This window comes from Helianthus annuus, chromosome 1 (genome assembly GCF_002127325.2).
Source record: "Helianthus annuus cultivar XRQ/B chromosome 1, HanXRQr2.0-SUNRISE, whole genome shotgun sequence".
NCBI lineage: Eukaryota > Viridiplantae > Streptophyta > Magnoliopsida > Asterales > Asteraceae > Helianthus > Helianthus annuus.
In genome coordinates, this window is record NC_035433.2 from 94,957,023 (window position 1) to 95,029,111 (window position 72,089).

General features: G+C 36.3%; 2 protein-coding genes and 1 long non-coding RNA gene across 4 annotated transcripts; 2 read left to right on the forward strand and 1 right to left on the reverse strand.

Moving 5' to 3' along the window:
- Positions 1–6,240: 6,240 nt before the first annotated feature.
- On the reverse strand, positions 6,241–12,786 carry LOC110921086 (phospho-N-acetylmuramoyl-pentapeptide-transferase homolog). The gene is made up of 7 exons (XM_022165360.2): positions 12,553–12,786; positions 12,401–12,478; positions 10,687–11,361; positions 10,492–10,556; positions 9,343–9,536; positions 8,950–9,158; positions 6,241–6,648 (listed from the first exon to the last, which is right to left on the reverse strand). Exons 1-7 carry the CDS (start codon positions 12,673–12,675, stop codon positions 6,466–6,468), a joined length of 1,527 nt encoding a protein of 508 aa, XP_022021052.1. The 5' UTR covers positions 12,676–12,786; the 3' UTR covers positions 6,241–6,465.
- A 1,344-nt stretch (positions 12,787–14,130) lies between these two features.
- Positions 14,131–33,163, forward strand: LOC110921099. 2 transcript variants are annotated; one of them, XR_004863986.1, is made up of 19 exons: positions 14,131–14,567; positions 14,719–14,842; positions 14,916–14,981; positions 15,428–15,518; positions 15,641–15,739; positions 15,868–16,038; positions 26,216–26,309; positions 26,422–26,500; positions 27,254–27,362; positions 27,477–27,786; positions 28,289–28,339; positions 28,432–28,567; positions 28,672–28,752; positions 29,051–29,142; positions 29,237–30,370; positions 30,456–30,578; positions 31,009–31,084; positions 32,618–32,860; positions 32,948–33,163. It is a non-coding gene; the product is annotated as an uncharacterized LOC110921099 (long non-coding RNA). The 2 variants fall into 2 exon arrangements; XR_002582189.2 differs by lacking the exon at positions 15,641–15,739 and having other exon boundaries at positions 14,132–14,567; positions 14,737–14,842.
- A 15,908-nt stretch (positions 33,164–49,071) lies between these two features.
- LOC110921114 lies at positions 49,072–53,765 on the forward strand. The gene is made up of 8 exons (XM_022165387.2): positions 49,072–49,389; positions 49,477–49,854; positions 50,070–50,177; positions 50,273–50,425; positions 50,544–50,654; positions 51,985–52,032; positions 52,470–52,906; positions 52,981–53,765. The coding sequence occupies exons 1-8, from the start codon at positions 49,353–49,355 to the stop codon at positions 53,608–53,610; spliced, it is 1,902 nt and encodes a 633-aa protein (XP_022021079.1). The 5' UTR covers positions 49,072–49,352; the 3' UTR covers positions 53,611–53,765.
- The last annotated feature ends 18,324 nt before the right edge of the window (positions 53,766–72,089 follow it).

Below are 72,089 nucleotides of genomic sequence, written 5' to 3' on the forward strand. Positions count from 1 at the left end.
GTGCCCTGCTTCTATGTGGTCGCGTATGCAGGCGCAGGATGTGATACCATACCCCTTTAAGTTCACTACATCACATGAAGCGAGAAGCGTGTTTATAGTTGAGGTCAATGACGCTACTATGTTAGACCTCTTGTTGATTAAAGAAGAAGAACATGAAGATAACACGTTGCTAACATATAAGACTAAATCACCAAGATAGATCTATAAAACACATACATATATGATTCTTCTTATCAGGGGCGGCTATGAGGGTGTGCGGGGAGGACTATCGCACAGGGCCCGTGATTTCGAAGGGCACGTGTTTTTTTTAAACTGATACATATGTTAATAAATAGAAATCGAATCAAATAATATACATAAAATGATCTTTGGTGCAGTGGCGCGCGTGTTTTGGTTAGTTCTTTGGGCCTGGTTAGACGCGGGTTCGAGTCCCTTGGTTCACTTCTTTTTTTTATTGGGTTTCATTTAAAAGTTTCTAATAATTGCACAACTGGTCCCTGCACTTAAAAGTTCTAAAGAATTACCAAATCAGTCCCTTCAATTAGGAAATTAGTTTAATCTAAAATTTATAACTAGGTTAGTTATTTCTTTTGTAATTATTAACGGGACTAACAAGTTTCATTCATAAAATTAATATTTTAAACCTTTAAAAACTAGTTATAGTAGTTTCTAAATACGCGACATCTAATATAAATAAAAAAAGTTCGTTTAGGATCCGGTTTTCAAAACGGATAGGTATCGGAGATCCGTTTTGGGCGGATGCTACACATTGTTTATCGAATAATACGATTTTGTCATTTTCATAAATGCCTTGTTTATCGTTAAGATATAAGGGCATATTTTTTTGACCTCGAACAGGGTACATGAATTCTCAGAGACGCCACCCAAGACCTTATAATGGATAATCTAATTATAGGGAGTCGTAGTAAAAAAAAAAACTAAAAATTATGAAACTACAAGGAGCTATGTTGCTAGGGAATGTTTTTAGTTTGAATATTGAAAGTGCACATCCCATTACATTGGGTTAGACCCAACAGTATATGCTTGTGTATCCAACATCAATACAAAAGGGCTCAAACCTATAAAGTCGAACACATAATTGAAATTTGTTAGATTACTGTAATGAAAAATGTTGCTTAAACCGTTTATTGTAAAGTATAACTTTTTTCTTCAACAACTTTTAATACAAAAATGTTTCTTATAAATATAAACACATTATTGCAATGTAGTTATCTTCATTTGCATTTTAATGAAAATTATCACAAATTGACTAATATGATAAAAAGGTCTTTAATAGAAAAATACATTTATTTATATGGTTGATAAATATTTCTTTTATATATAATTTCGTATAACAAAAACTATTGTGTAACATTCTCATGTAAACTCTAATATTTTTTTGGTTTGGTTTGTTAAACACTTAATAATTGTTTCATACCAATCAGCAGGGAAAAAAAACACTTTGAATACACAGATTGAACAATCAAGAAATCGTATATCTAAATCAAATGGGAACGAGGGTTTCAAATAAGTTCTATCGGAGTTAGCTACCCTCTTAAAACATCAATAAGTTTTTTTTTTTTTCTTCATAAAGCATTACAAGGACCTTACAACTAATTTATAACCGATGGTTTTTACTTTTTAGCTACACGAAGAACAGTGTGTCTGAACTATGAAGTGGAAGGAGGTTCATCAACCCCCTATTTAAGACGCTTTAAAGAGGGTAGAGGTGTAGTACACCATGTAAAGAATTAGTGATATGATATCTTAGATCGGGTCCTAAAAATTTTAATTTCTGAGTATTTTTAATAAAAGGAAACTTTTTAGCATAATAGCTCCTTTTATCTAGATTAATTACTAACAATAATAATCTAAATAGTTTATTGACCATCGTTGACGAATTTACACAACTATATATTAATCTATAATTTTATATGCATTTTATATATTTTTCATAATTTGTAAAAATATTCTCTCAAATTGTAGAATACAAGATACATAAACTATTTTGCTTATTCTACGCACCCTCGTCCAGCTCATGCTGAATTACAAACAAGTTTTTATAGAACTAAATACACGAGATAGTTAAACAACCCAACTTTAATTATGAATTTTGTTGCTATGTTCTCTTTTTTTTTTCTTTACTTTGGTAAGTTTATTATTATTATTCTTTTTTGTATCGTTTTGGATCCTACAGTCATCGAGTGTGTATTAAATCATATGTTGTGTCACCTTCTAGACATAATTTACTCATTCATGAAAAGTCAAATGTTTTGAGGAAATTGTAGTAGGATTGACCTTTCAATTCATCTGGGAATCTTATAAAACCGACTATTAGGGGAATGGGGGTGGTTACAAGTGATGAAATTCCATCACTCACAAACATCCAATCATGTTCCGTCATGTCAGCAACCACTATACTATCACTCACAAGTATTTTTTAGTGGCGGTGGTCATCACTAGTGATGGAATTCCAACGTACAAGTATTAATACACAACGTACAAGTCATACACATACAATCAATTTTTTACAACGCGTGATATGTTCAACGCGTTCTTTTTTCACGAGTGATGGGAGTGGCGGCGGCGGTGTTCCAAACGAGTGATAGAATTCTATCACGCTCCCACCCCCACTCCCCTTAAACAAATCTTTCGGATAACTGCCCACTTCTCCTAACTACTCCGCCTACCGATTTTGGGCATATCCCCTTTAAATTCTTCAACGCCTGGCTAACTAAACCTGGCCTTGAAGAGGTAGTTCGGTCCACCATTGGATCTTTTTCCTGTGCAAGTCCTCCAGATATTTTTCTTGCGGAAAAACTTAGGCGCGTAAAAATGGCAATCAAGCAATGGAATAAAGCATCAAAAGCTGCGGAGGAGGCTGACTTAGAAAAGGCGCAAGCAATCATAGAAAGATATGGACAAAATTAATGAAGTAAGGAATCTAACAGATTTGGAGGTACAATCTTACCAAGAACATAAAAGCAAGGTTTCAGAGATAAAAGACAGCAAATTGCATGAAATCAAGCAAGAATCTCGAGTCAAATGGGCAATTGAAGGCGACGAAAATTCTGATTAGTGCTTCCAGTGCTGGGATAATTAAAAGTATTAAATTAAACGGGGGTCCAAACTTAACTCATCTTGTCTTTGCGGATGATGTTTTGATCTTGGGGGAATGTTCGAGGCAAAACATTTCTAACATCAGACGATTAATGAGATGCGTTTACCTCGTTTCAGGGCTAAAAATAAATTTACAAAAATCATCACTTTTTGGGGTTGGAATCTCTACAAGGGAAAATTTAGAATTGGCTGATCTTCTAAACTATAATCCCGGGGTAATTCCCTTTATTTACCTTGGCCTTAAAGTAGGTGCAAACATGAACTTGGTAAATAATTGTAATTGATACTTTTTCTTCAAGATTATCCTTATGGAAAGCTTCAACTTTATCAATTGGGGGAAGGACAACTTTCATTAAATCGGTTTCTAGACTCATTTCCTTTATACTACTTCTCCTTGTTTCAAGCACCTAATACGGTTTTAAACAAACTTGAGAAACTAAGAAGAGACTTTTTATGGGGTGGGTCGGATGTAATTAACAAAATGCATTGGGTTAGGTGGGAAAAAGTAACTGAACCAATTGCAAGTGGGGGTTTGGGTTTGGGATCTTTAAAAGATATGAACAGCGGATTATTGGCAAAAAGGGCATGGAGATACAAGACAAAGGCAGGAAGACTATGGAGAAAAGTTATATCAAGTATACATTTTGGTCCAAAACATGGTAACTTTTTACCCTCAAAAAAAGGTTTATCGTGTGTTTGGAACAATATTGTAAGGAAGGAGGAAGCACTCAAGAAGGATAACATCTATCTAAATCGGCTCATGAAAGGCTCAGGAGGGGTAATGGGAAAGATGTGCAATTTTGGACGGATACTTGGGCTTCAAATTTATCACTTCAGTATCTTTTTCCAGCTTTATTCTCCTTAGAGAAATACAAGGGATGCTTGGTTAACGATAGATTGAGAACATCAGGTCCGGTCGATAGAATTGAGTGGCAATGGCATCGAGCACCTTCATCAAATATAGAATTAACGGAGCTGAATGGGATTGTTGCTATTTTGGCTCAAATCTCTATCACGAATCAAGAAGATAAATGGACGTGGCAAGCCGAAGACTTAGGGAACTTCACAGTTAAATCAGTACGGAAAATTATTTCGGGTATTAATACGGGTCCCTCGGATACTATCTTTGAGTGGAATAGATGGATACCGCGAAAAGTTAACATCTTTGGTTGGAGAATGAACCTAGATCGATTACCAACCAGATGCGCTTTGGAGAAAAGACACATATCTTTACCTTCCACTCTATGCCCTCTTTGCGGCGTAGCTAACGAAATTGTTAGAGCATTTGTTCACATCATGCTTTGTGTGCTCTATAGTTTGGCAGATGGTATCATCTTGGTTATCAATTCCACCCATTTATGCGTTCACGGTCAGGGACATACTTGATTTGCACAAAGGGACGCCCGGATCAGACGCGAAGAAAAGGATCATTCACGCTATTATGGTAATAGCATGTTGGGGTATTTGGAAACTTCAAAATGAGGTTGTCTTCTCGAGGAAAAGAATCGATATAGCAAGGCTTATGGCGGATATCAAAGCATCGAGTTACCTTTGGGTGAAAAATAGAGCAAAATTATTTTCTGTAGAATGAGTTAATTGGCTTGCGTTTGATTTCGTATAAGCTTATAAGTATTTGTATGTTTTGTTGTGTTTCTGTTTAATAAAATCAGCAGTTCAAAAAAAAGAGTAAACTGTCAAAATGATCCCTAAGGTTTGGTCACTTTTGACATTTTATTTCAAAACGCAAACCTTTTGAATCTGGGTCCATATGGTTTCAATTTTGTTGCCATTTTTATCCAAAAGCAAAATCTGGTCAAGTTTTTCAATTAACATCCAGTTTTTTTTTTGTCTTTTTCCTCCCTTTTAATGAAGGTCAAAATGGTAAGATTTTTTTAATTTGTTATAATCAACATTAAAAGACCATTTTTCCATTCATTAAAAGGGAGAAAAAAAAGAAATAAAGTTGGATATTAACTGAAAAATATGACCATATTTTAATTTTGGATGAAAATGGCAACAACATTGAAACCACAGGGACCCAGATTCAAAAGGTTTGAGTTTTGGACTAATGCGGCAAAAGTGACCAAACCTCAGGGACCATTTTGGTAGTTTACCCAAAAAAAAAAACAAAAGGCCAACATCCTTTATACACGAGTGCACAAGATTCATGTCATTCTCACAACGGTTTTTTCCGGATTTATTGGATTTCCTACCGAATTGATGTATACGCATTATTGCCTAGTGAAAATAGATATGATCGGATGGTTCCGTTGGTGCCATGATAATACTCTAGTGGTCCGTCAATGATCGAAATTTACCTTTAAAAAAAAAAACTAAATGGCGTGGGCTCGCGCACCCTTCCATGTTAGCCATGTAAAGCCCTATAGCGCCCCCAACACCGCCCTGGGGGCGCCAAAGAGGGCGTCATGCTTGATCTCGTTAACTTCTTGGAGAGTGCAAAAGGGAGAAAGTAATGGGGACACATGCAAAGCACCAATTAGATTTGTTTTTTTTTTTTTTTTTTTTTTGTTTTCTTTTTGGTATTGTTAAAGGGGACTTTATTCCACAAGTTAACGCTAAAGCCGTCTACTTGTCACTGTTGTGGCGTGAGGCTTTTATCCCACACCATATAGCCTAAGCGGGGCATATTTCTCTTCTTTCTCTATAGAACACACCTAAATTTTTTAATAATCTCTTTTGGTCTTACTTTTTGATTTAAAAGCTCTAAGCCTGTAATTATTAATCAACTCTCTTAAGTATTTTCAAATAAAGTAAGCATTAGATACGAAGGGGAACACACACGGCTTCACATTAGCCTACCCCCACAAGCATGCATCCCTTTCCCACCCACACCCCTCCCCCTCTCAGATAAGTTCCACAGACCACAAAGTATCTCTTCATCTGCACCCTCTCTCTCTCTCTTCCATGGGCCCAAAATCCATCACCATCAATTGTAGACCGTCTTAGCCTAAACATTAGAGCCGCCAATGCGATGCCCACTCCCCGTTCCATCTCCAGATTTGAAGTCTCGGCTGATTGCTATTAGAAAGCAATCTACTCTTAGTAAACATTGCCGATCAACTGATTACCCAAGCATTGTACAACAAACACAGTCAAATATATCTAAGCCTCCCCAAAAATATACAGCTCTCATATTTCTTCATAATAACAAAATACCCAATAGTCATAGATAGCCACTAGAACCCCTCAAGATCATATTACCACCAGTTAGAAGTCAAAAACAGAGATTCGAGCTACCTTGACATTGAAAAACTCTATAACCTTATGCACCAATCTGGGCATACTGTATAACGATAGGAACGAGAGAAATGAAGTTATATGACACTATACTGATATAAGACCCACATATCCAGCATAAAGCATCAATATGCATGAAATAACATATGCACCTGCAACTATCACGGGTTCCTTTATCCCACATGATTCAAGATGGTAATGCAATGGAACCATCCTGAACAAACGTCGCCCAATTCCGTGCATGTGTTTTGTTGTCTTGAAGTATGATACCTAACAAACAAGATTCAGATTAGAAACAGCAGCCTATGATTCAAAACAGAGGTAAAATCTTTTTTTTTTTTTTGGGTAACCATGAGAGGCCGTTAGGGAAAACTTACGGTTCCCCACCAATACCCTACTAAACAGTGGGACAATGTAAAACACAGCTTACCACCACGCCACCCCTTAAAGGTTAAACATAGGTGTCATTTACCTATAAATGGGTTGATTTGGGTTATGTTTTATCTCTTACACATCAAATGGGTTGAGGAATAATATTTTACAACTGTTATGGGTCAAATTGGTCGAACAAGGAAACTGGGTTGAAAGTCATTGAGGGTATATTTAGGGCTGTAAACGAACCGAACGTTCAGCGAACGGTTCGTGAACCGTTCGGCGGGAAGTTCGTTTATGTTCGTTCGATTAGCTTAACGAACGAACACGGACAAAAAAATTCGTTCGGTTAGCTTAGCGAACGAACACGAACATAGGTCTCGTTCGTTCGACTGCGTTCGTGAACGTTCAGTAATATGTTCGATTATGTTCGTCCGTGTTCGTTTGATTATATTAAAAAAATAATAAATAATAAACCTTTTATCTAAACATATTGAAAACATGAAACCCTATTTTTTCTAAGTTCGCTAAAATTTGGTCATGCTAAGACATTTTTGGGGATAATTATGTCCAAGTTAGTTAAAGTTGATTCATCGTTTGGTGGTGTATTAGACTTCTTGTGTTTTGATTTATTATTTGATGGTTGTCTTTAACTACTTATATCCAATGTTTAAGGATAACAATATTTTTATTTTTTTTATTTTCAAGTTAAATGTTCGTTTGCTTTCTTTTTTTATTTGCTTGCGTTCGTTTGTGTTCGCTTGCGTTCGTTTGTGTTTGTGTTCGAGACTAGTGTTCACGAACTGTTCATGAACAACTGAATTTCCTTAACGAACGAACACGAACATAAACTTATGTTCGGTATGCGTTCGTGAACAGTTCACGAACATGTTAATTTCCTTAACGAACGAACACGAACATGGCCTTGTTCGTGTTCGTTCGGTTCGTTTACAGCCCTAGGTATATTCATTGAGCTTGCTTTACTAAAAAAAATTATCACAACAATATAGTTTTTTTTACAGCCATATTTAACAAATTATTGATATCATTTGAAAACAAAATTATATAAAAGTGCTGTGGGTTATGTGCCGTTGACTTGTTACCTGGTTTGGAACATATGGAGTTCAAGATGAAAGAAACGAACTTGCATAAAATGCTTTATCATGGTAACTAAAAAGACCGTGTTATCAAGTAATGTAACAAAGGTCCAACAGAGCAACAGGTTGGGCTAGTAAATAGACAACACAATTACAAATTCATGGAACTACAGCTGGACATGCTTTTGTGATAACGTTAGAACTTAGGAAAAGGGGTGGACTATGTCGGATTGGGTCACGGGTCAAAAGAGCTCGGGTTGAAACCAGCATGTTTTATAAAACAAATCAATAGATCAAACAAGTTGAGTCCAATTGACCCGTTACTTTTTTTTTAAAATTTGTTTTGAATTTATAAACAATAAGTAAATTAAAAAACAATGATAAAATCTAATATTTGTTGATAAAATAAAAAAAAATTACCAAAAGATAGAAATGTCAATATATTATCTGTGAATAAAATCTATGTGATGCATGATTTTAGCCAAGGATATGTAATAAAATACTAATCAAGGTGATTTAGTGTATATGATAAGGATACATTCTTGGGCGGATTCGAAACTATATTTTTTGAGATCTGAAACTAAAATGAACATGAGCTATTCTTGTTTGGGCGGATTGCTAAACTGGCAAATCCAATGAACCATCGCCTAATTCAATGACCTTTATGATTTTCCAATTTAACCCGTCCTGCCGCATAATTAATTTAAAACGCAAACAAATCAACAACAACAACAACCATACCCAGTATATCCCACAAATAGCAAAGCTATTTATAGGGTCTGGGGAGGGTGGGATGTAGCCAGACCTTGCCTCCATCTCTAAGGATAGAGAGGCTGCTTCCAGAGAGACCCCCGGCTCTAAAACCATCGGCTCTAAAACCATCAACATACCAACGCACCAAGTCACAAAAATATATAAATATATAAATAAGAAGTCAGAGAGTATACCAACACACAACATACCAACATACCAAGAAAGTGATCAGAGAGTGACACAATATAATGTATAACATGTATGATAGCATACAACATCATATGGGTATAAACACAAAACGCAAACAAATCCAAAAACCTAAATTATATATTATCAAAGAGAATGATACCTGCAACAAAACGGATAACGCTTCCAATACAATGACACCAGATGAAATAAGTAACGGAAAGAACATTCCAGTAGAAGCAGCCATTGCAGCGAGGGCCCCACCCAATGCCAAAGTTCCAGTATCACCCATAAACACAGAAGCCTTATACCGGTTATGGAAAAGAAAACCAACACAGGCTCCTGCCATTGATGCTCCAAACACAGCAAGATCTGGTTTTAATAGCAACAAAAAAACTAATTAACAAATCTGTAATATTTTTCATTGATGCTCCAAACACAGCAAGATCTGGTTTTAATAGCAAAAAAAAAAAAAAACTACTTAACAAATCTGCAATATTTTTCTTTTCAAAAATTGATTTGATAAGAGTGTGGTTACAGGTTAGTGGTTACCGACCTGAACATATTGGAAGAACTGCAATGGACATTCCGATGAATGCAAGTGCGGCAGTTCCGCCAGCTAATCCATCGAGACCGTCGGTTAACTCCATTCCGTTTGCCATCGAGACAAAACAAAATGAAGTTAATAATACGTAAGAACCTCCCATGCACACCAGCCCCAATGGTAGAGGTAGAGGCACCACCATTTTTCTGCAAAAAAGAGCAACAACACTACTAAGTTAACTTTGACCATGCTAACTTTGTTCTCACAAGAAGCTCTGCTGAAATGTAGCCTAGAAAATCGGTTGAGTCATAATTTACTTTAAATGAGAACTTTTTTTGAAAGTTTGAGCCTTTATACCGGCACAAGAAATTGTGTTACTAAAAACATAAATAAGACCAGAGTTGGTTATCTCTGTATGCATTTTCCCCATAAAAGCATGGGTGATTCTACTTTAGCCTATGCAGTTAATGCGGTAAAAAAAAAAAATCAAATGTCGGTCAAGGACCGCTATTTGAGATATAGGTTATCGCAGTGGAAGTTCGGTAATTTTAATATCATGCAGAATTTATATAAGTAGCAATTTAACACTAACAACTCAGTATACTCTCATACCATTAACAAAGTAACCTTTTGCAACTTGCAAAACACTGAAAATTGTAGCAATAGGAACTGATTAGGACTTAAAACACCAACACTTAACACTAACAATTAGCAATTAAGACTTAAAAACACTGATAGCAGCAATAAGTAGAAATATGAATGGTAGAACTAAGAAGAAAGTTACTGATATCGGGAATATTGGTGATATATTGGTCAAATATCAGTCAATATCGCCGATAATATTGGGACCAATATTTGACACTGTTGTTTTACATGGGGACCGATAAACGGTATATCACTTATATTAACGGCGCATTTTGTAGATTATGATTGGGATTTGGTTCATTGTATTTTCCAGAATAAAATGCGGGTTCGGCCTCCTTGGTTACAAAGAAAGTAAATATGGCAGTTTCTGTCTACCTACCAACAATTTGAGCATTAACCTACTTCTAGGGATATCGTGATAAGAGCTCCATAAAAACAAAAGAATTACAACATAGGTTTTCACTGCAAGAGTGACATCTTAAAGAAAGATACGTGAGTTACCACAAGAAAGTATACATGCTGTATGGTGATGCTATATTCCTCGCACATAACCAAAAATAGAACGATGTTCCAACAGCTACCTGCACAATAGAGATCAACTAAAACATCATTATAAGATAGGAAGGTCAGATGTGTTGGGTAAGAGGTCAAAACGGGTCGATCTTTTGTCCTTTTTTTACATAATTAACGTGAATTAATAAAAGCTTTTACCTCCAACAGAATTCTAACCCACTGAGATAACCCAATCCTTCTCCTTTTCACAAGACATAAGAAATCATCTACTAGCCCAATTGTGGCAAATGCTAAAGTGGCTATAGATGCCCCTGCAACTTCTATAGAAGAAAAGCCAACTAATACTTCAGCAACACCTACACCGATCGGTATAAGAAACAATCCACCCATTGTAGTCGTTCCTTTCTTATACGAGTGTCTAGCTGGCCATTTGCTGATAATCATCTGCATCCTCGAAATACGAAATAACGGAACACAAATATAACCAGCAAACGAGACTAAAACTGCCGAGGCTGTAAACGGGCATATCAAGTGAAATGGCGGTAACGGAAGTCTCACTATTCGCCATGCATGTGAATCCAGAAGTAGTAGAAAAACCGTCAGAAAAGTAACGAGCCCTATGTTGATGATCATTCCATATTTAATCCTGTTTCTCTTCTGAGATTTACCAATCATTCTGAGCTCGTAAGCAGTTGTTGTTAATGCGTCATCAGGTTTATGAAACCGGTCACTTGATGTTGGAATGTCAACATCAGTGATTGGATTCAGTATGATATCTCCGTCACTTTCTTCCCCTTCACTTGATGAAAACGCGTATCCGATAGACCCGTCACTGTCAACTCTATCATCTAGCGAAAAACTAGACACAGAATCCTACAAAATCAAATAACAATTAAAAACTAACCCATAACGAAAAGTTTCAAATGGTACCGAAAATAGCACCGTTACAACTAGAAAAGTTTAACCCATAATAGAAAGAGTGCCGATTATCATACATCTTCGGCCGATAAACAAAGATTCCTGATTGTACTACAATAATATGCCCTGATTGCTGTTTCAAAGTTAATTTAGGTACTCTATTCATTACCTCATTCCTACATTGAAGACTAGCAAAATTAATGAGCAACATTAAATTCATAGATCAAGCTTCAAATACATATAATAAGTGCTATGCAGTTATAGCGGTCCAAAATCAGACAACGGTCAAGGGCCGATATTTGAGATATAGGATATCGCGGTGGGCCATGGGTATTTTTATATCATACAAGATTTATATATACACACATATAAAAAATATAAAATGTAAAACATATATAATATGTTTGAAAAATATCTAATCGCAAGCTATGAAATCTTCCTCAGACCATGCGTAGTGGTAAGGGTGAATAATGCCCCCACCCTTGGGCGTTATCCGCCATGTGGCAGTACAGTCATCAAGGGGCATTATTGGGCGTTTTTCTAAAACGGGTGCAGTGGGGATGTGGGCATTATGTTAAAAAGGGTGTAGAGAATTAAATAAAAATAAAAAACCCAACAAAAAAAGCTATTGGCCAAGAAAAAGGAAGATTAAATGTGATTGGCCCTTCAAATTTGCACAAAGCGTTATTTAAAAAACGCCTAGGGGGCTTTTTTGAACAATAACGCCCAATAATGCCCATGGGGGTGGGGAGGGGGCGTGTTTGGTGGCAAATTTTGAAAAAATATCGCCCACACTACGCATGGTCTCAGAGTCCACAACCAAGGCATCCCAAATAACGGTCAATAACGCCCATAATAGCAGTTCCGCTGTTCTGACCGCTACTTGACACAGCTATTCTTTAGTTGCCAGAAAGGCCATAAATCAACTAAATTAGGGTTTTCAATGAGTTAAACTACAATTCATCATTTAAAAATAAACACAATAATAAAATACCCAATCCATGGTGCAAAGAACAACAAATCTGTCCTTTGTAGAACAATGTCCATATCTCTGAACTCTAGATCCCAATAGCTGCAACAGAAACAACAAAAAATTACAAAAAAAAAAAAAAAAAACACATAAACACAAAGAACAAGTAGACCTACCTTGAAGCACAAAAGCGAACGAGAATGATGATTTGATAAGAAGGTATTGATGGCTGGTCGATTGAATCGAATTGAAGGATGTAGAAGCCTTGACTGAGGAAGATTGAGAGAATACGAGCGCATGATTGGAGAAGAGGGATATTAAGAAAGCATAGTCTCTGTTGTTATTGCAGAGTTAATTAGGGAAGACGACAGACACGCTTTGGGGTTGTCGATCGGTTTAGTTTTGGGTAGCACGTTTGGGATTTTTAAATCCAAACCATCAATATTTTACAAAACATATGAAAAGGTAAAAAACTCGGTAGTATTTTTATAATTTTTTATTCGTATAGTAATTATCAAAGTTATTCTATAAATGATTTTGTAAAGTAATTTTGTAAAATGATCTTATAGAGTAATTTTGATCCGAGCATTTTGTAGAGGATCATAATTACTCTACAAATGATCTTGTAGGGTAATTTTATCTTGTAATGTAATTTAATATTGTAGGGTAATTTTGTAGAGTATCATAATTATTTTATAAATGATCTTGTAGGGTAATTTTGATCATGTAGGGTACTTACGAGTAATATAATTATTAAAATGTCACCGCGTTTTTTTTTTTTTACTTTTTCATGTTTTTCGTACGTTTTGTACGATAAGGTTATTTGTACAGGATCTTTACCTAGGGCTAGCAATAGATATACTTATAAGACACAATGAAACCTATTTACTGAAAAAAGTACACTACTTGGTTTTTTACTTTTTTTAAAAATAAATAGAATTAGGAGACTATGATCCATCATTTCTTCTCCTTCGTACATAAAACATACAACTGTGTTATAGACATGAGATATAAAGTAGTTAAACAAGTTGTATTCATGTTTAATACTTGTGTTATTCGTAACATCAGAAACCTGTTAAACCCGATAAGATACGATTTACCAACCCAATCTTTACCCTTAAAAGAATTGCTGAAGCTACCCCTTCAAAAGCCTAAATTGTTTTGTAAAGGACACTTAAGCAAGATAAAAGCACAAGTATATTTTTGTCACGACTTTTAACCTGCTCGATCCATTTGGTGCAAATTTTATAAAACATATCAGAGTGAAAGGTGCATATTATTATCTCACTTTGTACTAAATTATTAATTTTTCAAATATTGATTCATAATAATAATAATAATAATAATAATAATAATAATAATAATAATTTTTCCACATGATTTATTATGTAGTGGTTTGGTGAGGAGTTTTCTCTCTTTGACTAAAGGTGGTCATCCTGTCACTTAAGCTAAGCTTTCTAAAAATGACATAAGTGGAGTTATCACTTATCAAAAGTGCACCATTTTCAATCTAGGGTGGCGTGTATTAGTTGATTTGGGACATATAACTCTACGTAGCTTCTTTTGATTTAGTTATACATTTGTGGCACCACCGGCTATACTTTCAAAAAGTCTGGTAAAATGACAATTTAAGTTGAAACTTTTGGTAGAAAATGGTAATTTTCACGAGTAAATTGCCACATTTATATTCCTTTTTAAGTGAACATGTTTTAACAAATCTATACTATATAATAAAGGAAGAGTATCTAATGACTAATCCTAAATGTCAACTTTTCAAGCCTCCCCCCTTAATCTGATCCTAGGTGTCAACTTTTCAAACCTCCCCCATTCTAGGTGTAATTTTCCTAGATTTTTTATTTTTAATTAAATTTTATGCTAAAGAAGAAAGGTAAACATCTGATTAAATCACTACCAAGGAAAATGGGCGCCTAATTGACTTTCATAGAGAAGATTCAAATTTTGAATCCCTTCGATTTCCTCAAACATGCTAACAAAAACAAAGGAGATAACGTTTAGGGGTTCTTGCATCATTGCCTTTTTCCCATCGCAGATGCCTATCCTTATCGTGGCTTCTCTAATAATTGAAGCCCTAATCAAAGTTGTTGCTTCTCTAACAATTGAAGCCCTGATCAACGTTATTGCTTCTCCCCGTATGTCTTTCTTCCTCGATGATGCCCTAAATCTCTTCCAGGTTTGGATTATTTATGTACTTTCCATAGATTTGGATGCAATTTTTGATCCAGTTACAAAAAGTTAACCCATGTTGATTGATTTGCTTTTTTAGGGCTATGATTCAGGTTTTTTTTTTTTTTTAACTACACATTTATGTTATGATTTTGCAGGTTCGATGTCAATGGTAGGTGTTTTCGGTAGAGGTGGAATTTTGGCTCTGATCGGGATTACATGTGCCTGATTTGGTGGGGATATCAGATTCCGGTCAAGGCTAGGGTTCCGGCGAGTACTTAGGTAAGTTGTTTCAGTTTCATGATTCTATTTTGTTTAGATCGGTAACGTCAAGGACGTTTGGGTTATGTTTCAGTGCCTCACGACTACTCCGGCTACAACTTGGTTTTCTGGTGACTAGCGGTTTAATTCCGGTGAATAGGTGAGTCACGAGTAACTATACAATCATCTAAAATGGATGATTATGTTCGTTGATATCTTTAATCATTTGGTTTATTTTTTAACTTTTTTTGTCATTCACCTTTTGATAAGTTAAAGTTGTGTAATGGATTCTTTATCTACGGTAATATCTACCTAATCAAGAAAAATGGTTCGTCTTTTTTTAACATTATTTTGGATCCTTTAATAATTATTTGGTAAGCACCGGAACTAGATTATAGATGTGGGTTTATCATTATGTATTTGTGTTGATTATAGTTTCTAAATTGTAATGCATACCATGTGTTCTATGAAATTCCCATGAGAAAATTGTAACTAAATCAAATTGGGACTGACTTCCGTACAATTTTGACATGTACAAAGTGCATGTGAAGTAATAAAGTTGATGTAATTTGTAGCTAAGGTATACATCTATGTTTTTGAATTTAGGACAACATAAACCTGAAAGAAAACACATATGGATACCGAAGGAAATGGAGAAAATGCCTCTTTGGTTCTGATAAAGCAAGGGGCTGAAGCTGTGAGTTATATTTGTTTTTCTACTTTATGCTTTATTGTGTTTGGGAGTATGGAATTCAGGGGTTGAAATTAAAATTTAAAGCTCAAAATTTGTCATTCGGTTCAATATATTATATTAATTAGATAATTAACTAAGCCTCAATGAAGATTCAAGCTTCTGATCTGGAATGAAAATGCAAGAAGATTTCAAAATTCAACATTGAAATATGAAATTTGGTACACGTAAGCCATTTGTTTAATTAATCTAATTGTTTTTAGTTTAGTATTTTATGTCTTTTGTATGTTGATTATATTCATATACATGGGTCAGGAATAAAAATGTATTGAAATATTGTTTGTGAAAAATGTAGGGAATTTTTGGGATTGCTTTTCATATCACGGTTCAACCATGGTGTGTAGGAAGGATGTCACCTTCCTTATCATAAAGCTTGATGTTTGAGGGTGACTATATCAAATGGGAAAAGAAAAGAAATCTCATTCAATGGAAGTTGCTTCTGTATAAAAGTGGAGATCATATATAGGTATCCTTCTTTAATAACATATTTGTGAGTGCAGATATGTCTATCGTCTCCGTCAATCCAGTTCGTAGCAGAAATTAGAAGAAAACGTGATCTTATATTGTAATATTTAGGAGAAAGTCAAGGTGGCATTATTGTAATTACCTTGAACCTCTTTTAGATGCCTTGCCTATAAATAGGAGGCTTAGGGTTATCATTTAGAACTTTTGGCATTTGCTACTTTGGAGCTTGGAGCTTAGAGAGAGAAAGTAGCAAGGTGATTCACGGTGCACTTGTACGTCTTCATATATTCTATTGAATCACAGGTTATATACGTTATTGTGTTCGGTCCACGCACGTGTACGGATTCCGCACGTCACACGTGTCGTTCACAATCGTTTCAGAGTCATAAACGGTCCTACAACACACTCACAAGTGGTATCAGAGCAGGAGCTCGATTGCACGTAGGGGTGAGCAAGTTTAGGTCCAGACTGAAAATAACCAAGAACCTAACCAAAAATATACCCAATCCGACCCGAACCCAAGTACCTAGGTATTTAGATCGGTTCCAATTTTTCATATAAAATAGGGTCGGGTCGGTTCTCGGTTCTTTTCATGGTGAAACACGACTTGGACCTATAGACCGGAATCGACCCTATATTTAGGGTAGTGAATCGGTTTTGTATTTTATGTTTGATCGGTTCTCGGGTCGGGTCGGATAATGGTCGGGTCGGGTTTTTCCTTTTGCTCGCCCCTAATTGCACGGATCAAATTCACAAGAATCGACGAGATTTCATCAGTTTCAGAATCATTTTCACAACGGGTTACTAAAAGTAAATGATATAATATTTAAGAGTTTAAGTACTCATTTGGGATTGCTTAATAGTCTTGGAATAAAGACCAAGTAAAACTCGAAGGATCACGGAATCAAACGACACCTATTATAGGTAACTATGTTAATAATCGGATCCTAAACCGGAGGATAGGATAGAATGAAGTTCTATAAATCAAATGAGTATTGGAACTCATATGGCATGATTTAATAGACCTAACATTCTGATTAGAAAGTTATCCTAAGTGCTTTTGACCCGTTTCGACTCGTTAAGGTAGTTTAAGCCACTTTAACGTGTCGTTTGCGTAAATATAAGGTCGGATGGTTATTTATGTCATATGTTAAGTCTTACATGCCCAAACATGTTTAAAAATGTTATTAAATCAGTTTAGATGTCAAAAGTTTTATTACATATGTTAAAAATGAATTTATGCTCAAAAAGGGCTTTTTGTCATTTTTAATAGGCATATAAATGACTTAACAAATAACTAACCAAACAAGGTGATCATAAGGTATAACCTCAGTAGATTATTCCCTATACAACTATGGTCACAAAATATGTTTGGTCGGATCCTAATGATCGACCAAACGGGCCGGGTTCGAAAGTCTAAGCGGTTGTTAAGACCACTTGACTTACGACCCTATATAAGCACTAAACTAGTAGTGACGAGTTAAACATGTTAAAACATGTTTAACTAAGTTAGTAAACTGATTTGGTATCAAAATAAAGTGTTTTGATACCCAAAAAGTTCCGTCGTAAAATGCACATAACCGTGCATTTTGACCGAAACTTTGACTCGTCACTACGACTAGTCAACGTGGTAATCAGTAGGTATAATCGCTAGGGATTATAACCATCGCGATTACGATTACGTTGCAAAGTTCAAACGAACTTTGTCTTGACCAATTTATGGTCAAAGCCGAAGTCAAACATTGTTTGACTTTTCGCTTAAAATAGCTAAAATAAATAAACAAGACTAGGAAGAACACTTACAAGTGTTCTAGGAAGAAGATGACTCAAGTGGGAGGCATCCAACAAGTGGTAGCAACTCCTCTTAGAGCAGATGTGAAGAAAGAACAGAATTGAGCAAGTTGGAAGTGAAATGAGGCCATGTATTTATAGTGTTCTTGGATTAATAAGATCATGCCAAGTGTTTATGTGTTGCCCAAGGAAGAATCATGGCCCTACAAGTGTTTGGACCACATTCAAAGCCTTGGAGGATACTTAAAACACCCACAAGATCACAAAACAAGCAAAGGAAACCAAGGTGCAATAGCTGGGAAGCAAACAAGAAGGTTCTGCTGGTTATGGGCACTGCTTACGGACCGTATGGGTTCTGCAGGGGCCAAAGTTTGAAAATTGCCAGCTTTGGTCCCTGAACTTGTTTTGTCGCGTTTCGGCACTTCTAACACCCGTTAAGCCCATTTTGCAAGCTCCATGATGAAGTTAAAGTGTATTTAACTTGAATTATGCTCAAAAATGTCATGGATGTCGGTTCGTTTGGCTGTACGATTGCGTTTTTCGGTTAATTACGACGAAAATCGTAACGGACGCGAAAACGACCCAAACTGCGAAACGAATGGTATTTTTGCATTCCTATCACTAAAATACAATATTTTAGTGATTACAAAAGTTTTTGGATGTCCGGATATGGTCAGAACGCAAGATATGTACGTATATGCATACTTTCACGGTTTTGACGCTTTTAGTCCCTGTGATCAAATAAGCGTATTTTCGCATACCGAACCCCTCAAAACTTATTTCTAAGCTATGTTAAGGGTATGTAGGGTATGTTTAGCTTATGATCTTGTTCCGGAGTACACGTTTCTATGTGAATCGGCAGACTTTTGCAGTTTGTCACAAATAGTCCCTGTGATCGAATAAACTTGTTTTTGCCATACCAAACCCTTCAAAACTTATTTCTAAGTTATGTAAAGGTTATTTAAGGTATGTTAAGCTTATGTCACTATTCCGGAGTGTATGTCGCGTTAAACTGATTATGTTTACGCATCAGTTTGCGTATAACTTTCCAGAGAGCGTTTAAGAGTATGAAATCAATCAAAATCAAAATGTGAAAAATGTCAAACATAAATAAACAAATATTAGGATCAAAACAAGTTGTTTTATTAATAATTGAATTGTTCGGAGTTGTACAATGATTACACAAGCACAGATGTCACAGTTATGCCACACTTTTGTGTACATCATGCTTTTTAGGCTGTACATGTATGTATTTTCAATATTAAAACATATATAAAACTTATTTGTTTCTAAATATTGGCTATATGACCCTAGAAACATATAGAATATATAAAAAAATTATATAATCTCCTTGCGTCGAAAAGCTCACCGCTTTTGCGCTTTGCGCCTCGGTTTTAGACCTCTACGCTTTTGCGCGCTTCACGTTTTTTAAACCATGATCAGGAGCAGGTGAAGCGACCAAACCTACTTTGTTTAAAAGTGAATTTGTAGTGTTTATAATGAATGTTTAGCTAATCCATCATATGTCCACTCTTCGAGTATATAACACAGACTGCATTCACTAACTTCTTTTGTTCCTTGACTTAATGGCCTTTGATGTTTTTGCTATCATCTCAGTCATTCTAACCTGGGCCTAGCTGTTTTTATTCGGTCTAACTTGGCTACACATATTTTAAGTCAATGTAACCTGACCTGAACCATTTTAGTCGGACCGTTTTTATTCTGTGTAACTTGGCCCAACCTGTTTTAAGTCGGTCTAACTAGCCCAACCTGTTTTATGTTGGTCGAACCTGGACTGACCCATTTCAAGTCATTCTAACCCAACTTTCCATGAAAATTGTGATTCTTGTTATTTTAATCTTGCATGGTTTTATGTTATTTATCAGATAATCAAGTTATGATCATTCTAACTTTGTATGGGATATGCACAATTCTGGATGTTTTGTTACTCTTTTTGTAACACCCCAGCCCCGCTAGGGCTGACGTGTCACTCTTACAGATATCAAAACTAAAAACTAATCCATAACATTAAATAAAAGATCCTAATTACATTTATTACATTACTGAAATAAAGAATCTTGGCTAGCAACTTCCTAACGCTCTTCATAGAAATCCCAGACCATCCCATATTACCTGTAAAACAAATAGGAAAAAAAACACAAAAAGAAAATACGGAGGAGCAAAAAGTTGCTCAGTAACGTTGAAATCGACAGTACAAGTAAAGCCATATCAGCGGAAAGAAAAACATAATAGAACTATGACTGAACTAAAACGATTACTGACACGAGTACTGAAAGCAGATGCGGACAAAAGACTGATACACTAACCGATCTGAAACTTTAACGAAAACTGATACGGAAACAAAAGTCAGCCATACACATAACTAATATCAAACCCAACACAAAACCGTTGTAGAGACTGATACATAGCTGACCACGATGACTGAAATATTTTATCTTGTATAAACGAACTTATTGAAAACATCGTTTAAATAATCTAGTATCCGTATAACCAGAGAAGTTTCTAACTCATTATTTGTAGTTTGTAAATGAAACGTCTAAACAAATCTAAGAAATAATAATTATCAAATATCTTAAACAACATTTAATAATGCTATTATTTTTAAAATAAGATACTTGACAAAAGTATTTTCTTATATTGAGCGTTTAAATTTTATCAAAATAAAATAGTTTATCACATTTCATAGCAAATCAACATTAGACAAAAAGAACTAATTTTCTAACTTTGAAAAAGTTATAATTTAGAAATATAATAAATGTCATAAACTGGATTTCAAATGAAATACTTATAAAAGTTTCGTAAACTAATATGGAAAGCCGATACAGAATCAAAACCAAATACGTAAGCCTAAATATTTTAAAAACCACTAAAAATCATATAATCTTTAAAAGAAAAGGATTGTCGAACTATTATATTCAAATAAATGTTTGGATTCAAATCCATATATATTAATTAATCAAATTTCATAAGTTATTATTTAATTAAAATAACTATTTGTATTGCTTTGGAGATTTATATTTAATAACCAAAATAATCTAGATAACTTGAATTTAGAAGTAGAATAATTTAATCCTTACGAAATTTCTTAAACCAATGAGAAAAATGGACATGGAGAAAAGATAGATTCAACGAAAAATATCGACATACACCGAACCAAATACTGAATACAGATATTGTCGGACACAAACTAAACGTATAACACGGAATCTAAATCCAAACTGTGAGGCTAATACTGATCGAGACAAATCTAACACAAACCGGTATAGATACTGAGTTAAAACAGACATGGCTAATACATAACAGAATCGGATACTGAACACCATGAGACACATAATTAACCCAATACACGATCGGAAACAAAACCAGATGCGTACAAACATATCAGACCTATCAGAACAGATACTTAACATATTCATATACAGAAATATATACTAACTTACACGACAACTATATGTCAACAAAATAAATCGTGTAACACAGAAGCACCCAGAGCCAGAAACAGACTGGTACATAGCTAGCTAGTCCATGCACCTATGAGATGGTGAGTGTGGCGTGCACCCCTTATTACATCTCCAGACAAACAAACAAACAAATTCAAACTCAGAGCTAAGATCGATCTATACGCCTCTAGTGGCCAAGGTGCTACACAAGCACGAGCTAGAGACGCCGTGAACTTTTATTACGCACTGTCACGATAAGTGCCATGCCGTTGACGCCCAAACGACAAGTCAGACATGCTTGGGTGACAGAGTACAAATACTAAGGCCTTATAAATAATTTAAATGCACCTAAAATTTAATACTAACAGGAACATGCGACCATGAGTACAAATCTGAGGTATGGCATGTTACAACATACTAATAAACAAACAAAAAAATACAAACCGACTCATATAATGTATCACACATCAAACGAAAATAGGTATCGAATCATGAAAATAACACTTTAAAACCGAGACAGTAATCCGTACTACAAAGTAACGGATATGACATAGAGAAATACTATGATGAGGAGACTCTAGAATCCGTACCAACGAGTAACAAAAATAAAAGTATACTACGATGAAAGAAAAACAGAATCCGTACCTTAACTCAGCAATCAAAGCATATCAATAACCAACTCGTCCTTAATACGTAAGCGAACCTAAATCCCATGTTATATTTTCAAATAAGTTATGTAGTAAATTATTCATCTAGTCTATCATTTCGTTAACTTTTTCCGGCGATCAAAAATCCAAATCTAACCCCTTGATGTCACACATTTATTTTAGCACTTAACGTTAAAGAAAAAAAAACACCAATATAGGACTTACAAAATAGTCATGAATTACTTAGTTCATCGTTTTTGACATTCTAAATAATATACATACATATATATATTACAATAATTGTATAAGATAGACACTGAAATGACAAATATATATAAAAAAAATAATCAATCCATTAGTTTTGATGTAGAAAACTATAACTCATCGATTTGATAAAACTTTATTATAACCATCAATATTTAGATTTTGGTAATAACTAATGAATTTATATATTTACTTATTTACTAAAATAATTAAATGAACAAATATACATATAACATAAATCAAACTATACTATATATACAAACACAAAATGCATAACACAAAACACAATTTCAGACGCATCCCCATACACAAATCAACGTATACCCACATGCAACATCATGCGCGCACACACATACATGACAAACAAATAACACACACTAACGCACACAAGACGACACACACACGCACACCGTACACACTCATATATCACACGTACATAATATAAATACACCAACGAACTCTCTTCCTCTACTCGTATTCGCTTGCCAAAATCAAACCAAAAGAAATCCCAAACCCTTGATCGCCGGAACAACCTACCCTTAACCCAAATCGAAAGTCTTAACCGAAAAAAAAAAAAGAAATCAACGAACAAAGGTAGTTGGTTCGTCTACCTTGTATATCGGAACGACGAGAGCAAACCCGGTGGCGATCATGGTGTCGATGGACAAAGGTGGCAGCTAACAAATGGGCACAAATGGTGGTGTGGTCTGGTGGTCGGATCAGCAGCGACGAGCTTCCGGAGGTTGCGATGGTTGCAGAGGTGAACTTGAACAGAGAATTACACTAGAAACTGATTAAGAGGGCACAAGCAATTTTTTTTTTTAAAGAATTGAATATTAGCGATAGCGGTGATCGTATCCAAATTTATTAGGACAACTCGTTTGATAAGATAACAATTTTATTTGAAATGGAAGGGTATATAGACAAGAGAAACTTGTATGGCAAATTAAGGCAAATTCCTAATCTGTACGAGATGGAAGGTTTCCTTATGTCTAGCATCACTATTAGTATATATATTCTTTTCTCATATTTATTTCCAAGGCATTAACAAAGAAATTATTGTTAATCATAAAAAAAAAGAATTATTTACTTAATATTTTATTTATTAGAGTATGTATATTTAAATCTCATTACATGATAAGTTTAGAAAATAATCTAACTTATAATAAAAGACTCCAAATAATGTCACATGGCATTCTCTCCTTCAACCTTATAAATTTTATTTATATTTGTTTAAAAAATTTCTTTTAATATTAATATTAATTAATTAATTAATAACCAATATATAAATATCACTTATTTTTATCCTTATCGTTATCTAAAATTAATAAATAACTTCAATTTTCCAATTTAGACCCTTTGTTTTTTTACTTTTAACCCAAAGTTTTTCATCTTTTCTAATTTAATCCCAACTCTTTTTTATTTTCAATTTTGGTCCAACATACTTTTCATTTTTCCCAAGTTTTTCGTTTTGTTCTAAATTTTGTGAGTTAACGCACCGCAACGTGCGTGTGGGGTTCAACATTTTTTCATATATTTTTTCCCGTTTGACTAGCCCGTCGCGTCACATCTATTTTTCTGCGTTTGACAAGTTCGTCCAACAAACGGGTCCTGGATGGACTTAGTTATTTTTTTCTATGTTTTTACGTTTCGGTTTAATTTCTCAGCAACGAGCGTGCGTGATTCAAAGATTTTGCGTCTGCTTTTCGCTCGGCGATATTTTTTTCCGTTTTTATTTAATTTGTTTTTACGAGCTTTTCCGGTGTTGGTGGTCGCTAACAATGGTATAATATTGCTACTACTTAACACAGTTTTATGACAACCGCTGCAACGCAGGGGCTTAATACTAGTACATATATATACGTTGACCTTCCCTATATATATTATATACCTAATTCTCATAACGTAGTGTATTAGTTGTTGAAACATTGAATAGTTAATTATAATACAAGTAATAGCTAATTTTAATGTGTAGTTTTCGGACATGGGATAATATATATTGTTTGTAAAAATTGTGAGAAAATGATACATAGTAATATATGGTTGAGTATAAGAGTTACCATGTCATGGAAACATTTTAGATAGACTGATTACATTTAACCCATCACAAATCTAGTTTTTTTTTTCTTTAGATATTACACTTTTTTATTAATTATTTAGTATGTTGATTTTATGTAGGCCCACATTACAAAAGCTCAATGGGAGATTACAAGCTTGCTTGTGAGGTTTTATCTCAAAACTACACGTCTATATAACATTCTTCTTTTCTTTTGAGACCGAAATGCAATTAATAAGATTTTTTTTAATTTTAAACGACAGATGCAGACATGGGAATCTATACATATAATAAAAGAAATCTATTTGAAGACACGTGTCAATCAACGAGGCTATTAAAATTTGAGTTTTTTATAAATATTATTTAAGTGTGATAATATCTTTTGTTCTATATTTGAATAATTCATGGTTGTTTGTTGCCTAATGATTTAAAGATAATCTAATCCATTAAAATTTTTAAATCTTCCATTCAAATTTTATCTAACATTGGTATTGGGTTTTGAATTATTTATTCAATATTAGGATAAAGGATTCAACTGACAAGCGATTGGATCGACACTTTATTTGAAGAAATATTCTTTGGAAATGAATTGTGTCAATGTGGTCAACAAAATCAATTCTCAATTTTTTTTATTTATAATTTTAATATCCTTCCTTTTGTTTAATTTATTCTACCGTATATTATGTTGATTTACTTACTCTATTAATTTCTCAATGGCGAATGTTATACTAACTTTACTTCTAAATTACATCAAATAGATCCTAATCTATCCATGCTATTATGTTGATTCACTCTCTTTATTAATTTTTTCAGTGGCGAATGTTACTTTTTGTGTTTACAGATACGTATAGTGCATTCATAAGTTCCCGTATCTTTTAAAAAACTTAAACGTATTAAGTATAGGTACTTGGTGTCTTTATAGATAGATATATTTTTCATGTAACTAAGTTTTTTCATTAGCCATTTTGGAACAAAATGCTTCACTATAACGAAATCGTTTGTTTTTTTATGCTATAACTTTTTCTTATTATCACGAAAACCAAACTTTGTATTAATATGTTATCATTAGTTTTTTATGATACAACTTTTTTTTTCTTATTTGGTACATAAAATTAGGTTTATTCAACCCGTGTAATACATAGGGTTTTAAAAAAAATAACTTTTTTTTTACTATTTACTATATAAAATTACATTTATTTAACCCATGTATTACACAAGATTTTTAAAGATATAACTTTATTTTATTATTATTTGGTATATAAATTACATTCGTTAAATCCATAAAAATACACGAGTTTTTTAAAAATATATTATTTTTATTATTTAGTATATAAAATTACATTTAGTAAACTCGTGTAATACACGAGGTTTTAACCTAGTTATCTAATATCAAACACCTGCTTGAGTTTCTCAGATTATAAAGAAAAAACAAATACCAAAGTTATTGGCCAATAATAATCCCAACTCATTTAATCACCAATAATAATTCGAACTATTCACTTTTGTTTGTAAAATACTCACAGTTAAAAAAACACTAACTAGGTTAAAATTTTGCTGATGTGGCTTGCCACGTCACCTGCCACATCAGTTGCCACGTCATCAAAAAATGCCACATCAACTGCCACATCGTCTACCACGTCATCAAAAATGTCACGTAGACTGCCACATCAGCTGCTACGTCATCAAAAATGCCACATCAACTGCCATATCATATGACACATCAGCTAAAAGGGCCACATCAGATACCAAATCAGCAAATTTTTAACCTAGTTGGTGTTTTTTCAACTAGGAGTATTTTACAAACAAAAGTGAATAGTTCGGATTATTATTGGTGATTAAATGATTGGGATTATTATTGGCCAATAACAGTGAGTTGAGATTATTTAAATTCAATTTGCCAATACCAAATAGATAACAGACATAGACATGACTATATATTTATAGGTTACGTTTGTGCAGTTAACGAGTTGGAGGAATGGCTCAGAGAAGAGAAGCTGGTGAACAACTCGCATTTCCCCCTTCTTCCACCAAGAACCTTTTAGACCTTCTTGATGTAAGGCATTGTTTACCTAACCTCTTTAATATATAATAATGATTATCTGCTTCATTTGCTAACCAAGTAAATCGTTGATCAGAATTTTTCTTATTTTGATTCTTTTTTGCAGTGGTTCAGTTGTTATATTCGACAACATTTCAGCCAACAGATCGGTCTCATATGGTATCATCGGCGGTTTTGTGCTCCTGGTATTAATTTTATTTGTATAAAACTGTTAGATGATACTGTGTATTTGAAATCACAGTTAAAACGATCCATGATCTTGCTTGCTATGCTAACTAAGGAGCTTAACTTACCCAAATTTTGGCTTTTGAGGTCAAGTCTGGTGGGGTGGTGTCTATTATTTTCAGTTAAATATTAGTTTGTGTCAAATCTGACCCTAATTTGTATATACTTAGTATACCATCTGATATGCTCACGTATTTTTCTTGAAATTTATATGAACTCTGATGAAACTTCAAACCTGCAAATGAGCTCTGCTTAAGCCTCAAAAGTTAATGCCTTTGTTATATTGTGGACAGTTTGTTCTAATCATAGACCTTGCTAATATGAAATGTTTAAATAAAGGGAGACTAGGGATGCAATTGGGTTGGAAAATTTCATGTACATGTGGCAATCATGACCCATTCGTCAAGAAATAAGTTGATTTGGGTTGTTTTTGTTTACTAAATGTGTTGATTTGGGTCAAATTTTAAAATGGGTCAGAATGAGCCAATCTTACGAATCTTAACTTAGAATGGTTTCGAGTGGACTGCCCCACTCACCACCCCTGCCTTCCTGCCAATACGATCACAGTCACCGCTGTTGTCGCCATTAGCTGACAGCCCGGCACTAAAATAGAACATTACCTGACCTGAACCACCTGCACATCTTGATGTTTCTTTTTTCTAAAATGGCCCCTTGCATTTTTTTCTTCAGTAATTTAATTGCAGTTTCTTCAGTAATTTAATTGCAGTTTGTCCACCACAACTTATTGTTAGCCTGAAATATACTGTCGTTGCTTCGCCAGCGACCAGCGCTGCTGCGCGTTCCACCACTCGGTCTCACCAGGTATGCACAAAGTGGGCAAAATTGTTTCGGTTGCATGATTTTTAGGTTTTAACTTTTATTTTGTAATTGTTGTTAAATGTTTGTTTTGCAAATTTGTGAAAACTTTCTGATCAGATTAACACAACCATGAGATGGGATCGGTAAGGTGGTGTTTGGAGGTCAGGTTTCTGATTAAGAGGTTGAGAGCTTGAACAAAAGGGTTGAGATCTATCTATTCTATTTAAGATGAACTAAAGCTTTCTTGAATCGATCCAACCCTTCAACCTTGGTGTTACGGCTGCTACTCAGAAGGATCTTACATCTGGTATGCAATATCTTCTTCTTATCAACCTTAAGCTTAATGGCGGCGGTGGAAAGGGTGTTCGGGTCTGGTCGAGTCAAATTCAAGGGCTTTCATGACATTTGGAACCAAAAGCTTGATTAGGTATGATCTAATGCTTTCGAATTATCCAATTGAGCTCAAAATCTCGCGTCGGATTGTTACGATTCTGATGGGCGAGTATGTGTTTCTGAGTTCCTTTTGTGTAGATCTAACGCTTTTGTGTACATCGATGTGTGATAGTGAAATTTAATGGTGGATTTTGTTTGATCGTAGATTTTATTACAATTTGAGTTATCTGTATCAGTAATGACGACTGGTGGTTGGGTTGGATTAGTTAGTCGACATTGTTCGTTTTAATTTCAATCAGTTTTAGGGTTTGGTTTTCATGTGTGAACTGTTCTTCCCCAAATCTTTGCATAATCGAAACATTTTGTTTCTGAACACATAAGTTACAGTTTTTGACTCAGAGGTGTTGATAATTTTGCCCAGATTTAGTGTTTATGAACTTTGGTAAATAAGTTGTGTCGCGTTAAAAGTAGATGTATAGTTTGTTACAATTTCTGAATTTTTAAATACTAATACATAACATGACCAAAAAATGCAGGTGAATAGCAAAGGGGTTGCTTGCCCAGGGAGGGTTATAGTCAGCTCAATGGTAAATTAATGCTAAAACTATCTCTAATGACACAAACTTGATGTCTTTAATAATGTTTATTATTGATGCAATTTGTGTTTATTCCCTTTTAGGGTGTTAGACCTATTTAAGGGCTCACCTGGTGCACAACACATGGATTGCTGGCACAACACAAAATACTTGTGATTATTGTTTTTTTAAGGTTATATGTTGGAAGCAATAACGAGACCCTTCTTAAAGACCCCCGGTGTAAGGTTCTCTTCACTAAAAAACTACTCACCGATGCATTATACTACCATATTCTAGAACTTATATAACATTTTTTGTCTTGTGTCATAAATAAATTTATCCAGATCTTGGATTGCAAGAACACTGTCTTGAAGGTGCGGAGTATGTTTCCATCATTGATGAATTTATGCCGTATGATTTCTCTGGTAAGTATATACAATATAATTATGTAAACTTAAACTTCTATATAAAATGGGTTGTTTTGAAAACCCGCGATGACAAATCGGTCTATTTCAATGTTTGACTTATGGGTTTAAGGCAGCAACTTCACTTTTTAAACTTTGAAGTCGCCATCTCTACCCACGACTAACCCAAAAATCAAAAAAAGACCCATTTGTCAAAAAAAGACCCATCGCACTCACGGTATATTTTCTCCCCTTCGAGTTGCATATAGTTTAAAAACAATGAGATATGCATGAGTTATATTCATTGTGTAAATTTTAGGAAGTTGTAGCAATTGGAAGAACATTTGCTGGAATGAAAGATTATCAGCTGGATGGAAACAAAGAAATGGTGGCACTAGGCTCCATGAACATGTATAGTTAACTCACTTCCAAATGGGTCATAGAAAGAGTTGATTATTATATAAGCTCGACTTCCGATGATGAACATATGGTGTTTGCCTTGCAGGGTCATTAAGCAACATTCTATTCATGGAACTTCTGTATAGGCGCAAGTTTGTCTAAATTTTAACCTTTTGATATGTTTATAAGTTGTACACAAAATGTTAAGAAACACAAGTTGGGTTGAACGTTTTAGCTTGTTAGGAAAAACAATCCAAGGCGGATTGGTTTGATTAGTTTTAAGCTTATGGTTGTGCTTTTGTTGGCTTGGCGCAGTTCGTTTTGTTTACATCTTTTTAAAACTCTTTAAATCCCCATGACCGGTTTTTAAGTACCTTAACCAAAAATTAAGATTTTAGTTACGACCCAAGTAAACAGAACCTTTTCATGCACACCCTTAGAATTACTAACAAGTGTTGTGTTTTGCGTTGCATCGCGAATTTGGTTTTTGTTATGGCTCAAAACCGAACTGCCCCGTACATAGCCCTAAACTCACCAACCTAAATTATATGTTTCCCGCCGCATCGCGCGGGTATACGACTAGTAACTGGATGGTTAAATTGGTAATTTAACACCAAGTTTTTAAGATGGCATACCAAGAGTCTCTTCATCTGCAATCCTGCCTCGCTGTGTTCTCAACGTTCTTCCATTTGGTTTCTGCCTCAGCTTTGCCATCACCGGAAGGGCATGTGTATGTTTTGATTTTAGTCATAAATTCCCAACACGATCCTTCAATTGAGTCTTTAAATGTTTTATTATGTCAATCTGGTGTTAATTTCAGTTTTGCTATTACTTGGTCTTTAAATATTGTATGCAGCTGATCGATGTGTTTGTAATTGTTGAAGATAGTGAGTGATATTCATGTCCTATTTGCAATCTTGTTTTAGTTTTGATTAAACAAACCCCTATTGTTGTGACATTTTTCCTAATTAGTCCCTCCGACAGGGGCTGAGGGGGTGTTTCATATGGCTAATTAGGAACTGCGTATTGGTGTGATATGTTATGAGGGTGTTTGTGATTGCGTATTGGAACTGCTTGTTTGATTTGTTACAAGGGTTTTGAATAACCACCTTGAATTTTCTTCTTTTCTCAAGATCAAGATCCGAGTGTCGGCTGTAGTTACAAATGCTGAATGTTGATTGTGATCGCCACATAAACAACAGTAAAGCCCTGTATTCCCACAACGGTCGTGTTCTTTAATGTATGTACATAGATCTGATTTCAAATGTCCATCAGATCTTGTTGTGAAATTTAGTAACATATTGTTTTCTTTTGTGTTTGTTAAGATCAACATGAAAGGGCTGGATGGACCTGTTTACGTGGGAACCAGCATATGAGGCAAAACCTGCAGCTGCTTGCCAAAATGTTGTTGTTTTGCAAAGGAGAAAACCCAAATACATGCATTCGAGGTAATTACAACTTTTAGTGACCTTGTTATTCTTGTTCAAACACGAGTATTTGTGACAAGAATTGATAGTGTGCCTCAGATAAAGTTTGAGAAGAAACATAAAATAAGATGAATGTGCTGCTTACTGGATGTTGTTTAATTTTTTCTTTCGTAATTTGTTTTCGCTTATTGATGGTTTTTTAATTGGCTCCGAGGTTTTGCTATGATGAAGACAGAAAGCCTTTTTCGTTTTTGTTGTCTCTTTTTTTTTCCTCGCAATTGTCCCTGTCAGGCTATGGTGATGTGATTACAGTTAAACATGTCCATTAGTTTAGAAACTTGATAAAAAATTATGTGCCAACCCACTTGATCCGACCCGTTTAGCCAATTGTCCTTTTTACTATACAGTTTCTTTCTGGGGTTGAATTACATGTTACTACGTTGTTTGGCAGGTTATTCATGCATGGTTAAGCTATTTCCCAATCAACGGAGATCTTTTTGAGGCTAAAGTTGTTCATTGGTCGAAAGGTAAGCGTGGGCAATGCCTTCTTTTGGTTCTCCTTTAAACCTCTTTTTCCAGTAGCATCTTGGTATCATTCCTAGAGTATTAGAATTATAGTTACCACTGCCAATCTGTGTAAAATTAGACTGCACCCGGAACAGGTTTAGGATCAAAATAGGTAGACTGTCCACGTACAACTGTACGATAACATGGTGGATGTGCCCTGTTTGGTTGACTCACACTCGCCTCCAATTGCCCCATATTTAAAAACATAGTCAATCTAAATCAAAAAAAATTCGAGAGAATGACCGGGACCTACTTAACAGACGAAAATTGAAAATTTAATCATTCAGAAGATTACGCACCAGAAAACAAACACAATAAGAAAAACTTATACCTTTCCTTTCTTATTTCACGTAGCTTTCTTTTGCTGCACTACTAGAACCAACCCACAACCTTCTCTTCAAGGATTCATACATCAACTGTTTCATGATAGGCAACCTGACAAATTAAGTCACTAATAACGCTCAACATATCGTAGCAGATACAGGAATCAAATCAAGCATTGCAAAAAACAGATTCAAAGCAATAGGCACAAATGCATTATGCAATTCTTAACATATTATTGGTTCTGAAACAAACTCCCCTTGTATATGTATATATAATAACCTCCTTATGTGTTACAAATAAGTACAAATGTTTACGTGGTTCTTTACTTGTTGTTGGTTGTCTTGAACCCCTCCCCCTCCTCTCCGTCGCTCTCTCTCTCTCTCTCTCTCTCTCTCTCTCTCTCTCTCTCGTACAAATCGAATTAACCTACTAAATATACGAATAACTAGAGTAATTTTCAGTTGAATGTGTTTGCTTAAGAACATATCTCTAGACTTTATGATTGAGATTATATTAGGTATGTTTGTTTGTTTGTAAGAACATTTTTCTATAATAAATATGGAAGTAGAATACAAGACTCAGGACATCATCAACTGTAATATTTGTTTATAACAAGGGTGGGTGTTCTTTTCCATTAAAGTGTTGTAAATAAAAGACTAGAAAAGTAGGATCATGTGAGTATATTCAAGTGACCGACCGAGTTAGGGTTTTATTGATGTTTGTGTATTTAACTATTTAAGATCATGAGTTTTACTGTATTTAGCTTTCTGCTTGGAGTGTCCGTTATTCTGTTTCAAATCGATGAAACCGTTTAAAACAAACTGGATTGCATGTTTAGTTTTTGGTGGAAACTGAGTTTGGTTTGATTATTATATTTTCAGGAAATCTTAAACCCGATAAAATGGATATTAAATCATAAGTATTTTACGTTTTGTCGTTTAGACCGATCTCGTTACAAATGATAGTTTCATAGTTTAAAAAAAATATCTTGTTTTATTGGGTCTAAAAGGAAACTGCATTGGCTTTTGAACTTTCTGAATCTGGTGCGGTTCTCTGAGAAAACAATTAAACTGCACATACTGAAAACGAATTGGTGGACACCTCTAATTATAGCTTTCTTTTCATTTTAACATTGAGCATAACTAACTGGGTGTCTTAATGTGTTGTAGATGGTAAGACTTTGAAGAAGCCATTGAGAAGGAACGATTGGATGCTGAGTTGAAGCTTGTTGGGAAGTAGATGCAAACGTGAATATAATGCTTGAGGAGAAGGACCCACGTAGGTAGGATCTTTGAGGAGAACGAGCACGTATGGTTTGTTGGATAAGAGCCAGAACAAGCTCACGTACTTGTTGGCTCTCACTTTTGACAACTTTCTTGAATGCCCGCGTCAGACCCTTGTGTTCAAGACTGGTACTGAACTGAAGTTTACAAACTCAACAATATTTGTACACCACTTTGGGTGGGTTGCTTTAACTTCGGTTAAGCTGTCGTTTGTAGGGTTGGAAGGCACCGCTGGTGAAGCACATTGACTTCTCACTCACAAGCCCATTTGGAGGTGGAGATGCTGACGAAGAATGAGCTTACTCTTCTGGTCATCATTATGCCTTTATAGAACGTCGACATGTTTGCTGATATGGTCTTCTCGTACTTGGTTTTTCTTTGTGGTGTTCATTGATTGCAATAATAATAATATCCTAACCTTATAATTGAAAACATCTGTTTAATGCATTGTAATGCCTTTGTTGTTGCGCATGCTATACGCCATGGAAAGTGTTTTCAGTGAAGTTGAAAGGTTAGGTGTCATAACTTGGAGCACCAAACTACAAGCTACTTAAATTGATTACATTTTAAGATGGAGCTTTTATAGAAAACCAACTTATGAGGTTGGCGATTTATTTGATTTGAACCACTTCGCTTGTGACATTGGAAATGCTTTTAGTGTTAGATTAAAATTGAATGCGTTTTCAACATAAGTTATAAGATTTCTTCTCGACTGTAGTACCCCATTTGAACAAATACTTCTTTGATTTATCTACTCAAAGACTCACCTCTATTACTCATACAATGAACATACGTGTTTCCAGATCTTTCTATACTAATAAACAAAAATCTTTTTTGACACGTGTCATTCTCTGGTAATTTCTCACCCTTATTTTTTATTTATCTGTTTTATTAAATAATAATAACAATAATATTAAACATCAATTTAACTAAATCTATTTATCTCTTTTGTTTTCATAATCTAAAATTAATTTCTTTTTTAACTCTAAAGTTTCAATCTTTGGCAATTTAAGTCTAAAGTTTTAATCTTTGGTATTTTTGTAGGATCGTTTTCAGACCCAAACGAGTCGATCAGAAGAGTTTTTATCCAAAACAAGAGGCGGAAACTAATGTTTCGGTGCTATCTCAGCCGTATTCACTTTAATCTTGTTGTATTATTGATATACAATCCTTTTACAAGCTTGACAACACTTCAGCAGCACTTCGTGGCTCACAGGAAGACAACAGATACAACTGACTATGTGATTTCGCTACAAGGACCCTATATATAGGCCATCTATTCCGCTTGAACATCACTTGACCAGTTCAAGCGGAAACACAAAGTTACCATTCAAGCGAAATCATGAGTTAACCTCTCGAGCAGAATCAGTAATCTATGTGGTTTCGCTTGAAATGACAAGTGGTCATTTCAAGCGGAATCACTTACAAATACAACATTCTCGGATTCCGTGCCCTATTCTAACTATATTTAATCAAGACTCGATACAAGACGCACTCGACATACGGATGCCCCAACAATTTTAACCCCTTTGATTAATTTGATTTTTCATTTCCAATTCAAAAGTTTTCTCCTTTTGCAATTTAACCCCTTTAATTTTTTTTACTTTCAACCCAAAGCTTTTCATCTTTTGCGATTTAATCTCAACACTTTTTTACTTTCAACTTTAGTCTCTTATATACTTTTCATCTTTCATAAGTTCTCCGTTTAACGTGTCGTTCTAAATTTCCGAGTTAACACGTCACAACGCGCGTGTGAGGTTCAACATTTTTTCATTTATTTTTTCCTGTTTAACATGTCCGTCGCAGCGCGTCTATTTTTCCCGTTTGATAGGTCTGTCACAACGTGCGAATCAGAGATCGACTTAGTTATTTTTCTCTTGGTTTTACACATAGGATCGTGGTCATGTGAGACACGTTTGCCTTTCATCTAACATGATATACAACTAATTAATCCCCCGCCGCATTGCGGCGGGTGATAATTCTAGTTTATATAAAAACTAAATCTAAAGAAATTACCTATTACCTAAACACAACAAATATAAAGGTCGGCGGGAATTGTAAAACCCGTTAGGATCTCTCAATGATATCAAACTTTAACTTGTGAAAGTGCGGAAAACAATCACAAATCGATTCAAGAACATATACTAATAATCAAGATGAAAACGATAAACAAAACACAAACCGAAATCTTGCATTCAATGACTGGCAATGACTGATACAAGACTTCAACAGGAACTCGGTTCCTATACCCCTTGTGTCGCAACCCACAGCTCACAAAATCAACAACCTCAAACAAGAGGTAGAGATGTGCTTAAATACAAAACAACTGGGCCATTAACCTAAGCCCATGCGACACCAAGAGGACTAGCCCAAACCTTACATTATCGACCCAAAACATAAAAGCTAAACAAATACATAATCAACCCTTAAACTAAGCTAACCTACATGAATAAACCTTCGGGTTCCAACAATCTCCCCCTAGGTTTATGCATGAAGGTTCTTCTGACTTCAATTGCCTTGATCACCACCACTTATACTATCTTTATATCCACCGAATCCCTTCTTATGAATATGCAGAACAGACGCTACAGCAGACGTCCAACCCTTAGCAATTTCTTCATATTTCTCTGTAGCTCTGATTTGATTGCATGCCAATACTTCTAGATCTTCAACAGCAAGATTCAACAAGTCAATCTGATCGACCAAACAAAAACTTGCATCTCCATCACAAACAATCACCGCCTGCCCAAGACGTTCATCATATGCCCAAAAGTGTAATGTTTTCAGTGCACCTTTGGGAATCTTTCTCACTAACGGAATCGTCTTCTCTTTATCCGTAGCTGGCCAATGCACAATCTTCATACACTTGTTTGTGTAAGGATCTCAAATCCCTTTCGCTGGTTTAACAATGGAATCTGCCGTACGCATTGAAGGAAAACCTTTAAGAACCTCCCTCTTCAACCTCTCAAAAAATGCATATCCAGCACCTCCAGGCTTATCATCCACATAAGGTGCATTAGACAAATCTGTCAAATCCACCTTAGTGAAAGACTGAAACTGTCCTGAACATTTGTACCACTCGACAGGACCAACTTTTCTCTTTATCCACCATCTCTTACGATCATGGTCATATCCCCAGCTAACTACACCAGAACGATTACCAACTTTATCATAGAGAGTTTCACCAACATCCATTAAATGATGAGTTGCATGAGCATCTTCATCATCTGGATTCACATTCTTGTTCTTCAAGATCACTAACTCTCTTTTCTTTTTCATCCTCTCTGCCTTCTCTTTGTCTGCAACTGGATCTGTAACTCTCGTGAAATATTTTTCCATCGCAGCACTTCTTTCAGCATCATCTTTAGCAATAGCTTTTCTTCTGTTTTCAACATCACTTGGATCAGAAAATTCTTGCCCAAACTTCTTCTCCAACTTTCCTCGTAAATCATAAATAATATTGAACAACAAACTAACATCTCCTTGAAGTTGCTCAATCTGTTGATCTTTCTTTACAATAGTATCTTCAAGTTGGATAATCTTTGCATCTTTATGAATTGAATCTTGCTCAAGCACAACCATTCGTTTCTTCATATCTCTCATGCTGATAAATTCATCTTCATCACTTGAATCATCATCAAACGGCATTCTTAGTGGTTCTTCAGGTCTTTTACCACCAGAACTGCCAGGTTCATCATGAACAATTCCAGAGGGCCCAGCGTCATTGTGAACTTCAACATTCATCGTAGCTATCTCATCTCTTTGAGTATCAACGTCAAACTCAAAGATATTCTCTGCAGTGGTGGTAGTATCTCTAACATTCTTTTCAAAATCGAAGTCATACAAACCTTCGTCATCATCAGCAACGTTCACGGATTGATCTTTTCCTTGTTCAACAAACATTCCAGGTCTAGGATCCCTCCTTTTCCTTTTTAATGGAATGGAATCAGAATCCATAGGGCTTTCAATAGGCTCTTCAGTTGATACTGACAGATTGGAAGGAGGATTTCCCATCTTGTCAGTTACTGACTTTATTAGCATAGCCAAGCTTTCAGCAGTAATCACTGGTTCAACCGTAGAAACAGCATCAACTTCAGGAGGAAGTTCTATGTCATCATCAGAGTCACACATTATTTCAACACCTTCATCGTCAGAGTTAATTGTAATACGCTCTGTCTCAGGCTCACCTTCAACTCTCCTCAGAATATCATGTTCTTCAGCAACAATAGCACGTGCAGATACACTATGCTCTGGAACAGATCGTGTCATTACTGGATTCTCACCAACATCTTCCGTCTCTGCGAACTGACCAAATTTCTCCAATTCAATCAAACCTTCAAACTTTTTCTCAGTTCCCTTCTTTGTAGTAAGAGCACCAAAACATGAGGGACCCATAGGCTTTAATTCCAACGTATTACCAGATCTCTTCAATCCTGGATAACACTCATTCAAAATCATCTGCACAAACCTTGGATACATAAGAAACTTATCCTTTCGAAGCCCAATTGCATTTCTCTTCATTGCTTCCAAGATATATCTTGAATAATTGAACGGCTCATTTGTAATCACACATATCAAAGCAGCAGACTGAGTGATATTCAACTGATCAATTCCCCCTCTATTTTATGTCATGCACAAAAGGAACATGTGCAGTAATAGACGCCAGTAAGGATGCACAAACTTCTTTACCAGGGGAGGAAACTTTCCTTCATAGCTTAAACGAGGTAGAATTGCTTCCACTGTTCCAGCAGGAAGTTCTATAGGATCTGTTTCCTGATCATTAAACTTCAACACTTCTCTAATCATCTGCTCAGTCACTATAACTTTCATCTCTTGAATCTCAGCAACTCCCTTTCCTTCAACGATTTCGACTTTAGAACTCTTCCAAAAATCTCGGATAAGGCTTTCATAAACAACTGGATTCTCACGAAGAGCATGAACAATCCGGCATGTATTTAGGCCTTTCATCAACGACGTATACAGCTGCTTATGTTTCTCTGGTGGAGGTGCTAAGTATCCGACTTGATTATGAGAAGATATAAACTTTAAATCCATTTTTCTGCACACAACACAAGTCAAATAAGTTTCCAATTTTGGTTATAACAGTGATAAAAATAAAATAAAAATAAACACTGTCACTGTTCACTCGAGACCATGAGTCGAAACTAAAAGGTCTCGAGTCGAAACCACTTGTCTGCGAGTCGCAACAATGAGTCGCAATCAACAGATTTCGAGTCGCAATCACGAGTCGCAACTAACAGACTTTGAGTCGCAACCATGAGTAGCAATCTTGATGTTGCGACTCGTAACCACTGGTTTCGAGTCCTTGTATTGTTTGAGTCGCAACCACATAAACACATAAACTTCATCTAAGTGTTCTTGATTGCGAGTCAAAATCTTCAAAACTTCATCGGAAACTTCATCGGAATCTTCAAATCTTCAACGGAATCTTCAAATCTTCATCGGAGCTTCTTCAAACATTCATAATTTTCTGCAAAAACTTGAATAATGACATCATAATACCTTGATTATCAAAAAGCAGATTGCGAGTCGCAACCGGAGACAGGTCGGAATCTTCAATGATGACCGGAATTTCGAGAGAGAATAAAATTTAGTTGCGAGTGAACATAGGTTATGACTCGAAACCACCTTTTTATACTCCACTTTTATCACGGGCCCATGTCTTATGGGCTTGGGTCTTAAGAACTTGGGCTCAAACAGATTTATCAAACATTCTCTTTAACCCCATTTCAAAATCAGATTTAATTTTAAAAATTATCCGTTAACCTTCTGAGCAATGTTTGCAAAATAAAAACCTAAAACAAAATTAAATAATAAAATATTATTTACAAAAATAAATTAGGAAATTTGCATAGATACTCAGGGATCAAATCACAAGGTTTCGGGCTTGACTTCACTTATCAACACTGATCTACTACAGGATGATCTAGACAACTGCCAGTATATTTGTCCTCTTAAACACATCTCCCTAGACCTTTTCCATATAACTGCCTGTACCTCAATTTATCATGTTTTGATATTTTAACCATAAACACCCAAACAAATACTAATCAAATCCCGGAAATACAAATAGCACACTCTATCATGCAAGTATCTTCCCTACCACATATTTCACAAGTCCAATCCAGATTTCTGAAATCTTAACTGGGAGTAGGTTGAGAAGAGAACAGAATAGATCTTTTGCAGAGATGATATAATATACAGATCAAATGAGTTTTTCTCAATTTGATATAGGTTTATTTGGGTTTCTTTTGGGCACTAGAGGGCCTCTTTCAGGTGTTTAGATCTACAGCGCGACAACGTACAGCTAGGTCAGCATGTATCTGAATGCAGCAGAAGCTGTAGTTGCCTAGCACCTCCAGGTCAGCATGTATCTGGATGCAGCAGAGGAGGTACACGACTTTTTCAGATAAGATTTCAGAATCAGATCAAAATTGTGTGTATCGGGAAAACATACAGACATTCAAATAGACATGAGCTAATTCCAAGTGATTTTCTTTTCTGAGGTCATGTACTAGTTTAGTTCTGAACAGAAACAGCTAATGTTTCCAATCTTAAGGATAGAGCCTACCAACACATCATACTAGAGTCAAACTATTTCGATACTGGTCTTACACGAGTCAGCCCTCGACCATAATGTGAAAATTCATTTCATTTCCCAGTCCAGCCACACTTCTTTTTGTATTTTTTTCGATTTTTTAATGTTTTTGTATTTTTCAAAATTTCTCCCCCTAAATTTGAGCATAAATAAAAAAAAAAAACTACCTAAGAATAGAAAACTTTATGAACAAATTTACCTACGAAAAACAAAAACATGCTCAATCAGTAAAACGAATCATTTTTAGAAAATCCACAAGCACTCTGAATTTCGAGCTGCTGACAGGTTTGGTGAACAAATCGGCAGCATTTGCATCTGTGTCGATTTGTTCAAGAGTAATAAGACCTCTGTCAAAACAATCTCGAATAAAATGAACTTTAATATCAATGTGCTTGGTTTTGGAGTGAAAAACAGGATTTCGAACAATTTGTATTGCAGCATCATTATCACAGTAAATAGTAGTGTTAAGATAAGTCAAACCATAATCCTGCAATTGATGTTGCATCCACACCACTTGAGAGCAAGAAGCAGAAGCAGCAACATACTCGGCTTCAGCTGTAGATATCGCCACTGTTTGTTGTTTCTTGCATTGCCAATAAATGAGCCGATCACCCAAAAATTGGCATCCCGCAGATGTAGATTTCCTGTCACTGTCAGTACCTCCAAAGTTGCTGTCAGAGAAAGCAAACAAGTCAAAATTGGAATCCCTCGGATACCACAGGCCAAACCGAGGTCGGCCTTTAAGATACCGAAAGATTCTTTTAACAGCAGTAAGATGAGAAGTTTTAGGATTAGCCTGATAGCGTGCACAGTTGCAAACAGCAAACATGATGTCCGGACGGCTAGCTGTGAGATACATCAATGACCCGATCATGGACCTGTATTGACGTTGATTTACAGACTCTCCTTCTTCATCTTCAGTCAATAGTGGTCTCTCTGCCATTGGTGTTTCAGCAGGCTTTGCATCCGTAAATCTGAATTTTGCCAGCACATCATCCACATACTTCCCTTGATGAATAAGAATCCCTTGCGAACTCTGCTTGACTTGTAGACCCAAAAACAGTGTCATTTCCCCCAGAGCACTCATTTCAAACTTCTTCTTCATAACTCTCTCGAACTCCTTGCAAAGATCCTCACTTGTAGATCCGAAAATGATATCATCAACATAGATTTGAACTAAGATTTGATCACTTCCTACCTTCTTGATAAACAGAGTCTGGTCTATGGTGCCACGCGTATACCCATGAGCCAAAAGATGCTCTGTTAAGGTGGCATACCAAGCTCGAGGAGCCTGGTGTAACCCGTACAGTGCCTTGTCTAGCTTGTAAGCGTACTCAGGATGTTCTGGATGCACAAACCCTGGTGGCTGCTCGACAAAAATTTCTTCCTTCACATCTCCATAGAGAAACACGGTCTTGACATCCATCTGATAAACAGTGAATCCCATGTATGACGCGTAAGCTAAAAAGATCCGGATGGCTTCAAGTCGTGCAACCGGAGCATATACTTCATCATAGTCCAGTCCTTCAATTTGTCTAAATCCCTGAACCACCAGCCTTGCTTTGTTTCGAACGATGACTCCTGCAGAATCCTGCTTGTTTCGAAATACCCATCTAGTTCCAAGCTTACGTTTTCCTGTTGGCAACTTGACGAGTTTCCATACTCCAAGTTTTTCAAACTGGTTCAGCTCTTCGTGCATAGCATCTACCCAGCCAGGTTCCTGCAAAGCTATATCAATGGTTTTAGGTTCGATTTGAGAAAGATAACAAGAATATAAGCAAGTGTTAATGGTTCCTGATTGACTCCTGGTCAAAATTCCTGCATTTACAGGACCAATCACATTTTCTATTGGGTGATTGCGTTGAACGCTCGTAGGTATGGCCAAATCAGGTACAATCTCCTCTTCAGTGGTGGTGTTGCTAGACTCCCCCTCATTAGGTGCTGTAGTAGTATGAACTACAGGAGAAGTGACGATACAATCCTCAGGAATTTGTTCAGGAAACAATGCAGAGTCACTAGTTGATGCACCCTCAGGGGATCGATTAATCGTCGGCGTTGGTGTAGGATGCTGCGTAAACACCATTCCCGGTGGATCAATGGTATGATGCCTCACGTTGTCTTGCATCTGTGCTTCGTCTTCCGTATCTTCAAACGACAATGGTTGTTTGGGAATAGACACACCTGTAACTGAAACATCACTCAACAAAATGTTAAATGATTTAAACAATGCAGAATAATCGTATAACCAATCTGGACCAACTCTAGCATCCGTAGCATTCTCTTCAAGCCATTCAATGTTGCACGACTCGACAACTTTTTTAGTTACTTTGTTGTATACTCTATAAGCGGAGCCCTTAGCATATCCAACAAAGTAACATTCGTCCCCTTTGACTTCAAACTTTCCGTTGGAGTCCATGAGTAATAATACACATGGACAACCAAAGATACGAAAGTGTGAAACCGAAGGTTTACGTCCTTCCAGAATCTCATAAGGGGTTTTCATGTGACGTTTGTTTACTAAAGCATGATTCTGGATATAACAAGCCGTGCTAACAGCCTCGGCCCAAAAGAAACTAGGAAGCTTTGAATCAGCCAGCATAGTTCGCGCGGCCTCAATGAGAGTACGATTCCTTCTTTCAGCTACTCCATTTTGTTGTGGAGTTCGAGGCGCACTGAACTGACGATCGATTCCCTTATCAATGCAGAAAGTATCCAAAGTAACGTTCTTGAATTCTGTCCCATTGTCCGATCGAATAACCTTCACCTTAGCGCTCGCTTGATTTTCAGCCAAAGTGATGAATTGTTTTACCAAGACAGCAGTTTCATTTTTGTGGCTGAGAAAATACACCCAAGTGTAGCGAGAGTAATCATCGACGATTACCAGACAATAAGCTTTCTTCCCAATACTCAGCACATTCACTGGGCCAAAAAGATCCATGTGAAGTAGCTCGAGTACAGCTTTTGTCGAAGGTGCTGGTTTAGTCTTATGAGGTTTTCGATGAGCTTTCCCTTTCGCACAAGCAACACATTTCTCCACCAACATGAAGTCCTTGATTGGAAGATCACGTACCAGTTGACCTTTAGCTAGACGGTTCAGGTTTTTCATATTCACATGCCCAAGTCGACGATGCCACATCAGACCATCATGCTCCGAAATCTTTGAAAATAGACAAGTGATCTCTTCACACGGTTTCTTGTTCATATCAATAACGTAAGCATTTCCCTTTCTCTCAGCTGTCATCAAGAACCAGTCTTCTGGAATAACAATTCCAGGCTTAAGAACATGACACCCCTTTTTCGTGAAATGAACTGAATTCCCTCGATCACAGATCTGCGAAATACTTAACAGATTGTGTTTCAGTTCTGGAACATAATTAACATTCTCAAAGCTTAAGACGCCGTTTCGAACAGTTCCTTTTAACGTGATTCTGCCTGACTCTCCTCCCGCAAATGAGACATATCCACCATTAAACTCTTTGACATTTACCAGTTGGGATAAGTCTCCTGTCATGTGCCTGGAACAACCACTATCCATGTACCAGAGGCGCACGGTAGTCCTCCACAGCTGTTCCTGCACGATTAGCGGGATTAGTTAGATTTAGGAACCCAGCCCATAGTGGATCTGGGTTTTCCTTGTGCATCAATATACGTCACTCTTTGCCACACTAAATTATCTTTATTCAGAAATTTTGAAACATCCCTTTTGGCGACATTTTGATGACATGATTTCATTGAATTGGATTGCATACCATTAGCTTTAGGTTTCCAAAACTGTCTTGACCAGTTAGAATTGAAACTTTCAAAAGCATTACCAAAAGAATTACTTCGATTTCGCTGAAAATTTGTTTGTCTATTCTGATATTGATTATAGCGTTTGGCTGCATTCCAATCCTGATCAGAAGGTCTAGTCCTATGATAGTTGTTCTTCATTGTCTTAGTCCTTGCAGACATCATGGACTCCGAACAGTGATATCGGTTAGACATGACCTTCTGATTTCGCCCTGATGTTTTCTTGTTCGATGTCCTTGGGAGTTTACCACAATTTCTGGCAATGTGACCAGCAATGCCACAGTTAAAACATGTTTGACGTTTCACATTTTGAATATTCTTGACATTTTGACTATGTTTGCTTGATTTCGTGTGATTTGATGTTTTAATTTTCTGAACATGTTTGACTTGTGATTGCTCTGAGGATTTAGATGATTTGACTTGTGGTTTTTCTTTAGATAAATTTTCTTTTAAAGATTTCTCTCTTAGATCAGCATCCTTTTCATTTTCACTTAATCTTGATTCAGAATTTGAACATGTACGAGTTTCATCCAAATGCGTTTTATCAAGGCATTTATCATATGAAACTGATTCAGGTTCACTTCCCGAACAAGAAGAAGTCTCAACAATATGCTCTTCCTCAATGCATTTGTCATGTGAAACTGAATCAGGTTCCTTTTCTGAACATGAAGAAGTTTCATCAATGTGCATTTCCTCAGAGCATTGATCATGCAACACAGTTTCAGGTTCATTGTTTAATTCAGTTTCCAATGGGGTCCCACTAGATTCAACATTAGGGACACCCACTGAGACAGATTCAGAAGAAGAATCAGGATACTCTTGATTTTCTTGAGAAGTCGTTTCAGTGGTTTCACTGAATGCATCCTGAGGGACCTCACCTGTAACATTTTCACAAGCTGAAACATTAGAGATGTTAGGATCACAAGCATTAGCTGAAAAACAATCATCACCACACTTATTGTTCAAATCATCAACACAAACATTATCAGTTTTGCCCAAAACAACAGGCTCACAAGACGAAACATAAGCTGAAAACGACGCAAACAAAGAACTAGTAAAAGCAATGTCAGACTCAGTTGGTTCAGAATAATGTTCAAAATATGGTTCAGAAACATTTGAAATAACGACCGGTTCACTCCCATGAACATCACCACACTTTACTTCAGAGCTATCATCTGCACATGACGATGAAACATTAGGATCAATTGTGCCTTTAGGAACAAAATTCAATGGAGTAGACTTTTGTGGCTCAACATGTCTGTCATGAACAGACGATTTGTTGTTATTTGAACCATAAGTCATTTTACTCTCGTTCAGCATCTCCTCCTCAGTCATTGGTAAATAAGTGTAATTATCATTATATGGAGGAGGAGTCTGAGTATAACCCAAACCACGCCCTTTCTTTTCCTTGTATGCAAGTTGTTGATCACATAGATTTTTAACTAGTTTACTGGAAGAATCAAACTTCTTGATATTTAGTTCATTAATTTGATATTTGTTTCGAATATCTTCCAGTTCCTTAGTCAAAATGCATACCTTCTCTTGAGCTTCTAGGAAATGAGCTGTTTTTCCACTGACATCATCCTTTAGTTTGATGATGTCCTTTCGCTGAGCTTCAATCTTTTCTTTATAAAGCTTCTCATTTTTAGACAAAGTAAAATTCTTATTTTTTATGTCATTATAATCTTGAATGAGCTCAGCGTTGTGTATTCTGTAAGCCTCAACCCTTTCCCTACACTCAGGAGTACAGAAAACAGAAATTACCTCTTCTTTGGTGAGACCTTTAACAGGAGCTGAAAGAATTTGAGTCATGAATGCAAAATCATCAGCCGCAGTCTCTTCCTCTGGCTTTGGGCTATGTTCGCTTGAAGTCATGAATGCAATGTTGGATGTAGCAGTTTGATTCTCTGGAGCTGATATGTTCAGACGTTCAATTTCTGAAGTCCAATCAAAATTGAGGTTGGGCTGAACCACCAGTGCTTGTGCTAATCCTTGCGGCTGTGGACTTCCAGAAGCAGCAGCATCTGCTATACTTGTAGTGGTCACAAGAGCTCTTTCTCGATTAGGAGTTGCAGGTTGGGCAGGAGTTGCAGGAGTTTGATCTCTGTTTATAAGTGGCTTCGGGCAGTTTCGAGCATAGTGTCCTTCCTCATGACAGTTGAAACAACGAAGATTAAAGGGCACTTTAGCAGCTCCATTCCATGCATTTCCCCACCTGTTTTTACCTGTTCTTTTCACAAACTTTTGGGCTCTGAAAGCTGCCATTGCCATCTGACAGGTGATGTCCATTTCTTCAACATCATCTGGATGAACCTGTGTCAGATCATCAGGACTCCACTTTGGTGGATCAAGTTTTCCTGCAATAAAAGCATTCAAACAGTTGATCACTGAAGCTGCTATATCCAGTTTTTCCTTCGATTGATTTGCGAAGAAGGCCATCATTTCGTTGTTTGCAGCGGAGGCAGGAGTAGAAGCAACAGCAGAGACATTTCCAGCATTTGGAATTGAAGCAGGAGAAGCTGGAGAAACGACTTGATTAGAGGATCCAGATGAGTGCACCTTTGCTGAAGTTGGAGTAGCGGATGAAGTATTGCGAAACATCTGAAAACCTCCTTGAGACAATAAGGCTGTGTTGCTGTTGTTAGAGGAAGCGGGAGCAATGGAGAAACCAGCAGCTAGCATACTGTTCTTGTAATTTGTTTCTCTTTGCTTATCATCCAGTTCGCATGCCTTAATGTGAGAGATCATCTCTGACAGAGTGCATCTAGCGAGATCTTTAGTCTTCTTGATCATAGCAACATGATGATCCCAACTCTTTGGTAGTGCATTAAGAAGTTGTCGGTTTGTGGATGCATTTGTTGTATGAATTTCTTCCATTTGCATTTGGGTGATCAGCTTCACAAATCTCTGAATCTGATTGTCTATCGTTTCACCATAAATATGGTTGAAATTGTTGAAGTTTTGTTGCAGCAGATTTCTTCGGCTCTCTTTCATATCTTCGTTTCCTTCATATACTTCGATCAGAGAATCCCACAATTCTTTGGCAGATTTGCAGGTGCGAAATCCAATAGCAATATCAGGACCCAAACCCATGGTTAAGTAAGAAAGAGCTCGATCATCTTCTTCAACAATAAGCAAATCATCTTCAGTGTACTGATCTCTAGGTTTCTTTACCTTAAGACCTGGTTCAGTGGAGCTTTCCATGATAATCTCCCTAGGACCTCTCAAAATGCTTCGCCACAGTTTATAATCCTTAACCTTCAAGTGCTGTTCAAAGCGCCACTTCCACTCGGGAAAATCATTAGCATCGGTTAACCTAGGAATGCGTGTTGTGGTTCCAAGCTTTGAATCCAATTCTTGTTGTTGATTAAGGGCAGTCAATTCACTGTTGTTTGTCACATGTTTAATTAATCAGTTAATTAATTAATTAAATATATTTTTAAGTCCAAAAAGTCAACAGTTCAAAGGTCCGTAAATCAGTGTCGTTGCGAGTCGAAATCAGTGTCGTTGCGAGTCGAAACAGCTTTGGTTGCGAGTGGAGACTGACTGATGGTTGCGAGTCGTAACTGAAACAGGAAGAACCGAAACCGTGATGGATGCGAGTCGAAACCAAACGTGATGAACCGCAACGGTGATGGTTGCGAGTCGAAACCTGCAAAAGAATAAAAGATAAGATCTGTTGACTCGCAATCCCTATTTTTCAGCACTTCCAAAATTCAAAGATATTGTAATCTTTGAATTTGTTGACCACCAACTTCCCGTAAAATCAGCAAACACCTTTTCAAAGATCAACAAACCAAAATCAGTAAATTTTTAATGAATCGATCAGGAACAGACTAAATATTTCAATGGTTTTCACTGCAAAAACAAGCAACAAACTGGATCAGTAGCACAAACAATTCTTGAATCCGAATGATATCAAAACCGAGCCCTTGAATGGCTTCAATGGCTCTGATACCAATTGTAAAACCCGTTAGGATCTCTCAATGATATCAAACTTTAACTTGTGAAAGTGCGGAAAACAATCACAAATCGATTCAAGAACATATACTAATAATCAAGATGAAAACGATAAACAAAACACAAACCGAAATCTTGCATTCAATGACTGGCAATGACTGATACAAGACTTCAACAGGAACTCGGTTCCTATACCCCTTGTGTCGCAACCCACAACTCACAAAATCAACAACCTCAAACAAGAGGTAGAGATGTGCTTAAATACAAAACAACTGGGCCATTAACCTAAGCCCATGCGACACCAAGAGGACTAGCCCAAACCTTACATTATCGACCCAAAACATAAAAGCTAAACAAATACATAATCAACCCTTAAACTAAGCTAACCTACATGAATAAACCTTCGGGTTCCAACAGGAATAATGGTTTTCGTCAATTGGCTGACATGGGCGGTAGAGGTATAGTGTCAGGCAGCTGTCTGGCACTCCCCTATTGGCCCAATAAATTTACGATTTTATCCCGCTTTAAAATTACGATTTTGCTATTAGTTCAAAATTATGTTTTTACCCACATTTAAAAATAAATTTACGTTTTTGCTCCCAGCTAAATATTTCAATTTTACCCCCCGGTTCAAAATTACGATTTTGCCCCATTTCAATTTACAGTTTTGTCATTAGTTTTTTCCCCTTAAAATTACGATTTTGCCATCAGTTCAAAATTATGTTTTTACCCCTACTTAAAAATAAATTTACGCTTTTGCTCCCAGCTAAAAATTCTAATTTTGCCCTCGGTTCAAAATTACGATCTTGCCCCGTAAAAATTTATAGTTTTGTAATTAGTTTTTTTTTCGCACAGCCAAGTTACGATTTTGCCCTCAACTTAAATTTACATTTTGTCCATCGTTTTTGTTTGTTTAATAGTGATACCAACCAACCCGAAATACTACTAAAACTAACATAAAAAAAGAAAAAAAAAAGAAAAGAGTTAATTAGTGTTTTCGTCCCTGTGGTTTGTCAAAAATCACTATTTCAGTCCATTAGTATAAAAATTGCGTCAGTCCCTGTGGTTTCACTTTCGTAACCATTTCAATCCACCTCCATTAACCCCATCCATTTATTATGTTAAGTACATGTGAATTGACCATAATGCCCTCATTAATAAAAAACAAAAAGATATCTAGATGAGTTAATTACTGTTTTCGCCCCTATGATTTGTTAAAAATCACTATTTCAGTCCATTAGTTTAAAAATTGCGATTTCAGTCCCTGTTGTTTCACTTTCGTAACCATTTCAGTCCAGTCTTTGGCATCACAACCCACCCTCTTAATGTCCGACGACCCATTACCCCCACCCCAATTAATATCTTCCTAGCAGCATCAATTAACATAATAACTTTGAAAAATAATGCTTACCTGGACATTTTCTCATTCTAAAATCCAAAATTAAAATTTTGAAAACTATATCTGTAAAAATAGTGTCAGACTTCTACTTCTACTGAAGCCATGGTGGGTCGAACCCTACAATCCAATTTAAGTCCATATGTCATACAACAACAAAATCATATAAGTCCATATTTAATTAACACAAGGGTAATTTAGGTATTTCACTAAAAACTTAACGGTAAATAGACAGTGTTAGGAGACTGGACTGAAATGGTTACGAAAGTGAAACCACAGGGACTGAAATAGTGATTTTTGACAGACCAAAGAGATAAAAACAGTAATTAACTCATTTAGATATCTTTTTGTTTTTTATTAATAAGGGCATTATGGTCAATTCATGTGTATTTAACATAATAAATGGATGGGGTTAACGGAGGTGGATTGCAATGGTAACAAAAGTGAAACCACAGGAACTGAAATCGTAATTTTTAAACTAATAGGCTGAAATACTGATTTTTGACAAACCAAGGAATGAAAATAGTAATTAACTCAAAAGAAAATCATCATCATGTGGGTATGACGAGCCAAAAAAAATCATATGGAGGCCTCAAAACAAAACCCCTGATTGAAAAATAAATAAATAAATACTGTTATGAAATTCCGTACCGAAAACCCTTGTCCGTACCAAAAACCCTGTTTTGAATTCCGTACCAAAAACCCTGTTTTGAAGTTGAACTAAACCATTTCCTTGTTCTGATCAACCCCTCTCTCTCTCTCTCTCTGTTGGCACGAACGAAGTTTCCTCTGTTCATCATCCATAGACGAAGAAGATCAACCATCTCTCTGTCTCTTCATCCAATTTCTTTGCTGCAATGGATGCCTCAAGCTCAAGCGCCAATGTGGACCAAGGTAGGTGTATTTTATGCTTAAAAGTGTGTGTGTGTGTGTGTGTTAAAAATGAATAATCAAATTAGCTAACTGATGTGATTCCGCCAGGGCCATATCCATACCCTTCTCATGTAAATCCCGCCTCCTTCATGTCTGTAAAGTTGTCCGGTATGCGTAATTATCATCAATGGAAGGCTCAGATGGAGTGCCTGTTGGATTCCCATGATCTGCTTGGTTTTGTCGACGGCACAGTAAAAGAACCCCAAGAAGATGATACTTCAAAAGGGAACGTTGCTGATTTTAAGGCCAAGCATAGGGAATGGCAAAGGTCAGATCTGCTAGTGAGAGGATGGATCTTTGGATCAGTGAGTGAAGATGTGATGAGGAGTATTGACAGTTATCTAACAGCCAAGGATATTTGGGATTTTCTTATGATTGATTACGGCATGCCCGTCGATCGATTGACGGCGTACGAAGCCATCAGAGGTATTATGTTTTTGAATTCATTTTTATCGTTTGAGTCCTAAGCATAGAATAGGAGTTTGAGTCAAATCGGGACACGTAAATGGGTAGTATATAAACCCATTAGATTTATGCTTTTAGCCCCGCATTTGTTATTCGATGTCCAATCCCCAGCTTTTATGCTTTTCCTCTCCCAGCCATCGACTCTCACAGAACCGTTTTTGATTATTTGTTTGAAGCGTGCAAAGAATATATTGGGCTCACCCACGTCACTGGCTGCCGCAATCCCTTCAAGGGAATAGACGCTCATCGGCTACTCGCTAGTACAATCAAGGCAGAGTGTTATGGTGAGTTTAACTTATAATCCATGTTGACTTTCAGCTTTACTATCTGGTGGTGTTGATTTAAACTTATATCTGCCTTTGTATATCATAATTTGCAGACTTTGCATATGACTTGCTGAAGGACTGCTACCATCAACTGGATACAGTAGATCCAGTTAGTTTGTGGAGGTCAGTGTATAATCTTGCGGAAAAGCCTGATGCATTTCGGAGTGCCAAACGATACAACTGCTACCAAAGATTTGTTTATTCTCGTATGTTTCTTTTCTTAATCTAAATTCTTTTTTCTAATATCCAATTCGACTGGCTTTTTGTTTTTAAATAGCTGTTATGATTTGCATCATCTAATTGCATTTTATTTTCATTTTGAAGGTGTGTCTGTAGAGAATTGCAGCTTAAGCAATACACCTAAGAATCCGGATATTGAGAACCAAGAGAAATGCAGGACCAATCTTGTCGGCTGGAAGAGCTACGTCTGCCGTGGTTTGTGACTCCAAAAGTCTAAATAAATCAACCAAAAAGATTAATTTATCTTATTGTATAACGGTCGGATCAGGTTGGGTAATGGTCACCAAATTGAATTCCAATTGCTAGTGGAAAAGGAAGGGATCGGATGATCGATCGGATTAAAAAAACTGACAATGTTTAAAACTATAATCAGAAAACCTGGAAGAAGACAAAGGATGAGGGTCAACAACTTGCTTAAAACTAGAGGGGCCAATCTTGACCCAAAGCCTTCCAATTGGGTCAGTTTGGGTTGCTTTTAAAATTATATGGGTTGGTTCGGGTAAGATATTTTAACAAAATGGGTCAGTTGATATTCCATATTGTTATTTTCGGGTCAAAGCGGGTTGATAACTTTAAAGAAATGGGTCGATGTGCGTTAGTGTCTTAAAGAAACGGGACAGGTTTCGGATCGGAATGGGTTTCGGGCCGGCACAAGTATCCGCACGAGACGGGTTACGGCACGAAACGGGTTTTGGATCAGAACGGGTTCAGTTTGAGTTGAGTTTCGGGCCGGGACGGGTTTTGGATCGGAACGGGGTCGGTTAGGATCGGGTTTCAGGCTGACACGGGTTTCCGCACAGGACGGGTTTTGGGCCGGCACGAGTTTCCACACGTGACGAGTTTCGGATCCGTTGAGTCGGGTCGCTCGGATTCAAGTTTTTAGATATCCGTATCTTCTCGATTAATTACTAAAACCATCAAAATTTTCGTTATCAGAACAAGTAAACCAGTCCTTTGGCGCAAAATAATGTTTGTTACTTTGTTATAGACATCACCATACAAAGCTTTCACTTAAATAATACTTAAACTTGATTATTTTCTCAAAGTCTTAAGGATTTTATAAATAAATTATATCTTTGTCACAAGTTTTTGTGTTTTACAGTGAAGTTTAAAATTGTTTTGTTGCACGAAAGGACACAACACACCCAAGTTTTGCTTGACTGACTTCACCACAGCTCACCAAATAATTATTTAAACCTTTTCTTCTAACCTGTGATATGTTAGTAATTTTAATTAAGTATACTGATTTCCATTTGTCTCAAATGTATGCAATGATGTAAGTGAGTCGAGCTCGCGTTGAAAACAAGACGTCCTAATAAACGAGCTCGAGATACAATCACACATACACAAAAACCTAAACTGGTGATGTTTAAACGAAATATATGTTTCAAACTGGTTTATGATTAAACTTTTAACCATCAGTGTCACTATAGCAGGGTGTGGTGTGGCCTGATTGTTTGTTGTTGCATTTTTAGTTAAGTTCTGTGTGATTATGCTTCTTTAATTCATCTTATCTCTTGTTTAGTTATGGAGAGGATTTGCGCCAAATTTTGGGAATTTGCAGTACTACATGGTAATTAACACTCTAATTTTTCTTTACATTACCGTAGTTTCTATAAAAATTACAAGATTAAGCTCGTTTGTAAATAATTATAATATATTACAATGACATAAATTCACTCAAGTACAAATTATTAAATTCATAACATGCATTAAAAAAAGATATATGTATATATATATATATATATAAGTTGTAAAGTAAACATAAATGTATACTTTAAAAATTCGGGTATTAAAAAACCGGTTCTGTTTAATTTGGGTATAAATCGGGTATGGTTCTTGGCACGGGTATTGAGCTCGATATGTATATCCTAACCATACCCTACGTGTAGAAAATACCCGGGTACAAAAACCGGTTTCGGTTTTGGGTACGGGTTTTTTGTGCACCGTTATTTGAATCCACTTCATTATGTATCATATCAAGTCCCTAAGTGTTGCTATCATTTTCAGTTCCGCATATCAAGTCCATCCATGAGGAAAAAATGAAACATAACAAGGTTCTTACCATACTGAAGTTTTGCTGTGAGAAAAATGGTAAAATACGGAATATACGAGATGGATTTGAAGACGCACTCATTCTTGCAGTGAAGAATGATATCCCTGAGGTCATAGAGCAAATCACCCGATTTTTTCCATTATGGATCTGGAACAGGGATGGTAGACGTACACTCTACCAACTTTCCATAAGTAACCGATGTGAAAAATCTTACAACTTTTTGGTGTATGAGAAGACCTATCACAAGGATCTGCATCATCATGAAAATCATTTCTTTGAAGACGAAGACAAAAACCTTTTGTATGTGGCTGCAAAATTGGTACCTGACGACAAACTCAACAAGGTTACTGGTGCAGCGTTACAAATGCAAAGGGAGCTACAATGGTTTAAGGTGAAAATGTTATTCTTTGTATTCAAAGAATTGAAATTAGTTTGAATTCACTTGTAATATATATCTATTTACAGGAAATAAGCAAAATAGTGCCTCCCAGACAGATGAAATCCCGCAACAGAGAAAACAACACACCAATGATGGTGTTTAAAAAAGAACATAGAGATTTAAGACAAAAGGGGGAAGATTGGATGAAGCAAACAGCCGGCTCATACATAATCACAGCTGCCCTTATCATTATAATGGTTTTTCCGACGATCATTACTGTGCCTGGAGGGAACAATGGGGAGACTCGGAGGGCAATTTATAAAGACAAGATGAGCTTTATGATATATTGTTACTCAGTTTGGATCTCGTTTTTCACATCCAACACCTCCTTGCTGTTGTTTCTTTCCCTCCTCACAGAACGTTATGCAGATGAGGACTTTCTCAAAAGATTACCTAAGAGATTAATCTTTGGGCTTGTCACGCTATTCATGTCTGTCACAACCATGGTGATAGCCTACAGTGCAGCATTTTATATCATGTCTGTGTTTGAGCATGAGAAGTCGACGTTGAGGCAGCTGGTCCCGATTTGCCTAATGACAAGCCTACCGATTGCTTCGTTTGTGACACTGCAGTTGCCATTGCTTGTTGATCTTATCTCGTCAACATATGGTCGTGGAATCTTTGGGAACCAAAGGGAGCTTAGGAAAACAACATAGGAGATAGCTACTTTTTTCTTTTTCTTTTGGGATACTTTGTTTGGTTGGATTTATCATTTATGTACATAATTAATTAGCTATCATGTATCAGCAAGTAGGCTTAGGCTGGATTATCCCCTCTATACATATTTTATATATATTCACTTTATCTGCAAGATTCGATCTTTTTGGCCAGTTAGATGTAAACATGTAACTCGAATCAGCCTAGTTCCAAGGTAAAGGGGTTGAAATTTTAGAAAGTAATAATAATAATCTTTTTCTTTGTTTGTGGAAACCAGACACTGATTTAAGGGATCTTGATTGATATATCAGCAGCATCTAAGCTAGAGGAGTTCTATGACCTTGGTCCAAAGAAGGCATTGCTCTGCGGTATGATACCCCTTTTAATCCTTTCAAACTACTATGTTATGTAATTTGTAAATTGACAATTCTGCTGTTTTGTTTTAGAGAATGACTTAGTGCAGCCAGAAGTATGTTCTCTGCAGAAGAAACAAGGGCCCTCTGTTTGAATGCAATTGGCCTACAGTATGATTGATGACACAATATCCATAACCATAATTGAGTTGGGGCCAATTTTAACTTGTTTATTAACGAAGGGGCCGATTTGGGTTGTGCTTTATGCCTTTACCTCTAAGGGGTTGAATAGTTAAATAAAAAAAAAAAATTCAAAAGGAAAGAGGTGAAAGGGGACACAAGTAATGCATACAAACCCCTAAACCAGTTTTTTAAAAGAAGATTTTTGTTGAACAAAATAATCTTTCCAAGCATATTTATAACACCAATCATTGTATTAATTATTAAAAAATGAAATTTCTGGTCAATCTCACCTGCCTCGTTTCAGCTTATTAAGTTTTGGGTTGAAGGGTTGCAGTTTAAGACACTGCATATTTTTGTGGGTTTAAAAGTAAATGGCATGTTTGACCAGTTTACTTTACTTACGGATGAGTTTTTTTTTGATGCTGTGGTAACACCGACTTAAAGTGAGTGTGCACGAGATGTATTTGCTGCACGTTTATTATTTGATTTAGTCTAAGTAGTGGTAAAGACTTGGTGGATAGTTTTTGTTTCTTTATTATGTGATTTTGTTTTCTGTGCAACACAGTCAGTTTGTGTTCGGTTGTTCTTCAGCCTTTGGTGATTGAATATCACTTGCTAAGTTAACAGTTTTTTCAAAACGGATTTGACTCATTGAGGTAGAAGTTTCCAAAGTCAAACATGTCGAAAGTTATTTGAAGTCTTCAAAAAAAATCTTGTAACTTTTTGTAATAATATTTAACTCACTAGCTGTTTCAGAATTGCATGGGTACCATATTACAAAAGCGTCATAGTGGAGCGCAAATATTGCTTAGTTTTGTGTTGTGTTGTGTTGTGTTGAGAGGGATTTAGTTCTTTCACTTATTTTTGGGCTGGTTGTTAAGGCTTCTACTCAGGTTTCCTTTATTGTTTTTAACATTGGCTATACATTTTACGACGTGTTAACAACTATGACAAGTAAGATAGAATAGCTACCTAAATCAACAAAAGCTTTTTAGGAAGTGCTGAATTTTCTTCATGTGATGGATGCTAAAATGTTATATACTATCACTATCCTAGTTTATAAAGAACCAATGTCTACTGAGTATTGGAAGTACTTTGTAGAGGTGGAAAGATGGGCACATAGTCAAAAGAGGGTCAGGTTGCAACGAGGGTCTTTTTCTTTTTTTTTTTTAACTAATTGGATTGAGTTGACACAAATCTTTTCATTTTTATTTTTAATAAATAGCTAATGCTTCATATGTGATTACACAACAAATTTGGTTTTCTTAAAATAGATTAATATAAGGCAATCTGACTTTTGTATAAGAATTCTTCGTATACTAATGTATTTTGTCTAGTTAGTGCAATAGTGTGAAGTATGTATAGAGAGAAATAGCATATTGATTACAACGTGTACAAATGTTTTCATCAATGTCAAAATAAATGGATCAGAGACAGATCTACCCAAACCAAAGTATTATTAACCCAGACAAACTGATACAAACGAACAAGACAAACAAAGACTGAAATCTCTCACAATAAATCTCTCACTTGCAGATTATCAACATGATAATCTGCTAGACAACAACAGGGAATAAACTCTCAAAATGAATCAAAGTGATTCACATATACAAACCCTAATCGCCTAAAAAGAGAGAACAAACTGAACTGAAAGAAGACACCAATAATGACTTGTTAGGTGAGATGATAAGATCCCCAAGTATTATATAGGGACCCGACTTCAAACTGATATCCGGATAACCCGAGCAAGTGGGCGAGACCAAGTGGACATCCTTCTGTTATAAGCTCCAAGCCCAGCAACATATTCAGCTCCAAGCCCAGCAACATATTCCAAGCCCAGCAACAAATAAACTCCAGTCCAGTCCATAAAACAAAAAATATAAAAGAAAGAATCAGAAATAATTAATCATAAAATAAATGGAATTGACAAGATGACTTATACTTTCAACACCCCCCCACAATTCCATTAACTAAACATATCAAATAGCTGCAATTTCTCACATAAGCATTGATGACCTTTAACCAATACTCCTTTTGTAAAAATGTCAGCCACCTGCATCTCAGATTTTATACCAACACATTTCATAGTTCCTTTTGAAATTAAATCTCTTAGAAAGAACAAGTCTAACTCAAAATGTTTGGTCCGATCATGGAAAACTGGGTTTGCTGCTATAGAAATAGCAGCATTGTTATCACAGAACAGTTTAATAGGAACTTCAACATTAACCCCTAACTCACTAAGCACATTTTTTTATCCAAACTGACTCACATGCAGCAGCACACATAGACCTGTATTCAGCCTCAGCTGAAGATCTAGACACTGTAGACTGCTTCTTACTTTTCCAGGATACCAAAGAGTTACCCAAGAATACACAAAATCCTGTAACAGATTTCCTGGTTACCAAGCACTTGGCCCAGTCAGAATCAGCAAACACAGTCAAATCAAAAGACTGACCTTTACTAAACAACAATCCTCTACCAGGAGCAGTCTTAAGATATCTTAACAAATGAAAAGCAAGTTTTAAATGTCCTTCAGTAGGACTATGCATGAACTGACTCAAAACATGAACTGCATATGAAATATCAGGCCTAGTGTGAGAGAGGTATATGAGTTTCCCTACTAACTGTTGATACCCAGTTATATTGTGTAAAGGACCAGAGTTACTTTCAAGTAAAGCATTTACTACATGACTCTGATCAATAGGAATACTCACAGGTTTGCACCCAAGCATTCCATATTCAGCCAATAGATCAGTACAATACTTTCTTTGTGACAAGCACAAACCTTTGTCACAAGTTAAAACCTCTATACCTAAGAAGTATTGTAGTAACCCTAGATCCTTAATTAAAAACTGCGACTTCAAACTCTGTTTAACCTTTTCAATTTCTGTTAATGAGTTACCAGTAACAACAATATCATCAACATAGACCAAAAGCACAACAAATATATTATCACTATTTTTAACAAATAAAGAAGTGTCACATTTGCTTTGAACAAAGCCAGAATTAAGTAAAACTCCCACAAGTTTTTCATTCCACATACGAGGTGCTTGCTTTAGCCCATATAAGGACTTATTCAGTTTGCACACTTTAGACTTATTATTATCCTCATATCCTTCTGGCAAGAACATATATACATCTTCATTTAAATCACCATATAAGAATGCATTATTCACATCTAACTGATATAAACTCCAGTTATTTTGAACAGCCAAAGCAACAACACATCTAACAGTAACAAGTTTGACTACAGGAGAAAAAGTTTCCTCATAGTCTATACCTTCTTTTTGACTAAACCCTTTAGCTACAAGCCTAGCCTTATATCTCTCTATTTCACCTGATGACTTATATTTTATTTTATAAATCCATTTGCACCCAACAATATTTCTATCTTTAGGTCTATCTACAACATCCCAAGTATGGTTTCTATGCAAAGCCTGAATCTCATTGTTCATTGCTGAAACCCAATTGGGATCTTTGATAGCCTCACGAAAATTTTTGGGTTCAACAGCCTTAGACAAACTAGAAGCAAAACACTTATTTTCACATGTAAGCTTGGTAAAATTAACAACCCTTTCTATACCATATTTGACTTTACTGTCAACAACAAAATCATTCAATTTTTTAGGAAAATTTGACACTCTTGTGGACCTTCTTGGCACCACAGGAGAGTCTGAGCACTGAGTGTCTCCCTCAGAAGGTAATTGAGCTTCATCTGTGATAGTCACAGGGTCTGCCATGTCAGTTGATTCCTGAACCTCACTAGTCTGCTGTTCATCAGCCATGACAATAGGAGTATCAAGGTTCACTGACTGCCGATCCTCCTGTGTTCTCACATCAGCCTCACCTCTAACCCTTCTTTCATCATTGGGATCATCCACACCTTGAAAATGTTTATGCTCAGTGTTATCATACAAGTCAAAAAAATTAAGAGTAGTAATGTCTTTACTGGGATTTGAGTCATATTTTTCAAACACAGATTGTTCTTTAAACGGAAAGACAGACTCATAAAATTTCACATCTCTTGAAAATATTATAGTCCTTGAGTCAAGACTAAACAGTTTGTAACCCTTTTTATCCAATGAATACCCAATAAAGACACACTTTTCTACTCTACTATTCAATTTATCATGTTCATTTAAAACTGTACAAAAACACAGGCAACCAAACACTTTCAAATGATCTAAGAAGGGTTTGAATTTATACACTAACTCATATGGGGTTTTTCCAGCAAGCACAGAGGAGGGAGTCCTATTAATAAGATAGGCAGCAGTTAATACGCATTCATGCCAAAACCTAATAGGTAAATTACTTTCAAATAACAAAGCTCTAGTAACATTTAACAAGTGCCTGTGCTTTCTCTCAACAATTCCATTTTGTTGAGGAGTATAAGCACAGGAAGTCTGATGAACTATTCCATGTTCATTACAAAACAACTTCATTTGATTGTTAACAAATTCAGATCCATTATCTGATCTAAAGCACTTAACAGATTGATGAAACTGAGTTTTAACAATATTAACAAACCCTTTTAAGTTTTCAAAAACTTCAGACTTATTTTTCATAAGATACACCCAAACAGCCCTGGAATAATCATCAACAATGGTCAAAAAATACTTATGACCATCCCTGCTAGCAACCCTATAAGGGCCCCACACATCCAGATGAACTAGTTCTCCCAGATGAGAACTCTTATGTTCACTTAAAGGAAAGGGCTCTCGGTGTTGCTTAGCCCTATGACACACATCACAGGGCCCATGATCAAGCCCTAATTGAATGTTTAGGGTATCCTTAAACATTCTAATGGCTTGATCAGCAGGATGTCCAAGCCTTTCATGCCACAACTTATACAAAGAAGCATCACTTTTAGACATATTAGACATAACAGTATTACCACAGAAATATAGACCTTCAAGTTGACTACCAATCACCAGGATTTTCTTGGTTAACAAATCCTGTATATAACACTTATGTTCATTAAAACCAACAAACAATTTGTTATCTCTAGTTAACTTATGAACAGAGATCAAATTCACACTATACTCAGGAACAACAAAAACATCATGTAAAATCACACCTTCAGCCAATTTCAAAGAACCTATCTTTGACACATAGGCTTTAGTGCCATTAGGATGTCTTACTTGTATTTTTAAATCAGATACATCAATGTAGTTTGTTAGATTAGTTTCAGACTTTACCATATGATTGTTAGCCCTTGAATCAATTATCCAACCTGACCCTTTCCCCACATCAAACCCAAAAGAGTAAATAGGACTACTAAACGCATTTGAACACATAAACCCACCTGAAACATTGCAGCTCTGAGAAGTTTCAGGTGCCCCATCCTTAAGTAAACTAAGTAACTTAGTCAACTGATCAGAAGTTAATGAAGTAATGGGAACACTAGAGTCATCAACACATACATTGTTACTAGAACTATTCTTCTTACCTTGATTCCCTCTTGGAGGTTTCATCCAAGAGGGATATCCAATTAATTCAAAACATTTATCTACTGTATGCCCAGTTTTATTACAGTTTGTACATTTTAAATTCTGATTGGAATTTTTTACAAACTTCTTTTTGTTATCCACAACAGAAGTAGTCTTAGCAAACAAACCAACAGATCTATCATTAGAACCAGACAGATTAGAGCTCCTATGAGACTCTTCTCTGGAAACAATAGAAAAAGCATCTTGTAAACTCGGAAGAGGTTCTCTAATAAGCAAACTAGTCCTAACAGTTTGATATGCATTGTCAAGACCCATCAGAAACTGCATTAATTTGATCAAGTGATTAAAACTATTAAACTGAGTTGATGCATTACAAGTACAAGTAGGTATTTGCAGTATTTGGTCCAATTGTTTCCACATTATTTTTAACTTGTGATAATACTCAGCCACAGTTAGATTATTCTGTTTAAAAGAATTGATTTTCTGATATAGATCAAACACAACTGACCCATCAATTTTATCATAAGTATCCCTTAATTCTTTCCAAACCTCAGCAGCAGATTTGGAATACACATGACCTAAATACAACTCTTCTGAAACAGAATTCAAGATCCATGTAAGTACTACAGAATTACACCTTTCCCATTGAGTCTCAAGAACAGGATTATCCACAGGTTTTTCAAAAGTTCCATCAATAAATCCAATCTTGTTCTTGACTCTCAATGCTAAAATCATGGCATTTGCCCACACAGTGTAATTCTCAGTACCCTTTAGTTTAATACTAATCACAGTTAGATTTGTGGAATCACTAGCATGCAAATACAGAGGGTTATCAGGCTCTAGCTTGCTAATCATTGTTTCACCAAACAAATTCATCAGATCAGCCATGGCACACACTCAAACAATCAAGATTCAAAGTAAACAAGAACAAACAACAAGACCTACACTGCGAAGCTGTGCCAGGGACCAGATAGTAGGTTCGTCACTCAAGGTGCCTACCCAGGCCTTTGCACAGGAGCTGTATACTAGACACACAGAGCCAACAAAAACAGACACAAGACGATAACAACAAATCAGCCAATATAGCAGCAAACAGCAGCAACAAATCACTAATGCAACAGACTGAACCCTGTCTGTGTCCCAATACAACAATCCGGCCCAACTAGTCCGGAACAATATGCCTAAAATGCAAGACAAGAAATAAAAAGAAAAGAGATAAAGAACGATCTCACCGAGGGTGCGAAGATCTTGCAAATCAGTCTTGCAGCCTTCACTTAGGGCTACAAGAACTGACTAGAAGACAATCAGCAACAAAAGATTCGGTCAGTTTGCTTTGCAACCTTCTAGGGTTACAAAGACCAACGCGAACCAATAGATCAGCACCAAGAACGTCACAAACCCTAGATTAGGGTTTCGATCCTTCAAGATCCCCAAATTTCTTCACCAGGCACACACTCCAATGAGCAATCGGAAACAAATATAGCCGGAATAACACCAGATCGGAGACAAGAAACCCTGATCCAACTCAGATCTAGTCAGATCTGAACAGATGCAACCCAAGAACTCACAGCGGAACAAACAAAGCACTCAAGAGCTCACACAAGCTCTGATACCATGTCAAAATAAATGGATCAGAGACAGATCTACCCAAACCAAAGTATTATTAACCCAGACAAACTGATACAAACGAACAAGACAAACAAAGACTGAAATCTCTCACAATAAATCTCTCACTTGCAGATTATCAACATGATAATCTGCTAGACAACAACAGGGAATAAACTCTCAAAATGAATCAAAGTGATTCACATATACAAACCCTAATCGCCTAAAAAGAGAGAACAAACTGAACTGAAAGAAGACACCAATAATGACTTGTTAGGTGAGATGATAAGATCCCCAAGTATTATATAGGGACCCGACTTCAAACTGATATCCGGATAACCCGAGCAAGTGGGCGAGACCAAGTGGACATCCTTCTGTTATAAGCTCCAAGCCCAGCAACATATTCAGCTCCAAGCCCAGCAACATATTCCAAGCCCAGCAACAAATAAACTCCAGTCCAGTCCATAAAACAAAAAATATAAAAGAAAGAATCAGAAATAATTAATCATAAAATAAATGGAATTGACAAGATGACTTATACTTTCAACAATCAAAACCTTTCTTTTTTTAGTTTATCCCACAAAGAAAGTGCACTTTGTAGTAATTTATCTAGTTTCTCATCTACCCTTAAGGCCAAATGGTGTGGTTTCACACCCTTCAACATTTGAAAGGTTCTCATTGGCCCATAGGGGTTCACACACCCACCTTATCTCTTGTGCCCGTTACCCCACTCACGAGAGAGATCTTAGCGGCGTTAAAAGGCTGATGTGGTTGAGGGTGTTACACCATGCTGCCCAACCTAAATCATTCTGTCACAACCCACATTACCTATACATTTCCTAAAACTGTGTGCATTTTAAATTGTTGACTTTTATGTATAATTTTGTTTGTGAATTCCGTATGTTATAAAAAAATAAAAAAATAAATTGTCAATGACACCAACAAGTCCATAATTTCTTTAGTGTAAATAACAAGGTAAAATGATAACATTGGATGTTAAGTAGTGTAAATAATAAGGTAAAAGGATAGACATTGGATGTTAAATTGTATGATTACTAGACATGCTTTAATATTATTTTCTGCTTATTATGCTTATGTTAGTTTCTCATGTCTTGTTTACCTCACCATTGCATGAGCTTTCGCACGGCACTAAAAGTAATCCTCATTTTTAAGATTTTGAAAGTCAACATGTTCGTTTTGTTTAATAAACCTATAATTATGTTGAATGTCAATATGTTCTTTTGGGCATTTTGCGTGAACTTTGTAATTGTTAAGATTTAGACCTCGTTAATAATTATTATTCATATACATATTGACCAATTTAGTTCTTTCTACATTCAAAATTTATTTAATGAACTTTTTTAAGCTGTTACAAGCATCGCCGTTTCTTTTATTAAGGTCGCTCATTTATTAAAAAAAATATTGGTTACCAAAAATGAAATTGTTTGTTTATACTAATCATGCAAAAAAGTTGTCAAATGATAATAATGGTCATACTTTAACAAACTAGGGTAAAACCAATAGTGATTTACAATTGATCAAAATGCATATTTCAAGCCCCAGATCTAACTTAGATGGTACATTTAGGGTTTCACATTTTAATTTCTATATTAGTTTGTTAAGTTAGGAAAGTTTATACATTTTTTTTGAACGGCCAACAAACTCAATCCCGAGCACTCTCGGGTCACCCACTGGACAAACGGAGTACTCCGAGAGTAACTCGAGTCCACCACCAATTCCGGGGAAAACCCGATAACCCACCCGCGCATAGGCACGACAGTGAAATTACCGGTAAAACCTGTTTGCCTCAAGGATCCAACCCAGGTTCCCCTGGGTCTCCTATCATTGTCCACCAGTGCCTCACTCTGCACCAAATGGAAGTCGAACCTGCATCTCTCAAGAGAAATGCAAGCCCTCCACCACTTAATCTAGAGATCATTGGCAAAAGTTTATACATTTAAGGCATCATTTTGCTACCTGAAGCATACAAATACACTTGAAATGTCAATGTAAAACTCATTTTATGAAATGAATATGTGACTTCAATTAATAATTTTAGAAACTTTTGTAAGATTAAATATATTACGTATTGATATTTAACCTATAGCCATCAAAATCATTTACATTATAGAGATCAAAATATATTATAACCTATTAAATAATTAGTTGGTAATTGTTGATGGACCATATTACCCTTATTAACTAATTAGGTTTCCTCCTGGGTGCTTATATAAGGAGAATTATGTGGAGGTTAAGGGGTTACTCAGTTACACAATTACACACACCCCATTAGCCATAACATCATAATTCGACCTCCTCTCCTAACCGATACCCTTTTCGGTTTTCTGAGTCCCCATCATTAGTCAGCACCCTAAGGAGGAACCAGATCACGATGACAAGCATGTCGAACTCCATTACTGGATTCTCCAACGCACTGTCTGCTATAACAGGTATGTTTTATTGTTTTCCTTCATGTATAAACAGAACTGAACCAACATGTGGTATCAGAGCATATGTTGATTAGTCAGTTCTGTTTTCGTATCCATAATTCTGGGATTGAAACTTGGAAAACGGATTTTTTATAACTTCAAAACCGTCACAGCCGGTTTCGAGTCATGAAGATCGACTCGAGATCATTGTTTTCGGAAAAAGATTAATCATATGTTCATTCGAAATTAACTGGATTATGTTTTAACCGAAGTCTGTTTAGAAAAATTATTAAAATTCAGGTTTCGGGTTCCAGAATTTTATGTTTTATTTTTTAGGGTTCATCATGTTCTTAGGAAAATTCGAAAATTCTATTATGTTTTGGAATATGATTCGGATTATTAAGTGTTTTTCCTGTTTTGATCTGATTTTGTCCTCTAAAGATTTTAGAAAACTGTTAAAAGATAAACAGATTACAGTTTTCGAAATATTTTGATAAAATTAGATCATCTTAAAACAGGAAATAATATCTCATAATCCCTTAGATTTCGAATTTTCAGTTATGTTATCACAATTAACAGCTGTTGACAGGAAGCTTCGAGATCATCAGATTACGACTCGAGACCATCAGTCTCGACTCGAGACCATAGGGTCTCGACTCGAAATCATCAGGTCCTTAAAACCTTCACAACTCGAGACCAACAGATCTCGACTCGAGACCATAAGGTCTCGACTCGAAATCATAAGGGCTCAAAGGTCTACAACTCGAGACAAAGGTCTCGACTCGAGACTATAACGTCATAACTAGAGACAAAGGTTGCGACTCGAGACCATAACGTCATAACTCGAGACCATAAGGTTGCGACTCGAGACCGTGGTTGCGACTCGAGACCTCATCATGACTCGAGATCTCATAAGATATAGTAGTCGAGACCATGGTTCCGACTCGTGACAACAAGGTTGCGACTCGAGACCTCATAACTGACTCGAGATCTCATAACTCAGTCGAGACCTGACTCGAAAGCTCATTATTTTAGGCTGTTTAAATGTGAACTAAAATTTTTTTCGGGGCTCCGCCCCGAACCCCGGCGGGGGCACGCTGTTCCCCGCACCCCCCAGCGAACTCGCTGCGGAGTTCGATCCGCGCTAACGGGTAGTTTGCTATTAAATAATTGGTTTTTTAGTTATTTAGTTAATTAATCAGAATCAGATAATGTTTTGCAAAACCAAAATAGCTTAACTTGAATGAGCTTCTGATGTATCATTTCTGCCCAAAGCTGACTTGATACATCTACTTGTCATTCAAGTATTACGAAAGCTATGTTAGGTGTGCATTATAAGCATGAATGTTTTAATATCTGGCCAAAGCTGATTTAATTCTTTCATAGATGGCATACTTAACAAGTGCATAACTAAAGTGATTGTTTCAATTTCTGGCCAAAGCTGATTTGTTACAACCACTTTGCACATATGCTTAAATTATTATACTTCTGGCCAAAGCTGTTTTGTCTTTGTTTAAGTAGAATTTTTGACTAAGTCTATTATTTTGATGTTAGTAATAGACAATATCACAGCTTCATAACGTAAAATGGTTATTGTTTATGCCTGCCTTAGTTTAACGTGCCCTTAGATCACATTAGGACTTCTTCCTTAGTATCATAACTTGCTCATCTTATTTCCACTATCAGCACCAAATCAGGGGATTCCATCTTTGACTGGTGATAACTTTGCTGCATGGAAGGATGCTCTCATGCTTACGCTTGGGCTGCTGGATTTTGATTATGCTCTAAGGGAGAATAAGCCAGCGGACCTTACCACTCAGAGTACTGCTGCTGAGCAGATACTTCATGAAAAGTGGACTAGGTGTAACCGCATGTGTCTCATGTTTATGAAGCAGTCCATAAGCAATGCTATCAGGGGAGCTATTCTTGATTCTGAAGATGCTAAAACCTACTTGGCTTATGTGGAGGCGCAGTTCAAGGGGACGTCTAAAGCACACGCTAGTACCCTTATTCTCAAGCTGGTGACAACTAAGTATGATGGGAGGAGCGGCATTCGCGAGCCCATCATGATGATGAATGACATGGCCAATAAGCTGAAGGGGCTGGAAATGGAAATCAGTGATGGTTTCCTTGTTCATTTCATCATTACTTCGCTTCTTTCGTCCTTTGAAGCATTCAAGATCAATTCAACACTCAGAAGGACAAATGGACAATGAGTGAACTGGTCGCTATGTGCGTCCAGGAGGAAGAGCGTATGAGGATGGATCGCCATACTGATGTTGCAAACTTCACTACCTCCAATTCTAAGAAAAGGAAGAACAATTATCAAAGGAAGGATGCTTCAAAAGTCCAAAGGCCTAATCCTAATACAAGTGCACCTTCCAGCTCTAAGAACTCCTTAGGCAGTATCTGCTGCAAGTTCTGTAAAAAGACAGGACACATGCAGAAGGAATGCCCTGACTTTAAGGATTGGCTGGCTAAGAAAGGTAACGATTATTTTATGATACTTGAGTCCTATAATTAAATGTTCCTGCTAATTCTTGGTGGTTTGATTCTGGTTCTATGGTTCATGTTACCAATTCTACTCAGGGATTCCTTTCAATCCGGAAGCTGGAAAGAAACCAAAGAACGCTTAAGGTTGGGGATGATCGAGAATTAGAAGTGAAGGCCATTGGAACATTACAATTAGTTATGAAAACTGGTTTATGTATTAAACTTTATGATACCTTATATGTTCCTGAGGTAACTCGGAACCTTATATCAGGACCAAAGTTAGACATGGACGGTTTTATTGTTTCCCATGGTCATCGCAAACTCTCTATCCTCTATGATTCTGTTCTTTATGGTACTGGTGTTCTGGATGGTGGTCTCTATAGATCAGAACTAGAAGATAACTTTTCCAAATCTTTGTTGTCATATAACATTAATGAATCACTCACAAAGATGGAAGAGAAACGAGACTTAGAGACTTCATCCATGTTGTGGCATCAGCGTTTAGGCCACATTTCAAAAGAACGATTAAATCGTCTCGTAAAGGATGAAGTCTTACCTCCTCTCGATTTCTCTGATTTTGGAACATGTGTCAAATGTCTTAAAGGTAAAATGACATTAGCGAATAAGAAAGGTGCCACTAGGAGTTCTAATTTATTAGAACTCATTCATACTGACATTAGTGGTCCCTACCAAATCGCTGGCATAACAGGACATACTTCATTTATCACTTTCATTGACGATTATTCTCGTTACATGTACTTGTATCTTATTAAGGAGAAATCTGAATCTCTTACAACTTTTAAAGATTATAAGGCTGAACTTGAAAAGCAATTAGATCGTCAGATTAAAGTTGTGAGATCAAATAGAGGCGGTGAGTATTATGGAAGACATACTGATGTGGGTCAAGCTCTTGGTCCATTTTATGAGTTTTGTAAGAGCCAGGGGATTGTGAACCAATACACCATGCCTGGTACACCTCAGCAGAACGGAGTCGCTGAAAGAAGAAACCGTACCCTTATGAACATGGTGCGCAGTATGTTAGCCAACACTAATTTACCATTATTCCTCTGGACTGAAGCATTAAAAGCAGCTGTTCATATACTCAATATAGTTCCTTCTAAGTCTGTCCCTAAAACTCCTTATGAACTCTGGACAGGAAGGAAACCGAGTCTTAAATATATGAAAGTATGGGGCTGCATTGCTGAAGCAAAACTTTACAATCCTTTCCTAAGGAAACTTGACCCTAAAACAGTTACCTGTTTCTTTATCGGGTATCCTGAGAACTCTAAGGGTTATCGTTTCTATTGTCCTTCCCATGTCACCCGTATTGTTGAAACCAAGCGTGCCGCGTTCCTAGAGGATTTCAAGGTCAGTGGGAGCAGTACCAACCCTTACGAAGAATTGGAAGAAGTACAAGACGCGGGGGGGGGGGGGAGAGATTCGTCGCTTACCATTACTCCAATTACTCCTCTTGTACCCAATGCAACTACTGCACCTGAAGCTACTGCACCAACTCCAAATTCACCTCTACAATCAGAACCCATTATACCTCATGACGAAGGCACATCAAACGCTCAGATTCGTCGCTTACCATTACTCCGATTACTCCTCTTGTACCCAATGCAACTACTGCACCTGAAGCTACTACACCAACTCCAAATTCACCTCTACAATCAGAACCCATTATACCTCATGACGAAGGCACATCAAACGCTCATAACCAAGACAATGTTGTACCCGATAATCCACTCAGGAGGTCATCTAGGCAAAGAAGGCCTACTAATTGGGATGATTATGTTACCTACCTGACTGAAATGGATCCCGGAAAGCTCAATGATCCTATCTCTTACAATGAAGCCATTAGCAGTGATCAGTCTTCTGAATGGAATAAAGCAATGATTGATGAGCTTGAATCCATGAAGAAAAATGACGTTTGGGATTTGGTAGAATTACCCAACGGAGTCAAACCCGTAGGATGCAAATGGGTGTTCAAAACAAAACTGGATCCGAATGGGAACGTTGAACGCTACAAAGCGAGATTGGTTGCAAAGGGCTACACTAAAAAAGAGGGAATTGATTATCAAGAGACGTTTTCACCTGTCTCTCGTAAAGATTCATTAAGGATCGTTATGGCCCTAGTAGCTCATTTCGATTTAGAGCTGCATCAGATGGACGTTAAAACCGCTTTCCTTAACGGAGACTTGGACGAAGATGTTTACATGAAGCAACCTGAAGGCTTTAAACCTGAAGGTCAGGAGCATCTAGTCTGTAAGTTGAAGAAATCCATTTACGGGTTAAAACAAGCATCACGTCAGTGGTACCTCAAGTTTGATGAAGTCATGAAGAGGCAAGGTTTTATGAAGAATCGAGTGGATCAATGCACCTACCTCAAGATGAGTGGGAGCAACTTTACTATACTTGTCCTTTATGTAGATGATATTCTATTGGCAAGTAATAGTTTAGACATGTTGCATGAGTCGAAGCGGTTACTCTCGCATAACTTCGACATGAAGGATCTTGGAGATGCTTCTTACGTCATTGGCATCAAAATTCACCGAGATAGAAACAAAGGGATCTTAGGATTGTCCCAGAAGGCTTACATAGATAGTGTCCTTACACGTTACAACATGCAACAGTGCAAACCCTCCGTCGCTCCAGTAGTTAAAGGAGATGTTTTCGGTTCATTCCAGTGTCCGACAACAGAGGTTGAGAAGGAGCAAATGAGCCAGATACCTTACGCGTCAGTAGTCGGGAGCTTGATGTATGCTCAAGTCTGTACTCGTCCAGATATCGCTTATATTGCTGGAATGCTAGGCCGTTATCAGACTAATCCTGGCTTAGATCACTGGAAAGCAGCTAAGAAGGTACTTCGATATCTGCAAGGGACGAAAGACTATAAACTAACTTATAGAAGAAGTGATCATTTAGAACTGGTGGGCTATTCTGATTCTGACTTTGCCAAATGCAAAGATGACAAGAAATCCACTTCAGGCTATATCTTTATGTTAGCAGGCGGCCCTATCTCTTGGAAGAGTCATAAACAACAGTTGACCACAACTTCCACAATGATGGCAGAGTACATTGCTGTTTATAGCGCAACCTGTCGTGGAATGTTGCTTAGAAATCTGGTCACTGGACTCAAAATCGTTAATTCCATTTCTAGACCATTGAAGCTTTACTGTGATAATTCAGCTGCCATTAGTTTCTCGAACAGTAACAGTTCGACTGGAGCTGGTTTATATCTCGATACAAAATATCTATTTGTACGTGAACGAGTTGAGGAAAATAATCTTTGTATCGAGTATATTAGTACTAAGGATATGCTTGCGGATCCGATGACTAAAGGTCTCCCTCCTAAGGTTTACGAAGAACATGTTCGGAATATGGGATTTAGTAAAGACCTTATTTGAGCATATTGTACTAGCTTATGTTTTATGATTAATGAAATTTCCTCAGTTTGATTTTGTATGTCTGTTAGAATATGTTGAACCGGTATAATGGCATATAGACAAATAAAGTTACAAATCAAACAAAGGGCTTACGCGTATTTTGATCATGATGATTAGGTTTTAAATTAAGACTATAGTATGATTAATGGGGGTCCTGAGTCGCATAATGATTCAACGGCTGTATTTTTCTGCTATAGTACTTGTTTAAGGCTAAAATGAGTGTTAACTCCTGATCAGGCTTATCTAATACTCATAGTAAATGATTACTCGGCTAAGTGGGAGAATGTAAGATTAAATATATTACGTATTGATATTTAATCTATAGCCATCAAAATCATTTACATTATAGAGATCAAAATATATTATAACCTATTAAATAATTAGTTGGTAATTGTTGATGGACCATATTACCCTTATTAACTAATTAGGTTTCCTCCTGGGTGCTTATATAAGGAGAATTATGTGGAGGTTAAGGGGTTACTCAGTTACACAATTACACACACCCTGATCAGGCTTATCTAATACTCATAGTAAATGATTACTCGGCTAAGTGGGAGAATGTAAGATTAAATATATTACGTATTGATATTTAATCTATAGCCATCAAAATCATTTACATTATAGAGATCAAAATATATTATAACCTATTAAATAATTAGTTGGTAATTGTTGATGGACCATATTACCCTTATTAACTAATTAGGTTTCCTCCTGGGTGCTTATATAAGGAGAATTATGTGGAGGTTAAGGGGTTACTCAGTTACACAATTACACACACCCCATTAGCTATAACATCATAATTCGACCTCCTCTCCTAACCGATACCCTTTTCGGTTTTCTGAGTCCCCATCATTAGTCAGCACCCTAAGGAGGAACCAGATCACGATGACAAGCATGTCGAACTCCATTACTGGATTCTCCAACGCACTGTCTGCTATAACATGTATGTTTTATTGTTTTCCTTCATGTATAAACAGAACTGAACCAACAACTTTATGTGAACCCAAGACAAATACTCTTTTAAATTGCTCTTTATATGCTTAGAAGTTACCTAAAATACAACTAAGTATTGTTTAATGAGTTTCATAGACGATTAGTGACTCTAAAAGGATGAGGCATGCTTGTTTCACCTAACAAGTACTATGAAATACAAGAGGGTCTTCTTTTGGATTCAATCTTCCTTCTCCCATGTTCTCACATAACTTTCATTAGATATAGTAGCATACACATATACAAGGGATTAGCCCCCTCTCACATCTATTTCATAGTGTAAAGAAGATCAAAAGTCTGAAATAGGCCACTTATTAGTTTTTTCGCAAATCAGAATGAGAAAGACAAAACTGAAACTATCATTATTGTTAGTGTTCTTACTTTTGTTGTTCTCGTGTAGCAAAAAAGAAAAAGAACAAGAACAAAGAAGATTGATGGACGAACCTAATCTATAACAACTAAAGGTTTATATTAGATTGCAGTTTGTCGTATAATGAATAATAGAGAAACATGATGTGTACCTGGTTTGGTTTGGTTTCTAATTTGAAAGGAAGGTCACCAGATTATCCAAGAAGTGTTGTAATAGTTGATTTGGAATGACCTTGCATTGTTGAATGACGAGAATGAAAACAAAATGCTTGCTTTTGGCATATAACAATTAATTGCTTGATGAATCATACATTTAATAAACTTCCAACAGTTTATTTGGCCACACATTTTTTTAACATTGTACTTTACCACCTACCTGACATTTTTTAACATTTAATAATGTAATGTAACTAGTTGGATTTTCGCGCTTCGCGGCGGGCTTAAGGCTGGCATCAACTCGGTTCGTTAAACTATAGGTATGATACATGTACTCGGTATAACTACCAATAGAGATACGCCAAAAAATATATAGACACGTGTTTTACATTGATCGAAAACTATAGAAACAAATGCCGCATGTTATTCGGGCGGACATTGGTTCGATTAGTGTAACTCGCTATAGCATAAGTTGTACAGTACTAAAAAAATTCTATTATCAATACAACTATATTCAAAAATTTATTAAACGTTATTTCTATTACTAAAAAAAGAAAAGGGTAAATAGCTCACTTCAAAAAATCTAAACTACAAATAGCTAACTTCAAAAAATCTAAACCACAAACTTTAATGACATGAATGTTTGTGCTTTGATCATTTGTACATTATTATTCTCAACTCGGTTTTGAGTAAACTTTATGTCTATACATATATAAAAATAAACATGTCACAATGACATACATCGAATTTTATTAAACGTCATATATTAATATTTATAAAAGGAAATATAATATATGTTAAAACTAATGTTGATATGAAAATATTATAAAAATATTAAAGAATAGTAAAAAAGCCACACCTACATATGATATCAAAGAATAGTAAAAAAGCCACACCTACATATGATATCTATATAATGAAAGTTTAGTTATTAATATCATTTTAATTTAATAAATAATAGGTTTTACTATAATATTAATTGACACATGTGCAAACAATGC

What these genes read in the sequence shown, in the direction of transcription:
- LOC110921086 (XM_022165360.2), bottom strand. Translation starts at nt 12,675, where the DNA reads ATGCGCTCGTATTCTCTCAATCTTCCTCAGTCAAGGCTTCTACATCCT. An exon ending in GGGTTAGAATTCTGTTGGAG is followed by an intron (nt 10,557 to 10,686) that starts GTAAAAGCTTTT and finishes TCTATTGTGCAG; the next exon opens with GTAGCTGTTGGAACATCGTT. An exon ending in AGTTCTTCCAATATGTTCAG is followed by an intron (nt 9,159 to 9,342) that starts GTCGGTAACCAC and finishes TATTAAAACCAG; the next exon opens with ATCTTGCTGTGTTTGGAGCA.
- LOC110921114 (XM_022165387.2), top strand. Translation starts at nt 49,353, where the DNA reads ATGGATGCCTCAAGCTCAAGCGCCAATGTGGACCAAG. An exon ending in AAGCGCCAATGTGGACCAAG is followed by an intron (nt 49,390 to 49,476) that starts GTAGGTGTATTT and finishes TGATTCCGCCAG; the next exon opens with GGCCATATCCATACCCTTCT. An exon ending in GGGAGCTACAATGGTTTAAG is followed by an intron (nt 52,907 to 52,980) that starts GTGAAAATGTTA and finishes ATCTATTTACAG; the next exon opens with GAAATAAGCAAAATAGTGCC.